General features: G+C 43.5%; 6 protein-coding genes across 17 annotated transcripts in view; 2 read left to right on the top strand and 4 right to left on the bottom strand.

The window, feature by feature from the left end:
* Positions 1-4,625, bottom strand: part of LOC127006673 (glutamate receptor ionotropic, kainate 5-like) — a 21,910-nt gene extending 17,285 nt beyond the window's left edge. The window contains exons 1-2 of one of the 2 annotated variants that reach the window (XM_050876862.1): positions 4,446-4,625; positions 3,014-3,114 (exon numbers count right to left, since the gene is read on the bottom strand). In XM_050876862.1, the coding sequence (XP_050732819.1) occupies positions 3,014-3,114; positions 4,446-4,493 (149 nt within the window). In that variant the 5' untranslated portion in view covers positions 4,494-4,625. The remainder of the gene's footprint in view (positions 1-3,013; positions 3,115-4,445) is intronic. The other variant, XM_050876861.1, reaches the window with a different exon arrangement.
* Positions 4,626-9,863: 5,238 nt separating this feature from the next.
* On the bottom strand, positions 9,864-28,752 carry LOC127006672 (sialin-like). 7 transcript variants are annotated; one of them, XM_050876853.1, is made up of 10 exons: positions 28,491-28,740; positions 23,180-23,481; positions 19,415-19,648; positions 18,621-18,791; positions 17,933-18,020; positions 16,777-17,000; positions 13,061-13,207; positions 12,561-12,693; positions 11,207-11,448; positions 9,864-10,466 (listed from the first exon to the last, which is right to left on the bottom strand). In XM_050876853.1, the coding sequence occupies exons 1-10, from the start codon at positions 28,648-28,650 to the stop codon at positions 10,257-10,259; spliced, it is 1,911 nt and encodes a 636-aa protein (XP_050732810.1). In that variant the 5' UTR covers positions 28,651-28,740; the 3' UTR covers positions 9,864-10,256. The 7 variants fall into 7 exon arrangements, with proteins under 7 accessions (XP_050732810.1, XP_050732815.1, XP_050732814.1 ...); XM_050876858.1 differs by lacking the exon at positions 28,491-28,740 and adding an exon at positions 23,611-23,938; XM_050876857.1 differs by lacking the exon at positions 28,491-28,740 and adding an exon at positions 23,617-23,938.
* Positions 28,753-32,744: 3,992 nt separating this feature from the next.
* Positions 32,745-40,369, top strand: LOC127006671 (pre-mRNA-processing factor 6-like). The gene is made up of 3 exons (XM_050876852.1): positions 32,745-32,949; positions 36,482-36,626; positions 36,960-40,369. The coding sequence occupies exons 1-3, from the start codon at positions 32,855-32,857 to the stop codon at positions 39,519-39,521; spliced, it is 2,802 nt and encodes a 933-aa protein (XP_050732809.1). The 5' UTR covers positions 32,745-32,854; the 3' UTR covers positions 39,522-40,369.
* A 7,039-nt stretch (positions 40,370-47,408) lies between these two features.
* LOC127006670 (succinate dehydrogenase assembly factor 4, mitochondrial-like) lies at positions 47,409-51,619 on the top strand. The gene is made up of 4 exons (XM_050876851.1): positions 47,409-47,575; positions 49,221-49,299; positions 49,758-49,853; positions 51,228-51,619. The coding sequence occupies exons 2-4, from the start codon at positions 49,260-49,262 to the stop codon at positions 51,401-51,403; spliced, it is 312 nt and encodes a 103-aa protein (XP_050732808.1). The 5' UTR covers positions 47,409-47,575; positions 49,221-49,259; the 3' UTR covers positions 51,404-51,619.
* A 147-nt stretch (positions 51,620-51,766) lies between these two features.
* Positions 51,767-55,295, bottom strand: LOC127006668 (uncharacterized). 4 transcript variants are annotated; one of them, XM_050876844.1, is made up of 3 exons: positions 55,167-55,295; positions 53,747-53,950; positions 51,767-52,801 (listed from the first exon to the last, which is right to left on the bottom strand). In XM_050876844.1, the coding sequence occupies exons 1-3, from the start codon at positions 55,266-55,268 to the stop codon at positions 51,842-51,844; spliced, it is 1,266 nt and encodes a 421-aa protein (XP_050732801.1). In that variant the 5' UTR covers positions 55,269-55,295; the 3' UTR covers positions 51,767-51,841. The 4 variants fall into 4 exon arrangements, with proteins under 4 accessions (XP_050732801.1, XP_050732803.1, XP_050732805.1 ...); XM_050876846.1 differs by having other exon boundaries at positions 53,747-53,938; positions 55,167-55,268; XM_050876848.1 differs by having other exon boundaries at positions 53,747-53,938; positions 55,090-55,195.
* On the bottom strand, positions 54,683-67,541 carry LOC127006669 (uncharacterized). 2 transcript variants are annotated; one of them, XM_050876849.1, is made up of 6 exons: positions 67,375-67,541; positions 65,809-65,911; positions 63,096-63,318; positions 58,429-58,583; positions 57,486-57,565; positions 54,683-56,627 (listed from the first exon to the last, which is right to left on the bottom strand). In XM_050876849.1, exons 1-6 carry the CDS (start codon positions 67,401-67,403, stop codon positions 56,429-56,431), a joined length of 789 nt encoding a protein of 262 aa, XP_050732806.1. In that variant the 5' UTR covers positions 67,404-67,541; the 3' UTR covers positions 54,683-56,428. The 2 variants fall into 2 exon arrangements, with proteins under 2 accessions (XP_050732806.1, XP_050732807.1); XM_050876850.1 differs by having other exon boundaries at positions 58,429-58,580.
* Between the last annotated feature and the right edge of the window lie 2,701 nt (positions 67,542-70,242).

Raw genomic sequence — 70,242 nt, 5'->3', positions numbered from 1 at the left:
CTGATAATGAAAAACCTTAACGGCGATAACCGATACTCGTTAACTAGAGACACAAATATTGGCGATAACCGATAACCGATACCCGATATAAATCCACAATTCCGATACTAGCTAGCGATAAGTCCGATAGGCGAAAACGATACTATATTGATATTTCAGATAGAACAACATTGATGAATTCAAATTTTCATTATCTGTATTTTAGGAAACTTACAAAACCTTAAAACCACACGTTGACACGTACATTTGGACGGTAATACTAGAAATGCCTGAACCGGTGTTGTGTTATTTGGCGTCCCCACCGTCAAAAATTGTTTACAAACACTGGTCTCTCGTGAACGGTGCATGCTCAGACCAGCAAGCGTTGACCTGTACAGTCTCACAAAGCTTTCAAACCGTAATTAAGAGTTGCAGGAAGGCTGAATCAGACATATAGTACCACTACCACCGTCCTCGCTGTTTTTAGAACGACACTCTGTACGAGTTGTATTTATATGTACAGAGTGTACGTCGTTCTAGAAACAGCGAGGATGGTGGTACTGTATGTTTGATTCAGCTTTCCAGCAACTCTTAATGTGTTAAAAAAGCATTGTGAAACTGTACAGGTCTACACTTAGTGGTCTGAGCATGCGCAGTTCACGAGAGACCAGTGTTTGTAAACTAAAGCGCCAGCTTTTGACGATGGGACACCAAATAACACAACACCGCTATCATGGCACTATCATGGCATGGTCACAAACGAATATGGAATATCAAATTTGAGGCAGTGAATAATCATTTTTAGGGCAAAGTTAAATGATTTTTCTCTATGATATATTGATTTTTGAGTAGCATAAAAAAAATAACCTAATGTTTTAATTTTCATGATCTAAGTATGAAATCTCATCACCGAAGATATTTCATACCCCGAAGTTTTTTCATACAACACCGGACCACGCATGCGCAGTAGGGAGACAACGTTTTTTTTCTGAGAGGAAAAAAGTAGCGATTATCGCTAGTTTGGTTACAAAAGTAACGAAGATACCGATATATATTTAAATAAGTAGCGGATGGTATATATATATATATATATATATATATATATATATATATATATATATATATATATATATATATATATATATATATATATATATATATATATATATATATATATATATATATATATATATATATATATATATATATATATATATATATATATATATATATATATATATATATATATATATATATATATATATATATATATATATATATATATATATATATATATATATATATATATATATTTAGATATAGATATACATGTGTGTATATATATAGAGAGAGAGAGAGAGAGAGAGAGAGAGAGAGAGAGAGAGATATGGATAGATAGGTAGATATCAATGGAGGCATAGGCCGGGGGCGCGTCGCCTCATCTACCCTACGACGCCTAGCCCGGGGGTCCCTCAGGGAGAGTCTCCATGCAACCACCCTTCCCATCCTGACACCTCCTGGCAGGACCTGTCGACTTGCTCAAGTCACGAGCTTCGTGGGCGTTCCCTTGGTCTCCTTCACTCAGGGTTGTCTCTTACAGAGACTCCGATGAGCAGGATTAGCTTCTGGGTAAGGTGCCACGTGCCCGTATAGCCGGAGATGGCATTGACGTACTATGCAGGTAATATAATATGTAGAATCAGTCTCACGGAATAGTCGCCGGTTTGACACAACGTCATTCCAGCGATATCCCATGATTCTGCGTAGACAGTTATTACCAAAGGCAACAATCAACAATCAACAAGGGTAGGCGGTGGCTGAGTGGTTAGCGTGCGGGCCCCGTATTCACCACGCCATGGACAACGTTGGTTCGAATCCCTACGCTACCACCTGGGATTTTTCAGTCACCGCCGAGTGGCCTAAGACTCCCCACATGCTGTCCAGAAGACCACCCCATCAACCCGGACTCTAGAAGAAACCCTGTTTGCCCGATTTTTAGCCTGAATGCATTGAGCCCTAGGACGGAGGTCAGCGCTCACCTCCGTCCTAGGTAGCGCTCACCTCCGTCCTAGGGCTCAATGCATTCAGGCTAAAAATCGGGCAAACAGGGTACTTGGTTTCATCTCAAGGAGCGTAAGCAATAGGAGCGCTGAAGTCATCCTCAAACTTTACTTAGCACTAGTTAGACCTCATCTCGATTATGCAGTTCAGTTCTGGTCCCCCTACTATAGAATGGCTATCAAGATGTTAGAATCTGTACAGAGGAGGATGACAAAGATGATTCAGGGGGTGAGAAACTTGCCTTATGAAGACAAGCTGAAGCAGTTAAATGTACACTCGCTAGAAAGGCGAAGGTTGCGAGGAGACTTGATCGAAGTCTATAAATGGATGAAGGGATTTAATAAAGGGGATGTCAATAAGATTTTGATAGTAAAAGTGCCAGGTAGGACGCGTAGCAATGGTTTTAAGTTAGACAAATTCAGATTTAACAAAGACATAAGCAAGAATTGGTTCACCGGTAGTGTGGTGGACGAATGGAACAGGCTTGGGGGCCATGTTGTGGGTGCCAATACCGTAGATACATTCAAGAAGAGGTTAGATAAAGCCATGAATGGTGAGGTAAGGTGGGGTTGAGTGTACAGGAGCTGCCTTGTATAGGCCAACCGGTCTCTTGCAGACTCCTTACGTTCTTATGTTCTTATGTTCTTAAGTGAATCAAGAATGAGTTCCGGGAGGCAGCATGAGCCAAGCATAACTGGCGCCACTATAAAACAAATGCCTGCGCCATGACGGGCTTGGGCCGACCACCAGGCCCCTGAAGAAAGCCTACCGGCGCTACAGGCGGAAATGTAAAAAAAAAAAAAAAGATGAAAAAAAAAACTTCTCCAAGTCCCCGATTTAGTGTTCATGTCTCATAGATACATAGATAGATTAATAGATATATAAATTGATAGATAGAAAGATAGATAGACAGAAAAATAGGTATATAGATAGATAGACAGATAGATAAATAAATAGATATTCAGTTCCTCACCACAGGCGCAGGTGCTCCGCCAGGATGTCCAGCAGCACCACAACGGGGCCGGTGAACGTGTGGTTGCCTGGTGTTCCGGAGACGTGAATGAGGCTGGGCACCTGTTGATTATGTTTACATCTTGTGGGCAAAATACAACAAACCTTCTACTTAAGTTAACGAGCCTATATTGACGAAAATCAATCTATTGAACCATATAAACCTACGGAGCCGAACAATGTTATTTTCTTTATTTCACACTTTTCATGTGATCACTAATTCATAAAACAACATCTTCTTTCCAAATAAAAAATAACAGTTCGTACGTAATTAAAACAATATTAATGTACGTAAATATTATTGTGTGCCTTTATTTGATGCAGTACCTTTAGTTATAATATATTTACTACACTCGGCAACTACAGTCATGCACAGGTGTGTCAAGCGGTCTTCTCCCTTGGCAGCTCATAATCATTCAGTCAGACTGTCTCTAACAAAGCTCCGGAGTGACTGACAGCTTAGATCTTTTACTAGACATGAGACAGACCAAGGGTATCACAAATATAAATATTATAATGTAACACCAGTCTATATTAATGGAGACAGGAGAATGCTGAACAAGAAACCAAAATGTAGATCGAAAGTGTTTTGAAATTCTCCTCTTGAAAGTTCCAGTCGTTGGAAGGAGGAAATACAATGGAGCCAAGGCCGTTCCAAAGTTTACCAGTGAAAGGAATCAAAGAATGAAGGTGCTTTTTTTTTTAGTTCACTCTTGCTTTCAATTAATGAGTTGAACAACGTAGGAACGAGATGCTGCAAGGCTGCGAAACGTGGGAAACGGTAAACGACTCAACACCTAGCGACACTCCAAAATACTAAAACAACCTTAAGGTAGCCTGGAATGTTCCCAAATCAAATGAAATCCCATAAAAAAATTGTCGAACAAAGCTGGTGTATCAAAAGTATTGCCTAAAAACTCATATCGAAATAAGGGTGTTAAAGAAATAGCTGGATTAGTATAGATATCTAGGTAGGTAAATAAAGAGAAAATAGTAGATGAATAGATATAGATAAAAAGAATGAGAGCAAACGGTAAGAATTACCGACGGAATAACAATGCCCAGTCAGTGAGGAGCCGCACGGCAGAACAGACAACGGGTCCGCCGCTCCTTCTAAGTGTGTGCCGCGCCCCAATGCTTGGCGGCAGCTGGTTTCTGTTTGGCCTAAGGATTTTAGAGTATACCATCTAGATGATCCCTTCTTAACAACAATAATGCCCGAATTCCAGGCAACAGGCGGCTCGTGCACAGCTCTCAAAATATGAAGATTTGCAAATGGGTCGTGGCGTGGGATTAAGGTAAAGTCGGGGGCCTATGCTATAGCTGCGGAATAATACTCAAATCAAAACTGGGTCACAAAGGAATTTTGAAGAACACTGGACAAGAGGACCTACCCCAACCATCAACGCCGTCAGACACTTAGGGTGGCGGTGCTTGTCCATGGCTGACGATGGCAGTGACTGGAAGTAAGCCCACGAACATCAGAGAAGAGGACCACAGACCCTCTGTCTGGTTCTCGCTGGCTGGCCCTCAACTAATCATCGCCCCGCCCACTCTTTTCCTGCCTGAGTCGCGGGTTGGTGAACTTCGAAGAAAAAAACATTAATTTTATGAGGAAAAAAACATCAAAACCAATCATTAACTAACAAGCCCAGCAACTTCACACACACACACACACACACACACACACAAGCGTTGCTTTGCCAGGTTTCACGGCGTGGCTGGCAGAAGTTCGAGCCCCGCTCAGGCCGGGCTTTTTCCTTTGACTAAAAGTGGTTACTGCCCCCCCTTGAGCAGGAGGATGGGGTGTGTGGTGTGTGAGGTCCTGGCAGTACCCAGAGATCGACTAATGAGCCTTGCTCTAATCGAGAGGGCACTTGATGGCGATTCTCTCTCTCTCTCTCTCTCTCTCTCTCTCTCTCTCTCTCTCTCTCTCTCAAGTCACCTTACACTACGCACTCTTGGTCACTTCCCTGCCTACACTTATATACTCCACCCAGCACTAAGCTCTGTCCCTCTGTGCACTTTGCCTCCACTGAATTTCCTTTCCTATTTTCTTCCCCTGCTTGAGCGCCGCCATGCGTGTTTACCTCCGCCAGTTCCAGAGAAATCCCCCGCCACACAATAAGCTAGGGGACCCGGGGCAATACCTAAATCAATGTTACCTCATGTAATAATCTTATCAGTCTTGCCTGTAATATTTACCTCTGACAAAATGAGCACTGCAGAGTCGAGATGAAGCAGACGGCCGCCAGTTTTCCCTCCTCACAGCTGCTATCCACTTCCCCCGCTCTTCTGGATTCGCTGGAAATCTATAAAATGACACAGCATCTCTCCCGTGTCAGTTAGAACATCCAACCGCACAGCATACGTAACCCATGACGAATACAGAGAGCACTTGTTTAGCCGCCATCAAGGTTTGTTTTGATAAGTGACTACCACCACTGACCACCAAGATGGCCATGCAGGCCCGCGCTACTCCCGCACCCCCACTGATGACGTCAGCTGCAAAACCTCTAGAAGACGTGTGTGTGTGTGTGTGTGTGTGTGTGTGTGTGCAAGGATCAAAGAGTGTGTGTGGGTGTGAGAGATATTATTTAAGGATTTTTCTTACGAAATTGTGAGCGTCAACTGCACGACGATTATGTTTCTTTAAAAAAATCTTTTATGAATGCTCTTGTTTCCACTAGTGCACGATCTGTAATAAGATTTCTGCATTCCATTAGCTAAATACTTGCTTGGCTTTGGTCGCCAGTTTGCATTCTGGAGAGAGAGAGAGAGAGAGAGAGAGAGAGAGAGAGAGAGAGAGAGAGATTAATTTCTCTTAAGAAAAAAAAGTCACTGAAAAATAATAGCCTAGTTTTCTTGAATGCATAATAATAACTTAGTATTCGTAAATGCAAAGTAATAGCCTAGTTTCATAAATGCAAACGAATCGCTTAGCATTCTCAAATGCAAAATAATAGCTTTGTAATTCATTTAAATTCATAATAGCCTACTAGTTTCTTTGATGCGCTAGCTGGCATGGTCGATGACGTCATTGCATAACACTGTCAAGCGAGAGTTAAACGGTGGTATTAGGCTGGGTTCACACGAGCCACTTTTAATAGTCAGTGGTCGCCACAAAAAGTGGCCACCACAAAAAATGGTTGCCATGAAAAGTGGTGGGTAGGTGCACCCTGCACACGAGCCACTCGGTGGCGGCCACTAATGAGGTCAATGCGTGACGTTATGGATCTCGTAGAGGCAGCAGCTGTCTGTGCTCTCTTGGCAAAAAGCGCTGAAGAAAGTACTGCCATGGGTTCACCCCATATATACTTAGCAACAGACTACTGCGTGTAGCATTCCACACATTATTTACAGAGCTAAAAGAACACGATAATTTTTTTACTACTTCAGGAGGTCACAGGATAGGTTTAATCATCTTTTGACAATAATTGGTCCACGTATAACACGGCAGGACATCAACATGAAGAATTATGTCCCAGTAGAAGAGACTTGCGGTAATTTTAATATAAGACTGAACATGAATATTATGTCACATTAGATGTAATTTATTGACATAATTCAGCAATCTTTGCGGTTACATAACATTTTCCCCTTTCTACTTCCGGGTAAATAAAACTACCACATTCAGTAATTAATCCATACCAGAATCAATTAATATGCAAAACTGTGAAACGAAATGAAACATAAGTTCTGAAAGCATATAAGAGCTTATCCATTATATCCTGAACAAAAGTTATGCGTGAAAGTCATACTTATACATCATTATGACAGTTAAAATTCAGGTGTTCAAGTGTCGAGACAGAGGGAAAGCGGCGGTGGCAGGGTGGAGGCCGCCGATAGTGGCTCGTGTGCACGCTGCCATTTGAAACAACGGTTTCTATCCCTGGCCACTGTGGCCGCCACAGTGGCGTGGTCGGAAAATGGCTTCGCCGGCCACAACTCGCCACTGTTTTGTGGCGACCACAAAAAAGTGGCCCGTGTGCATGAACCCATTGAGATGTGTGTGTTCTATTTTGACCATTATTTTGTGGCGGCCACTGACCACTAAAAAGTGGCTCGTGTGAATCCAGCCTTATTATATATTTTTAAACCATATCAGAATTTTTGAGCACGTTATCAATGTTTTCTTCGTATTTTCTTAGCGAGGACGTTGCAGGAATAAATACAACATTTATTCAAATGCATAATAGCGTTGTAAACCACTTTAGCTGTCCCTGACTAAATTTGAACGAATTTAAAAGTTGTTATCAGTGTGCACAACTGACAAATTCATATCTTATAAATTATGGAGTGTGTATATGTAGTGGCATATCTGAACAGTAGCCTCTTTCCATGCGGTGTATTTATTTTAAAGTCGGGGCCGGTGAACGAAACTCAGTGGACAGTGTGTCGTCACTTGTGTCCCACGATTGTACATACGTACGTCCACTGTACGTCGCTGAACATTTGATTTTTTTTTTTTTTTTTTCGTTATCCTTTTGCTTTTTTTAATTTTCGTTATCCTTTTGCTTTTTTTAATTTTCGTTATCCTTTAGTTTTTTTTTTCGTTATCCTTTTGTTTTTTTTTAATTTTCGTTATCCTTTGGTTTCTTTTAATTTTCGTTATCCTTTCGTTTATTTTAATTTTCGTTATCCTTTTTTTTTTAATTTACGTTATCTTTGTTTTTTTAATTTTCGTTATCCTGTTTTTTTTGTTTTCGTTATCCTTTGATTTTTCTTTTCATTTTCGGTACCTTGTTTTTTTTATTTTCGTTATCCTTTTGTTTTGTACCTTCCTAATATGTATGCGTTTCAATTTGTCAAAGAAACTATACGCAAAATAGATATAGGACATAATAAATTGGTATATCCCGTAACCATAGCACTTTTATTTTCGCATTATTGCTGATATAAGTCAGACCTGTCGTTCATTACTCTGTCCACCGATTTCCGTCACCCAGTAAGCTCCGGGGATGACACTCGCTTTGTCCCTCGTATTGTGCTGAACTTCCTCCAGACACTCAAGAGAATAGATTATAGTTGTGGTCTTTCAATTAGTTTAAAGAAATTCCGATATGCAGCTCCAAGCTCTTTCGGGAAGGGTACTGTGTCAAGTCAAACACGTGATCAGATCCTTGGTGAATTAAGACAAAAAATTATTTAGACAAAGGAAGTTTTGTTGTTGTTGTTCTAAATACCACGATAGATTTGCTTGGAGCTTCTATAATTAATGTCAGATATTTTTTTTTGTCTCTGAAGGTTATTATCTGCCAATTTCTGGCTAATATGGTGCTGATCACATGTTGATTACATTCCAAACTATTTTATATTTACAAATGCATGAAAGGTAATCCTTCCTTTGTTTTCATCTGATGACCTTTACTTCTCTTCCTGACAGTATTAAAAATTAACAATAATTAGTTATCCACAAAATGTCATGTCCTGATGCAATATTGTTCATCACGTGATCATTATCATCATCAACATTATCATCATCATCATCATCATCTTTGTAATCATCATCATCATCATCCGTCCATAACAGAAGAACATTTCTCAACGTTCTCTACGTGTCTGTTGTTAGTGTCTTCCCTCTTGCTCCATCATATGCTGTAATAACTATTTTATCGTCGTCTGGTTCTCTCTAGGCCTTAACTTCGCTAGCCTTCCTGGGTTGGCACATTTTTGGTCATCTGTTGTCAGCTCTACTCATTATAAAATAGTACCTGCCCAAGTCCAATGCTTGTATTTATTCATCACAATAACATCTCCAATCTTTGTCTGTTCCTTAAACCCTTATATTCCTCCCACGTCTCTCCATGTTTTACCTTTATCATTTCTCCATTTCCTAGCTTTCTATATTTCTTCGTTAGGGAGAAAGTTCACTTCACCTCTAAAAGCGCAGAAACATGAAAGTACAATAGCCAGAGACACAATAGAAGCATTAACACTTGCAAACACTACAAATAAATGAAAAGCTGGAGGAGGTAATTAATATATTATATCCGTATACCTTTTAGTGGACCTAAAGAAGCAGGAGGGGAGGGGTTGGAGGGAAGCCAAGGCTTGGGCTGCCGCAGGAAGCTTTGGAATTTGCCGCCGCCCGCGGCCACTTGGATTTGCATATTTCATTACTATTTTCACGCGAGAGTAAAAGAGCCAGGTAGGACGCATGGCAATGGTTTTAAGTTAGACAACTTCAGATTCAACAAAGACAGACAAAAATTGGTTCACCAATAGAGTGGTGGATGAATGGAACAGGGTTGGCAGTTATGTTGTGGGTGCCAATACCATAGATACATTCAAGAAGAGGTTGCATAATTTCATGGATAGTGAGGTAAGGTGGGGTCAGGCCTACAGGAGCTGCCCTGTATAGGCCAACCGGCCTCTTGCAGACTCCTTACGTTCTTATGTTCTTATGTCACGGGCCCGCCTAGACAGCAGGTAGACAGCAGCTGCTGACCGGGGTCACCAGTGAGACATCCAGTAGAATATTTTCCTTCGACCGACTGACTGACAGCCCGATTTCTATGTAAAGGTAAAGTTGGGAACATCCGCTAAAGTTGCTCGTATCCATCTCCGTCCCGTTGGCCCTTTGAGCCTGTGGTGGGAGAGAACACAACCCGACACAGGGCCAGTGTAACACCCAGGTTACCACAGTTTACCTTCCGCAGGTTTCCCCAGCTACCTACTTATCGACCGGTACGTACTGAAGGATGCGCAGCTGGGTGGGCTGCGCACACCGACGGGCCCGGGACCGGGATTTGAACCCAGGCCCGCAGATTCGTAGTCAGGAACCTTAACCATTGCAAATCAGAGGCGGATAACAACACTTTTATAGTTTAATGATCAAGCATCAATTTAGATATAAATCATATTCAATTATATGGATGTTATGTAGCCTATAGTATGCTGAATTTAAAATACGTAGAGACATAACAAATGGGTACAGAAAGCTAGAATTCAAATCGCAATTTCTTTGCTATGCAAGTTTTACGACCAAACGAAACTAAGCTATTTCACCTTAAATATACATACGTATACGTGTGAGGGGAGCCGTTCTTCCTTGCGCATTCCTTATGACTCGTCACGTCCATCACCTCCTCCTCTTCCTGGATTCGCTACCTTAACTTCGTCTCCCTCCACCTTTACCTCTTCCTTTGTTTCTTCCTCCTCTTCCTACATCTCCTCCAACCACAAGGTGAAGGCAAGGCCTCTTAAGAGGCCTCAGGTAGTGGCAACTGTTTGGCGTGCTTCCCTTCACCTGGTTTCTCTACCTTCACCTCTTCCACGTGGCCGTCTTGGACCTGGGCGGGGTCGTTGAAGGGCTGCACCTTGTCCGTGACGCAGGTGATATAGAAGGTGGCGCTAAGCAGGTAGATGGCGGCAGACAGCAGGAAGACTGTGTTCCACGCCCACACTGTTTGCTGCCAGAAAGAGAAAGAAGAGAGATGTTAGGAGGAGGAAAAGGAAGCAGGGAAGGGGAGAGGAAGAGAAACAGAAAGGAAATACACTGGTTGCTACTACGAAGATAAGGACTTTAGGGTTAGGACAAAAAGAAGGCAAAGAGGAGGAGGAGGAGGAAATAAGATGTTGAATATGGTAGAGAAGGGATAGGAGGAGTGGGAGGAAGAGAAAAGTTAGGAGGAAGAAAAGGGAAATAAGGGCGAAGAACTACAGGAAGGAGAGGATAAGGAAGAAGACAACAGGATGGCGAGGAAGGAGGTAGGTAGGCAGAAGGAAGGAGAGACTTACAAGAAGACAATGAGGAGAGAGGTAGATGGACAAGGAGGAAGAGGAAACGAAACAAGTGTAAGGAAGATAAAATAGAATAGCTGAGGATGAGACAAGAAGCCTAGCAAAGAAAATTGGATATCACTTTGCTGCCAGAGACCCAGAAGACACAAAAGGTTAAAAGAAAAAAAACGAAACATTATCAAGAAGTAGAAAGACGAGGAAAAGACAAAAGAAACGAAAGAAAAGGAGGATAAAATAGATAAAAAGGAAATATCGAGAAAATATGAAGACAAAATGGAGGCAGAGAAGAAAAATATATGAGAATGCAAGAAAAAAACAAAAAAGATACAAAATAGAACGCTAAACCCACAATACTCATCCACTCGCAACTTTCCCACAACCTAGCCACAGCAAACCCTCATCTCCTCACATTCCTGAAGGTGATCACGCCGACGAGGGCAGGCGCGAGGAATCCCATCACGTTGGCAATACTGTTGGTGACGCCGAGCAAGGTCCCGGCCAGGTTTGGGGCGAGATCTTGATGAGAGGAGAAGAGGCCGCAGAAAGCAGATCCTCCAGCCCCGATAGCCACACACACCACCCCCACGGCCGCCACACTGTCACACCCCACCAGACACATGCCTACCAGCGCTGCGGCGGGGATGTACGAGGCTGTGGGGAGGAGAGGACGTGAAGTGGTGGTGGAGAAGGGGAGGCGATGGAGGGTAAAGAAAATGAGGGAAATATAAATAAAAAGATATGGAAAGAGGATAAAACGGAGAGAGAGTGTAACGGGCTTGCCGGGGGGCGTTTAAAGGGCGTTGATTAAGACTTCAGCTTCCTTAAGGCAAATATATTCATAGCCTATATGTACAAGAAGCGTCGTAGCGAGAGCGACTCCGTTTGTGTCAGTCGGACTCTCGTGAAGGAGTGACGAGTTACAGGTTGGAAAATAATTGTTACAATTGGTCACGTACGTCAAGGTGACCTCCCCGCACTATGAAATGCGATGTATACAAAACTGAGACGGTAAACACCGACAGACGACATTCCTATAAGGTGGCGTGATCTGTCTGTCGTGGGTTTTTTCCATTGACAATTGTATGCCTAATTCGTGGTGATATTAAATAATAATAATAATAATACATTGATATCCTACTATAACACTAGAGAGAGAGAGAGAGAGAGAGAGAGAGAGAGAGATGGTTGAATGTAATGGTGAGGCTAATTAGTTAGATAGGTGAGACACAGGTGATGAGGTGGATAATTTATGTGTTTGTGTGTGTGTGTGTGTGTGTGTGTAGTTTTTTTTTCACCTCTTGGTCTGCTGCAGGTCTCTCTCGAGACAGCCAGCCGTTCCCCTACGGAAGAGCACAGAGCTCGTAGTACCGATCTTTGGGTAGGACAGAGACCACTTCCACACAACACACCGCGACAACGAGGTCACAACTCCTTGCCTGACGTCGCGTATCTACTCACTGCTAGGCGAACTTATCTTCACCCGGCCGAGGAATTGAACCCCGGTCCTTCTGGTTGTGAGCCAGACGCTCTACCCCTGAGCTACCGGGCCGTGTGTGTGTGTGTGTGTGTGTGTGTGTGTGTCCATACAAGTGCATAAAAGATACGGGTACTGTTAAAAAAGTACATAGAATTGCAAATATAAATTATGAGAGGATAGAAAAATACTTGAATAACACATACACACACAATCAGGTAAAACACACACACACTCCCCCTTTTCACAGCCCCTCTACCCTCCCCCCCAGTCACACAGCTACACTCACCCACAGCCATGGCGAGCCTCCGCACGGCCAGCACAGACAGCCTGCCGCTTGCTGTTGCGCGGTCCACGGCCACGCAGAAGAGCAGGGCGAAGGTGGTCTCCGCGACGTAAGGAAGGGCCGACACTATGCCGTTCTGTGCGGGAAAAGTAGAGTAAATAAGGGAAAGAAAGTAATAAGAACATATGTAAATTGATGTATTCCTAATGAAGTTAGATAAATTAATATGTAAACAAAGAACTCTATACAGTGTTTTAATCCATCGGTTCTCAAGACACACGCAGACTGTTCACAGAAACTCATATATGAAAGGTACAATAAAACTTTTCATAATTCTCCTATTGAACCATTATAAATTCGCGGTCCATAGTATGAGAACAGTTCCCACAAAGTAACCTAAGCGAACCTTTCCTAATCAACTCTACCCAACACAAAATTCCTTAACCCTCCAGAACCCACACTCACCCATAAACAAGCAAGCTTAAGTCAGGTAACCAACTTACATTCCTGACCGTGAAGTGCTGTATGTTGGCCATGTAGGCGGGCAGCACGCTGACGAAGGTGTAGTAGCCACAGTTGTAACCTATGTGCATCACCACCAGGGACCAGAACGGCAGGCTGCTGAACACCTGACCCCACGCCACGCTCACCTGGGAAGGAGGCAGCCAGGTGTTACAGAGGAAGAGAGAGATGCGATGATGCTGATTTTGTTACTAATGCGTGTGGGCTCCTGGAACGTCCGGAGCCTCTCGGACGATGATCGAATGCCCTAACTAGCAAATGAGCTCAGGAGGCTGAGGGTGGGCATAGTGGCACTCTGAGACGAGGAAGCCTGGCAGTGGCGAGATCAGTAAGGGAGGGTACACCTTCTACTGGTCCGGCATGAGTAATGGCTTCCATCTCAAGGGGGTAGCTATGGGCATCTCCAGCCAACTTCTGCCATTTGTGGCTGAGGTTGCTCCGGATGATGAGCGCATAATGCTAGTGAGGCTGAAGCACACACTGGGCTTCATGTCTCTTGTTGCAATGTGCGCTACTACCGAGATGCGTAAAACTAAAGAGAAGCAGATGGTCTACGCCAAACTCGACTCTGTATTAGACCAGTGCCCTCCCCGGGACACACTCATTGTCCTGGGTGACTTCAGTGCTACTACTGGCACTAACAGGGTTGGCTACGAGCTAAGTGTTGGTTCCCATGGTTCTAGTACCAGGAACATCAACAGCTCTCCCCTCCTGAATTTTGCAAGATCCAGAAGGTTGAGAATTGCGGGTTCCTGGTACCAGAGACCAGAGCTGCACCGCTGTACTTGGTATAGGGATGCCGGAGAAGTAGCTAAGGAGATTGACCATATCCTCGTAAGTACTCGTTAGAGGATCCTTCAGAACTGCAGGGTTTACCGGAGTGCTGAGTTCTTTGCAACTGACCATAGACTTGTTGTTGCAACACTCAAGCTTCATGTGGTTAAGAAGAATCTCGAGTTGCAACAATACTTTGTTCCATCTCGAGAGGCTAAAGGACCTGACATGTGCTCAGGAGTATGTAGCGACAGTCTCAAATCGGTTCGATGTGCTCAGCACCCTGGAGGATCTTGCAGAACTGTGGGATACCTTCAAACGTGAGACTCTTCGAGCTGTTCATTGGGGTGCATTGTAGAACGCCCGAGATTAAGGAGTGGCTTTGCCTCGGTGGAGACGCTGGAGAATATCGAGGAGTCGCGCTGCCAGACTTGCTTGGAATCAGAACCAATACATGGTTCTGTCGCGTACGACTAGAATTCTCCTGAGGAGAGACAAGGAGAGGTATGTCAGGGGTGTCGTTGAGGAAGTCGAGGGCCATTTTTTTTACGTACCAGCCTATAGCGCCAGTAGGCTTTCTTCAGGGGCCTGGATGGTAGTCGGCCCCAGCCCGTCATGGCGCAGGCAAGTGTTTTATAGTGGCGCCATCTTGTCTTAGCTCATGCTGCCCCTCGGAGCTCGTTCTTGATTCACTTGGACGGCTTCCTCTAGAGTTCGGGTTGATGGGTGGTCTTGAGGACAGCATGTGGGTAGTCTTAAGCCACTCGGCGGTGACTGAAAAATCCCAGGTGGTAACGGCGGATTCGAACTAGAGTCGTCCATCACTCGGTGAATGCGAAGGCCGCACGCTAACCACTCAAGCACCGCCTACCCAAAATACGAATGACCTTCGCCCTGCTTATCGATCCCTGAAGAAGCTCCGCTCCATATCTCCCTCTCAGGTGAACGCTATCCGAACAGCTGATGGCTGCCTCGTGTCGGACATGGATGGGCAGACGGCTCGTTGGGCTGAGTCCTTTGAGCAGTTGTACACGGCGAACCCTCCACGTGGGCAGCTTCCAGTTGCTGGGTTGCAGGTAGCGGATACTGATCCACCCATCGACGAAAGCCCACCCTCCCTGCCTGCGGTCAGAGAGGCTGTGGCAAAACTGAGGGGTCTTGACTGCCATTCCTCCTGACTGGGAGAGGGGGTTAGTTGGTGGTCCCTATCTGGAAAGGGAAATGAGACCGACAGAACTGCAACAACTATCGTGGTATTACACTGCTTAGTGTGCCAGGCAAGGTGCTTGCCCACCTATTGCTGATGTGAATTCGCAGCCAGTTGCTGAAGCTGCAGAGACCTGAACAGTCCGGGTTCACGCCTGGTAAGTCAACAACTGATCGTATCCTAGCGCTTCGCGTATTGCTGCATGGAGCGCAGACGCGAGTTTCGACAGAGGATGCTTGCAGCCAATGTCGATCTCAAGAAGGCGTTTGACTCAGTGCATCGAGAGGCACTCTGGGATCTTCTGCGACTCCGTGAGATTCCTGCAAGGGCTATTGGTTTGCTGACTGGCCTCTATTCTGGGACAGAGAGTGCTGTGAAGTGTGTGGGGAGCTTATCCCGCTTCTTTCCTGTGAATGCGGGAGTGAGGCAGGGTTGTGTCCTTGCCCATCACTTTTCAACACTTGTATGGACTAGGTACTAAACAGAGTTGTGGACCAGAGTCATTGTGGAGCATCCATTGGCAATACCAGTGTCACTGACCTTATTTTTGCCGATGATGCAGTAATCCTGGCGGAGTCGCTGGAGGTTTTGGTGATGGCTCTCGAGGCACTGCACGAGGAGGCGAACCCCTTGGGACTTCAGGTCTCCTGGGCCAAGACCAAAGTACAGGTGTTTGGAGGCTTGCTTGATGGAACAGCATAGTCTGTATATGCGTGTGGCGAGGACAGTGAGATCTCAGAAAGTTTCACGTATATTGGTAGCGTAATTCTTAACATCAGCGAGTCTCGCCAGGAAGTCTTACGGCGGATTGGCTTGGCCCACGGTGTTATGGACTCGCTCAACACGAGTATATGGCGTTGTCGATACCTGTGCAGAAGGACAAAGATCCGAATCTTCAAGTCCCTTGTGCTCCCTGTCTTACTCTATGACTGAGACATGGACACTAAATGGGGACTTGAAGAGGCGGATTGATGCCTTTGGTAATAAGTGTCTACGCAGAATCATATCGCTGGTACTCAGGATGGGAAGGGGGCCTACATGAAGACACGCCCGGAGGGACCCCCGGACCTGGCGTCGTAGGGTGGGTGAGGCGACGCACCCCCCGGCGTATGCCCCAATTGATTAATTGATTGATTAAACATAATAACCTCCCCCAACACAACTCATACCTTCCCCTCTTAAACATACTGCCCCCCAACAGCATCCAAACCTTCCCCTTTTAAACAAAATGACATCCTAACACAACCCCCACCCATACCTTCCCTTCTTAAACATATTGAGTAGCGGGCTTTTTTTCTACACTTTCTGTTGCCCTTGAGCCGTCTCCTTTGTTGTAAAAAAAAAATATTGCCCCCCAAACTCACCCCCCACTCATACCTTACCCTCTTAAACTCACCCCCCACTCATACCTTACCCTCTTAAACTCACCCCCCACTCATACCTTACCCTCTTAAACTCACCCCCCACTCATACCTTACCCTCTTAAACTCACCCCCCACTCATACCTTACCCTCTTAAACTCACCCCCCACTCATACCTTACCCTCTTAAACTCACCCCCCACTCATACCTTACCCTCTTAAACATATGAACCTCACATCACAACCCTCACCTATACCTTCCCCTCTTAAACATATTGCCCCTAACTCAACCCCCACCCATACCCTTCCCCTCCACCCCCCTCCACCCCGCCCCAACACAGCACACCTTTCCTCACCTGCTCTTGCTGCACCACACAATGGGCCGTCAGGTATTTCTTCTCCTCGGCGGACATTCCGTTATGGTGCAGGGGACTCTCGCGCGCCACCACCCACCATGCAACACACCACAACATCCCCGCCCCGCCGAACACATAGAACACAGCCGTCCAGCTCCCCACGGAAGGCTGTGAGCAGAAGTAGCCGCCCACCGTCATGGACAACACGATGCCCACCTCCGAACCTGTAAGGGAGTGCTGTAAGTGATCAGTAGTACGAATTTCACAGGTCCGAAAACCCGCGAATAGTCCGAATTTGTGAAGCCAGAAACTGTTAACTGAAACACCTAACATTACCGTATAGCGATAGAGAAGTAAATGCACGCAAGTGCGCGTGCGCACGCGCACACACACAGACAATTGAAAGCCAAACTGGATAATAAGCGTTATGGAGACGGGACAGCACGAGCCTAGTACGCCTCTTTTCCTGTATTTCACAACTAGGTATAAATACACACAAACACACACACAACACAACACAACGGGTGCTCCGTGGTGCAGTGGTATCGTTCTCGGCTCACAATCGAGATGATCCTGGGTTCGTATCCCAGGCGGAGCGGAGATACATGGGAGGTCTCCCTTGACTTGTGCCCCTGTCCACCCAGCAGCGAGTGGGTACCGAGTGTCAGCCAGGTGTTGTGTCCCGCATCCTGAGGTGGTGGTCTGGCTCCTGCAATGGCGGGTAACTCAAGGGTGCAAACCCAGGCCCACAAACCCGGCCTCAGCCAAACAAGCAGAAATACAAACAGACAAGATGAAGGATCAAGTGAAACACACACACACACACACACACACACACACACACACACACACACCGTGGTGCAACTGGTTAAGAGCGCTGCGCTGCCAAGCTTCACAGCCTGACAGGGCGGCGGTTCGAGTCCGCTCAGGCCGGATTCTTTCTGTTAACTAGGAGTGGTTACTGTCCCCCTTTGAGCAAGGGGGATGGGGGGTGTGGTATGCGAGGTCCTGGCAGTACCCTTACATAGATCGACTATAAAAGAGCACTTGCTCATGTCGGGAGGGTACCTGCTGGCGATTACGAGTCCAACTCGTGACCAGGCCGTGGTGGTGGTGGTGGTGGTGAATTACACACGCACACACACACAAGCCTCACCTATGAAAACGAAGGTGTTGTACTTGCTTCTCTTATAAGGCGGCACCCACATCACCAAACACCGATTGAACGCCGGCACCAGGACGCCCTGCGGAGGAGAAGAAGGTGCAAGGGGAGAGGGAAGAGAATAGGTGAAGGAGAACGAGGAGCAGAAGATAGAAAAAAATAAGAAAAAATTACAAACTACACTGATGAATATAATTTTTGTACATATTATTTAAACATGGGCACATTTTCCTCTTATTCAGTCTTAATTTTCATTCATAATACTACACACGATTTTTAACACACACACACACACACACACACACACACACACACACACACTAATTAATGACGCCCTGACCCACACACCCCACCGCTGGAAGTACGTGGACGACACCACAGTGGGAGTAACAGTTGACAACAGCAACCCAGATTATTCCCACCTCCAGGAAACACTACACAACCTACACACATGGACAACACAAAACATGGTCACCATCAACGACACCAAAACTACACTCCTAGTAGTCTCCTACACATCAACACCTCCTCTGCCCCTGTTGCCCCCCCTGTGGTGTCCATCAACGACACTCCCCTCCGGGTAGTTACATCTGCAAAACTACTTGGAGTCACCCTGGACAACAAGCTCACATGGAAGGAGCACGTCTCCCAGCTCACCAGATCTGCCACCTATAAACTGTACCTGCTGAGGAGACTCAAAACGCTGGGGGCCCCTGAGTGTGCGCTGGCGAGCGTGTACTCCTCGTTCATCCTCCCCAAACTGACATACACGTCCCCAGCGTGGTCTTCCTCCATCAACATCACGCAGCGCCGCCAACTTGAACGCGTCCAGAAGCGAGCCTGCAAAATCATCCTGGGCCCTCACTACACCAGCTATCAGGACGCCCTCGACTCCCTCCATCTCACCAGCCTACAACACCGTCACGAGACCCTACTACACCGGTTCGCAACCAAGCTTCTCAACCAGCCCAGACACAGACACATCCTCCCACCCGCAGTGAACCGCCCTCAACACTCAGTGAGACACCACAACATTATTGCCCCGATACGGGCACGGACTGACCGCTATAAGAACAGCGCAGTGCCCATGATGGTCAAATATATCAACAATGCAAATTAAGAGCAGCACAATTTGTATGTTTTGTAAATATTTTTCATTAGGACTTATTGTTGTTGTTATTATGATTATTATTATTATGATTATTATTATTATTATGATTACTATTATTATCATTATTATCGTGATTATTATGATTATTATTATTATCTTTACTATGATTATTGCTATTATTGTTATTTCTATTTTCCTTTTTATTTTCAATCATACTACTTTGTTCATTTGTCTCATTCATTTCATTTCGTCTTCCATTGATGTATATTTTCAGCTCTAGGGCTGCCTGGTACTTCATGAAATAAACCGTTTATTATTATTATTATTATACACACAGCCACCTCAGTAACCCAAAACACCCTTACCTGTGCAAACCCCTGTACGAGGCGCACACCTATGAACATGCCGGTGGACAGGTGCGCCGCGAGTGGTGACACGAGCGACAGGAGGGAGGAGAGGAGCATGCCCACCAATATGACCGGCTTGCTGCCCACCCTCTCCGCCAGCCTCCCGCCCAGGATGTTGGTAAGGAAGTACCCGTAGTAAAAGGCTCCCAGCACGTGTCCCTGTGCCTTCTCGTCCCACTCAAACCTGGTGATCTTGGTGAGAGTGGGAAGATAAAGGTGAGTGGAAAAAATTAAGAGGAAAGATAAAGGAAGGGAGGAAAGTAGGGAAGGGGAAATGCTGTCTTTCTCCTCTCGTCCCATTCACAACTGGCGATTTTGATGAGAATAGAAAGATGAATGAGTACGAGTGTGTGAAGGAATGGGACAAGAGAGGGGAAGATGGTGGGAGGGAGAAAGGTATGAAAGGGGAATGGTGAGTGTGCCCTCCCGTTCCACTCAATCCTGGTGATCTTGATCAAGATCTAAATAAAGGGAGGTCAACCCACTGTCGGCTCAAAATTAGTCCTATTCCGCGCATCCTCCCGAGGCTCCTTCCCGAAGTCCAAGTGGCATGATTCACAGCATGGATTCACAAAGGGTAGGTCTTGCCTTACTAACCTGTTGTCCTACACTAAAGTAATCGAGGCGGTTGACCGAGATGAAAACGTTTTTTATACCATGTGCAGGGAGAGAGAGAGCGCGAGAGGAGGCTCTTCCCTCCGGTCCAAGTGACGTCACCTAAGCTGCGCGTAGGTCGACCTCCCTTTATTTTTAGATCTTGATCTTGATGAGAGTGGGACGGTAAAGGTGACTGGGTACGTGTGTGTGTGTGGAGGGATGAGACGGGTGAGGGGAAGGTGGAGGGAGGGAGTGAAGAAAGAAGGAAATGGTTACTATGCCCTCTCGTCCCATTCAAACCTAATGATCTGGGTGAGAGTCGGAAGGTAAAGGTGACTGGGAACGTGTGTGTGAAGGGGTGGGACAGGCGAGGGAAAGATGAAGGGAAGGCAGTAATGGGCATAAATACTCTAAAATATATTTAAATACAAAAAAAGCATTTAAATACCAAATACATTATTGAAAACTTGAATGTAATTAAGTAATAAATACATTACTTGAGCAATGTATTTATATACAATGTAATTACATCTTAAATACATTTTATTCATAATTTGTTATAGTTTGAGGCACGATGTTTAAGATTTTTATCCATTATAAAGGAACAAAACACCCAAAAGGTTTCAATTAACATTTTAATTGGGCAAAAGTGAAAAATAACTCATCCTTCACATATTTCAAGGTACTCAAAAGCAGGAGACACAAATATTCAAAATTAAAGAAAATTATTTTTGCAAATGTATTTAAAGATGTATTTGGAAAATATGTGTTTCCAAATACTAAATACATAAGTAATAATGTATTCAAATTCTGTATCTAAATACTGTGAAAGTGTATTTATAAATACAGTATTTATATACAATTTGTATTTAAATACGTATTTACATATTCATCAAATACATTACCGCCCATCTCTGAGGGAGGGAGGAAAGGAAGAAAGGGGAATAGTGACTTGACTTTGCCCTCTTGTCTCTCTCAAACCTAATGATCAGAGAAAGAGTGGGAAGGTAAAGGTGAGTGGGTACGTGTGTGATGGAATGGGACAGGTGAGGGAAATATGAAAAGAAGGAGGAAAGTAGGAAGAAGGATACGGTTACTGTGCTCTCTCGTCCCATTCAAACCTAATGATCTCGATGAGAGTGAAAAAGTAAAGGTGAGTGGGTACGCGTATGAAGAAAAGGAACAAGTGAGGGAAAGATGGAGGGAGGAAAGGAAGAAAGAAGAATAGTGACTTGACTTTGCCCTCTTGGCCCACTCATACATAATGAAACTTAATGATCTTAATATAATTGATGAGAGTGGGAAGGTAAAGGTGAGTGGATACGTGTGTGAAGTGGTGGGGCAGGAAAGGAGAGATGGAGGAAGGGAGGGAGGAGAGAACAAGGAAATGGCCACTGTGCTCTCTCGTCCCATTCAAACCTAATGATCTTGATGAAAGTGGGAAGGCAAAGGTGATTGGGTTCGTGTGTGTGAAGGGGTGGGACAGGTCATGATTCATGGGACAGCCCGGCCCGGCCCCGGACAAGTAAGGAAAGGATGGAGGGAGGCAGGGAGGAAAGAAGGAAATGGCCACTATGCTCTCTCGTCCCATTCAAACCTAATGATCTTGATAAGAGTGGGAAGGTAAAGGTGACTGGACTGGGTACGTGTGTGTGTGTGACGAGGTGGGACACATGCAAGAGTGGAGTAATCGTATTCGGTATTCGAATACATTCGAATACCGTATTTAGGTGTATTCGTATTCGAATACAAGGGAAAAGTGTTCGTATTCTGTGAATAATCTGACGAGTGCTATACTTCAAAATTTATTATCAGAAATAACAACAGTGTTTAATTAAGGTAGTTGTGATACCCCTGTACTGTACACTGGCACCAGTCATAAGTTATTGTTCATGAGCTCATTTTACTGATGCATAACTTTGTAAGTGTTATACCCAATTACGTCAAGAAAGTATCTGCAATTAAATGTATTCATGAATACTTTAAAGAAGTATTCGTATTTGTATTCGAATTAAAACCATTTCAGTGTATTCGAATTATTATTCGTATGCATTGGAACTTGAAGTATTCGTATTCGAATACACAACGCTTGTATTCACTCCATCCCTGGACAAATGAGGGAAAGATGGAGGGAGGGAGGAAAGGAAGGAAAGGGAATCGTGACTTGACTTTGCCCTCTCGTCCCATTCAAACCTTATGATCTTGGTGAGAGTGTCAAGATAGAGGTGAGTGGGTACGTGTGGGTGTAGATGGAAGGGACCAGGAAAGGGAAAGATGGTAATACTTTATAAGAAATCCGCCTCCCCTTTCGCCACTCCAGCCCCCCCTACCCCCCAAGACAAGCCTGGGGAGTTGTGGGGAACCGGAGTTTGGGGGGGAAGCCAAAATCACTGAAAAATGGGCTTCCAAAATTTCCCTAGAAAAATCCCTAAATGAAGGAAAATTCCCTAATCTCGAAAGTAATTAAAGTCCCAACTTTATAACCTAGCAGCCCCCCTCGCCCCCCTTCGCCCCCTCGTTAGCATGTCGTAAAGTTCGGTTGGAGTAGTTTAAATATTCTCCCCACCAAAAAAAAAATAACGATTTTCCGGCGCATCATATAATTATGTGGGGGGGTTTAGAGGGGGGCGCAGCCCCCCTTGGTTGGCAGGGAGGGCGAGGGGGACTGTTAGGTTATAAAGTTAGTACTTTCCTTACTTTCGAGACTAGGGAATTTTTCTTCATTTAGGGATTTTTCTAGGGAAATTGAGTGATTTTGGCTCCCCCCCAAAAACACCGGTTCCCCACAGTTTCCCAGGTTTGTCTTGGGGGGTAGGGGGGGCTGGAGTGGCGAAGGGGGAGGCGGACTTCTTATAAAGTATTACCTAATGATCTTGGTGAGTGTGTGAAGGTACTGATAAGTGGGTGGGTGGGTGGGTGTGGGGAGGAGAGGTGAGAGAAGGAAGGGATAGGGGAGTGGAATGGTTAAGGGGGAGATTATTGAAAGGTGGGAGCCATAACCATAAATCTGTCACCCGAGCTAGTTGATTATCGTGTGTCCAGCGCGTAATCAGACCATGGGGAATAACACAAAAAAATAGATAAATAAGTAAATAAAAAAAATAGCAAACCACAAAATAAACTCACCGAATCATTATATACACCGTCGAATGTCCCGTTAACACCACCATCAACACCATCAACATCAGGAGCGAAGCACACACCACCATCATCCATGCCAGTGGAGGAAAAAGTGGTTACGTTAGTGAGGAAAGGGGTGGCGGTGATATTGGTGGCGGTGGTATTGGTGGAATACTGGTGGTGGTGATCGGCGGCAGGTCGCGTCACCATGGACACTATAGCCATGGAGAGGCCATAGCGCATCATACTCATGAGGATGACGCCCACACACGCCAGCAGGACCAGCGTGTGACGGGCTCCCCAGCCGCCTGTTTGAAGAGTGATGCATAGATAGATGGATAAGAAGGAATTGATTGCTTGACTGACTAACTGATACACAGATAAACTGATTGATAGATTATTGCTAACTTAATGCAATACGCTTAGGCCGCACTCACTCTCACCGGCTCGCCTTATATTTTGAAGGCTGATGACCGTGCTAAGCGCTTACAATAATTATTCCTTCCCGTAGGGCCCCGCAAAAGGATATAACCTGTGAGTCACTTAGCTTGGATGTAGAGGGGGTTTCAGATTCAGTGGTCTGAACCTGGTCGGCGAGGTGAGGCCGGCCTTTGGTAGTAGGAAGTTGTAGTTAATATGCTATCTGCTGCCGAATGAAGGGAGGAGAGTTGTGTTGACTCGCTGCTTGCTTAGGTGAGACTGGCTCGTGTTTACGGCACGCAGTTTAACAGCTGACTGCTTGTGTTCGCCACAAAGGCTAAAGGCTGATTGACCACGGGCGAGCTTGGAAGTTAACTCATTAATTCCTTTCGGAGCTTTGTTGAACCACTGCTTCGAGCCCGTGGCAGTTATTAGTAATACTTGTTCGCTATCAGAGTACCAAGACTCCCTAAACAACCCTTAATTCCTAACAAGATGAGACCACCTGTTTACAGATTGATAAATAAACTGATTGAGAGATAGATAGACTGATTAATAGATTGATTGATAAGTAATAGGATAGGGTTGGCTACGAGCTAGGTGTTGGTCCCCGTGGTTCTGATACCAGGAACATCAACAGCCACAGGTCTCTCATCCTGAATTTTACAAGATCCAGGAGGTTGAGAATTGCGGGTTCCTGGTACCAGAGACCAAAGCTACACCGCTGGACTTGGTATAGTGATGCCGGAGGGGTAGCTAAGGAGATTTACCACATACTTGTAAGTACTCATTAGAGGATCCTTCAGAACTGAAGGGTTTACCGGAGTGCTTAGTTCTTTGCAACGACCATAGACTTGTTGTTGCAACATTCAAGCTTCATGTTAGGTCAAGAAGAATCTCGAGATGCAACAATACTGTGTTCCATCTCGAGAGGCTGAAGGACCTGGCATGTACTCAGGAGTATACAGTGACAGTCTCAAATCGGTTCAATGTGCTCAGCGCTCTTGAGGACCCTGTAAAACTGTGGGATACCTTTAAACGTGGGACTCTTCGAGCTTCCAAGGAGTGCATTGGAGAGCGCCCGAGATCTAGGAGTGGTTTTACCCCGACGGAGACGCTGGAGAATATTGAGGAGAGTCGCGCTGCCGGACTTGCTGGAAATCGAAACCAATACAGGGTTCTGTCGCGTAGGACTAGAGCTCTCCTGAGGAGAGACAAGGAGAGGTATGTCACGGATCTCGCTGAGGAAGTCCAGGGTCATTTAAATGCAAATGACCTCCGACATGCTTACCGATCCCTGAAGAAGCTCCGCTCCATGTCTCCCTCTCAGGTGAGCGCTATCCGAACAGCTGATGGCTGCCTCGTGTCGGACATGGATGGGCAGAGGGCTCGTTGGGCTGAGTACTTTGAGCAGTTGTACACGGCGGACCCTCCGAGTGGACAACTTCCAGTTGCTGGGTTGCAGGTGGCGGATGCTGATCCACCCATCGACGAAAGCCCACCCTCTCTTGACGAGGTCAGAGAGGCTGTGGCAAAGTTGAGGGGTGGAAAGGCACCTGGTACCTGTGACATCAGTGTGCTGCTCAAAGATAGAGGCGAGGCCATGAACCGTGGGCTGCATGCGGTCTTGACTGCCGTGTGGCAATCTGGTACCATTCCTCCTGACTGGAAGAGAGGGTTGGTCGTCCCTATCTGGAAAGGGAAAGGGGACCGACAGGACTGCAACAACTACCGTGGTATTGCACTACTCAGTGTGCCAGGCAAGGTGCTTGCCCACTTATTGCTGATGTGAATTCGCAGCCAGTTGTTGAAGCTGCAGAGACCTGAACAGTCTGGGTTCACGCCTGGAAAATCAACAACTGACCGAATCCTAGTGCTTTGCGTACTGGTGGTACAGAGGATACTTGCAGCCTATGTCGATCTCAAGAAGGCATTTGACTCAGTGCATCGAGAGGCACGCTGGGATCTTCTGCGACTCCGCGGGATTCCTGCAAAGACTATTGGTTTGCTGACTGGCCTGTATTATGGGACTGAGAGTGCTGTAAAATGTGTGGTGGGGGGTTGTCCTGCTTCTTTCCCGTGAATGTGGGAGTGAGGCAGGGGTGCGTCCTTGCCCAATAATTTTTCAACACTTTTATGGACTGGGTACCAGGCAGAGTTATGGATCAGAGTCATTGTGGAGCATCCATTGGCAATACCAGGGTCACTGACCTTATTTTTGCCGATGATGCAGTAATTCTTGCGGAGTCGCTGGAGATTTTAGTGATGGCTCTCAAGGTACTACACGAGGAGGCGAAGCCATTGGGACTTCGGGACTCCTGGGCCAAGACCAAGGTACAGGTGTTTGGAAGCTTGCTAGATGAAACAGTACAATCTGCACATGCGTGTGGCGAGGACATTGAGATTTCGGAAAATTTCACATACCTTGGTAGCCTAGTTCTTAACAACGGTGAGTCTCGCCAGGAAGTCTTACGGCGGATTGGCCTGGCCCACGGTGTTATGGACTCGCTCAACACGAGTATATGGCGTTGTCGATATCTGTGCAGATGGACAAAGATCAGAATCTTCAAGTCCCTTGTGTTCCCTGTCTTACTTTATGGCTGTGAGACATGGACACTAAATGGGGACATGGAGAGGCGGATTGATGCCTTTGGTAATAAATGTATACGCAGAATCATCGGATATCGCTGGAATGACTTAAGTGTCAAACCGGCGACTACTCCGTGAGGCTGATTCAACATTTCTTGCCTGCATAGTCCCTCAATGTCAACTCCGGCTATACGGGCACGTTGCCCAGAAGCTGATCCTGCTTATCGGACTGTCTCTGTAAGAGACAATCCTGAGTGGAGGAGGCTAAGGGTACGCAAACGAAGTTCGTGGCTTCAGCAAGTCGATAGATCCTGCCAGGAGGTATTCAGGATGGGAAGGGGGCCTGCATGGAGACCCGCCCGGAGGGACCCCCGGACCTGGAGTCGTAGGGTGGGCGAGGCGACGCGCCCCCCGGCGTATTCCCCCTTTGATTGATTGATTGATTGATAGGTAAGACTACCTGTTTACAAACTGAAAGATAGGTAGACTGATTGAGAGATTAATTGATAGAAAATACTACCTGTTTACATTGATAGATAAAGAAATTGATTTATTAGACTGACTGATAGATAAGTTACATAGAAGCAGACAGAGAAATAGAGAAATAGTTTTGGAGATATATAGATAAATATAGATTAACAGACATGTAGATAGTTTCTTTCCTAGACACATAAATATCAACAGACAAATAGATGGATCGACAGATAGATAGGGAGTTAAGTAAAGATAGACAGAAAAACAAATCGATGTGTGTGTGTGTGTGTGTGTGTGTGTGTGTGTGTGTGTGTGTGTGTGTGTGTGTGTGTGTGTGTGTGTGTGTGTGTGTGTGTGTGTGTGTGTGTGTGTGTGTGTGTGTGTGTGTGTGTGTGTGTGTGTGTGTGTGTGTGTGTGTGACTGCGAGTGTGAGTGTGTGTATGTGTGTGTGTGTGTGTGTGTGTGTGTGTGTTTATTACGACACGTACTGTTTACACACAGGGTGAAATAAAAAGATGTACACAATAAAAAAAAATCTAAAGTTTAGTGAGCCAATAGGGCAGGACAAGCAAGGACTCAAAACATGTTTAATGGCAAGGGTCGCGTGAGTATTGATGTCAAGGACAGGTTCATGATTATAAGACAGCGACCTCACCTGCATGTGCATTTAAAACTGAGAAGGGGAACAGAATCTTTTCAGTCTGACAGTTGCTAAGACGATAAAAAAAACTTCATTCTTCTTCTTCTTCTTCTTCTTCTTCTTCTTATTATTATTATTATTATTATTATTATTATTATTATTATTATTATTATTATTATTACCACCGCCAACGAGGTTGGGAGGAGGTTATATTTTCGGTCCGGTCAGTATGTTTATTTATTTGTTTGTTTGTTTGTTCGTGAGCAGTCTCCTGTGCACAATTTTGCGGATGTCTCAACCAAATTTTCAAGGAAGCTTCGTGTCCATACAGAATAGAACCCATTATTTTTTTATGTCAAAGGTCAAAGGTCAAGGTCAAGGTCAAGGTCGCACAAAACGTCATTTTTGCCATAACTTCGGTTCTCTTCGTCGTAGAGACTTCACACTTGGTTCATATTTTAGCTCATGGAAAGACGCACCTTGCATGGCCTTCACCTTGACCTTGGACCTTGACCTCGAAAAGTTCGCCCAAGGTCAAAGTTTAAAAAAAAATAGAATTTCATCACACTTCGAAACAAATGCTTCCATATGATGCACCTTGCATCCAGAATAGAACCCATTATTTTTTTTGTCAAAGGTCAAGGTCACACAGAACGTCTTTTTGACCATAACTTCGGTTCTCGTCCTCTTCACTTCACTTCACTTCAGACTTGGTTCATATTTTAGCTCATAGAAGGACGCACATTGCATGGCCTTGACCTTGACCATTGACCTCGACCTCGAAAAGTTCGCCCAAGGTCAAAGTTTCCAAAAAATAGAATTTCATCACCCTTCAAAACAAATGCTTCCATATGATGCACCTTGCATGGCCTTAACCTTGACCTTTGACCTTGACCTTGAAAGGTTCACCCAAGGTTAAAGTTTACAAAAAAATAGAATTTCATCAAATTCAGAAAGAAATGCTTCCATATGATGCATAGGATCACAGTTGATGCCAATACCAATTTTCAGGACGATCTTTGGCGGAGGTGTGCTCTCTCCGAGTGCTATGCGTCTAGTTTTATTATTATTATTATTTTTTTTTTATTACACGCACAGAGATAGATTTATAGATTGATAGATAGATGGTTAGATAAACACACACACACACACACACACACACACACACACACACACACACACACACACACATACCTTTCTTATAAGCTTTGGTGTTGGTGGAGGGGGTGCTGATGAAGGAATATTTCACCTCTTCATTCCTCTCCACCCTCTCCTCCTCATTTTCACACAATGACTGATGCAACTTATCTTCCTTCTCTTCTTCTAGCTTTCTCATTGTCTCTTCCATCTTCATTATATTCTTCACTATTTCCTCCTCCTTCTTCTTTGCCCTCCTCCTCGTCCTCGTCCTCCGCCTCCTTCTCCTTCTTACTTTGCGTGGAGGTGTGTTTCTGGTTGCACTTTTGCCTGTGTGTGTGTGTGTGTGTGTGTGTGTGTGTGTGTGTGTGTGCACGCGTGGGCGTTTGGGTCCGTAGGCGTGGGAAATCTGCCAAATAGGATGGTGATAAATAGGAGAGGAAGCAACCTTCAAAGCAGTTATTAAACTCTATTACTAATTCTCTCTCTCTCTCTCTCTCTCTCTCTCTCTCTCTCTCTCTCTCTCTCTCTCTCTCTCTCTCTCTCTCTCTCTCTCTCTCCAGACAAGACGCATGTGTTTGCCTTTGCACCTACATTGTGAAGGCAGCATCAACCAGCAATAACAAACACTGGACACGGAGGTTGCTAGGGAGTTCAAGTTGAGAAGAGGAGTAGCATGATAGACACTGTCTGGTACCATTATCAGATCGTCGTCCCTGATGTCACGTGTTTCTTATCTACTATCCATATCAGACCCTATGTCGCCAAGACCTCAAAACATCAAACATGATGTAATTATATCATAATAACACATATACAACTATGAACTAGTGGGGTCGCGGTCATGTCTAGAGATGCATGATTGGGGTCGCCTGAAAAAAAGGTTGGGAACCACTGCGCCTATCACATACCGTTTTTCGCAAATATCTTTCAAACGAAGACTCGGATCAGCATGGTGCTTTGGCACAGATTGTTTCACACACTCCGCTAATTTTTGACGCTATTGTGCATTGCCATATGCGGTTAATTATGGTGCTTACTCTTGACTGTGATGGCAAAACCTGCGTGAGCCACTTACACATTCGAACAGGTGAGGCGTGACGTATTTGTGACGTGTATCCACCACCTACCCCACCCCTGGCTTCCCCTACTCCCATCCCTCCCTTTCATGGAGGTAGAATTGGTGAAGTCGACATCAGCCCCAAAAAGTGAATCCGCCGATCTGTCATTTTTAAGGCCGCAAGGTTGTGGACACTTGCCAGGTGTCAGGTGTAGCCAGGTCAGGCTCCCAATAAATGGGCTCGGCCAAGCTGTCAGATGGTGTCAGGTTAGGTATTTATGAAATATTCGTAGATCTACCGCATCAATAAATGTTCAGTACTCAAAACACCACCATCATAATGAATGAGACGGGGTCTGAAGTTAAGGTAATGGACGTGAGCTCTCACCCGGGTATCCCTCATATTTCGGAAAATTTCACATACCTTGCATGGTAGCGTAGTTCTTAACAACGACGAGTCTCGCCAGGAAGTCTTACGGCGGATTGGCCTGGCCCACGGTGTTATGGACTCGCTCAACACGAGTATATGGCGTTGTCGATACCTGTGCAAATGGACAAAGATCAGAATCTTCAAGTCCCTTGTGCTTCCTGTCTTACTTTATGGCTGTGAGATATGGACACTAAATGGGGACTTGGAGAGGCAGATTGATGCCTTTGGTAATAAATGTATACGTAGAATCATCGGATATCGCTGAAATGACTTAAGTGTCAAACCGGCGACTACTCCGTGAGGCTGATTCAACATTTGTTGCCTGCATAGTCCCTCAATGTCAACTCCGGCTATAGAGGGGTTGCAAGTGACGTCATCATCAGCGATCAGCTGATCACTTCTCAGCTGCCCCGCAAAGGCCCGCCATTTTGGGAGGCAAATATTTACCGCAAGAGAGCTCCTCAGCTTTTCCCCGCCATGCTACTGTGCTGGTGCTTGTGTTAGCGGCCCACCCACTACCGTGTGGGTGGGTGTGTTAGTGTCCATCCGTTACTGTGTGGGTGGGTGTGCCAGTGGCCCATCCACCACTGTGTGGGCGGGCATGTTTGCGGCCCATCTACCACTGTGTGGGTGTGGGTGCTAGTGCCCCATCCATCACCGTGTGGGTGGGTGTGCCAGTGGCCCATCTATCACTGTGTGGGTGGGTGCCAGTGACCAATCTATCACTGTGTGGGTGTGGGTATCAGTGTCCACCCGCTACCGTGTGAGTGGGTGTGCTAGTGCCCATCCATTACTGTGTGGGTGCTGGTGCTAGTGTCCACCCACCACTGTGTGAGTGTGTGCTAGTGTCCACTTCTTACTGCGTGGGTGGGTGTGCTAGCGTCCATCTATTAATGTGTGGGTGTGGGTGCCAGCGTCCATCCATTACTGTGTGGGTGGGTGTGTTAGTGTCCATCTCTTACTGTGTAGGTGGGTGTGTTCTTACTGTGTGGGTGGGTGTGTTAGTGTCCATCTCTTCTGTGTGGGTGGGTGTGTTAGTGTCCATCTATCAATGTGTGGGTGTGGGTGCCAGTGGCCCATCTATCACTGTGTGTGTGTGGGTGTTAGTGTATCTATCACTGTGTGGGTGTGGGTGCTAGCGTCCATCCATCACTGTGTGGGTGGGCGTGCCAGTGGCCCATCCATCACTGTGTGGGTGCGGGTGTTTGTGTATCCATTACTGTGTGGGTGGGTGGGTGTTAGCGTCCACCCATTACTGTGTGTGTCAGTGTCCATCCACCACTGTGTGGGTGTGGGTGCTAGTGGCCCTCCACCACTGCCACTGACAGGTGCCACACTGCCACCCGCGGCAGATAGACAGGGGCTGCCAAGCATAGGCCAGTCGGCCCTTTGCGAACCCCCCACGTTCCCATGCTCCTACCAAACACCGCCCGGGGACGCCCGGGGCCAAATCAGTCATACATTCATCGTTCCTGTCATCAAATACATCTTAAAGTACGACAACAAATGTATAAACTGTATGTCCATCATCATCAGGCAGCCCAATGGATAGCTATATAACGAAGCCCAGCCTCACTGTCCAGACCACTTGCACATTCACTTAGACTGTGTCATGAAGACGGGAGGCACGGGTCAGGGGCTCAGCTGATCGCTCCTGCCTCCCAAAATGGCCGAAAGTTGCCCCTCCCCAAACAAAAGCGAAGCGGTGTGACGTCAGTGCAAACCCTCTATACGGGCATGTGGCACGCTACCCAGAAGCTGATCCTACTTATCGGACTGTCTCTGTAAGAGACAATCCTGAGTGGAGGAGGCTAAGGGTACGACAACGAAGTTCGTGGCTTCAGCAAGTCGATAGATCCTGCCAGGAGGTACTCAGGATGAGAGGGGGGCCTGCATGGAGACCCGCCCGGAGGGACCCCCGGGCGGTTCTATTCAGGATGAACTTCCTCCTAACAACTCACCCAATTCGACTTAGATCCTCGAGATGTAACTTTGGGGGTCGGTATATATGCGCGTTATGCGACTCTACAGTAGATTTTGTAGATGAGATATGAAGTTTCTTGCAATGATTTTGAGTTTAGAACAGACAGACAAGAAGGTTTAATTGGAGCAGAAAGACATTTTAGGAAATGGACCGTACGTATTGGCTATACAGGCAGCGCCACGCGTGGCCACTCGGTGAACTGTCATAGCAGTACTTTCCATAGAACTCAAGTTATGTACTAGAGTGCATCTGAGGCTGCCTCCAGAATACAAGGCCTTGGCAGAGTCACCGCTCTGAGCCAACGACCGCTCACATAGCACCGATTTCCTGACACTACTATTTGACCTGAAGAAAAACTGAAATCGGGTAGGAGTGAAGTGTGTGCAATCATCGGCTTGGAGCGATGGCGGCACCATGGCCGTGTATCTCGGAGACAGCCTCAGACACACACTATTCTATAACTTGAAATCTATGGAAAGTACAGCTTGGAGTTGAGTGGCCACATGTGGCGCTGCCTGTATAGCCATCCATTTAAGAATGTTTCGATCTTAGCAATCTATCGATAGGTATGATGTATATGACATACGTACGTACCATTGTTATTATTGAAATATGAAAAAAACTAGTCATATGAATATTGTACTAGTACACATATGTTTTTGTATTACTGCAAATCACGCTATGTATTGCCTGGGGGTCGGGATGGCATGTTCCTCCCTTCTCCTTTGTTGTGTACTTTTACAACAGTAACCCATGAATCAATCAATCTCAGAGTTTTAAAACACCATAAAGTTTATATCAACACTATTTATATAGGGAGCACGTGGTTAAATATCAACGTTTAGTTTGTTTACCGGTGACGTCACGGGGAGGCAGCCGCCGTTCGGACCGTTCCTCGTTAGGATACCATTTTATCTGTTTTCCGGTGCCAGCAGGAAGCCGACACGATGACGGCGCCACCAGCAGCCCTCCTCAACAAGAACAAGAAAAACTTCATCGGCATGCCCGCGCCCCTGGGCTACGTGGCGGGCGTGGGGCGAGGGTACGTGGCTGGGGCTGGGGCTGCACGGATAATATTAATAGTCTTATTTCGCCCAGTGCCATATATAAACAACGAGAATGATAACGAAAACGGAGTACATTACATAGACATAATCAGACCCCTAATACACTTTTAAAAGAAGTAATACCTTGTGACGGTATTAGGAGGGCTATTTCTGCTTAATTTAGCTGAATGCTATTACGTCCACTTACCCTTGTAGCTGCTTTAGCGGTTAATCTTAGGTAGCATCACTCCAAACCAATATTCATAGTAATTTAGCATGTGAAAGAATTATTATTACAATGCATATTTATATATGTTTTACCTTGGGCAGGGGCGAGGGGGGCAAGCCTGTTAATTATAAAGTTGGGTGGCTTCGAAGTCCATTGTTATTGTTTCACGAGGGCCTCTATAGACAGACTGAGCCTCATAGCTGCCTTGCAGTGCACCATACAAACTATTTCCTAAGTCGTTAATATCCAGAATGCGCATGGATCATTACGATTTCGGACTTAAAACGGTCTCTACGAATTCTACGTTATTTTCTTCTCTATGTTGAAGCAAATAATGCCGCAAGTATTTGTATTTTATAATTTTAAAGGATTACATTCATGAAGTATTACTACGAGGGGTGTATCGCGCTGCCACGTAGGCAGCTTTCTGAATCTCAATCTTCCTCGGAACGCCATGATGGACGGTGGGATCAACATAATTTTTCTTTAGTCTCCTCAAATTATCATTCTACTTCACCTCTCGGTAAGTGTTAACTGACTGAGAGTTCTTTATGGTATCACCCGTGAGGCACCTTGCGCCATCAAATAACCCCAAACCGAGTCCCTGTGACCCTTCAATACCACCATATTCGAACAGTGACACGGGCGTGTCACATGGGATGCGCTTGATGCCTCGTGGGCGCATCAAGCTGTGACTGACAAGTTAAGCAGATAGAGCTGCCCTCCTTAGCACAGGGGGGGGTCAAGGGGGATGAAGCCCCCCATTAGCAGTTAAGTAACAAAGTTTGGTTGGAATAGTTTAAATATATTCAACATGTGGTGTGGGCCGTCAAAAATTATGCAGGTACACAACGCGGAACGGAGTGGGGCAGCAGCAGCCACTACGCTGGGCATTTAGTGACTTGCCCAACACTCATCAACAGACTGGCTGCGGCAGCATCTACCACTGCAAGTTTGTTAAATTAGATTAACCGATTAACCCGTGGGCTTCGGCTATGGGAAATACGAGAAGTGGCCGAGAAACTACAAAATTACACTGCATTTTGAGACTATGAAAAGAGCATGGAACGTACATCAGAGTATTCCTCTCGTAACCATAAAGCCGTTAAAAATATTTACTTTTACTCAAACTATTTTTTGGGGGTGGTTTTTGTTACAAAATAAACAGTCTTGTGATGTGTGGCATTTAGCCGATAGTCACTTGTCTATTATAGAGAATTTGACAAGTGATTACTATATGGATAGCTAATTGAGTATGCCATGACCTTACAGCACCACCTATGACAAAAAAGCCCACCTCAAGATCACTCACCCACCACAATGACACCACCACAAGATGGACAGATAGAGATGCCCTCCTTAGCACAGGGGGGATCGAGGGGGGTGAAGCCCCCCCATTAGCAGTTAGGTTATAAAGTTCGGCTGGAGTAGTTTAAACATATTTGACATGCGGTGTGGGCCGTCGAAAATTACGCAAGTACAAGAGTATGCGTTAGGGACTTTCCTTACTTTCAAGACTTAGGAATTTTCCCTATCTTAGGGATTTTGGGGGGTAAATTTTGGAAGCCCATTTTTCAGTGATTTTGCCTTCCCCCATAAAACCCCGGTTCCCCACAGGACCCCAGGCTTGTTTTGGGGGGTAGGGGGGCTGGAATGGTAATTCTTAAGATTTACCGCTTTAGCTTACCTAGTGAGAGCTTAAGAGGCATAGTGCTTGTAAGAGGGTGCTTCTTAGGTTTTTTACATGCTAATTGTTTATGAAGCTGTTGGTGATTATATTCTTGATAACCTCTGGCAGTTTCTTGCTGTCATCCACCTCCATGCCTCTGATAGCTCAGTTGGTAAAAGTGCTGCGCTGCCAGGCTTCGCGGCGTGGCAGGCAGCAGTTCAAGCCCTGCTCAAGCTGGGGGTTTCTGCTGAGTAGGAGCAGTTACTGTGCCCCCTTAACTTGAGCAAGGGGGATGGGGTGTGTGAGGTCATGGCAGTACCCAGAAAGAGACTAAAGAGCCTTGCTCAAATTGTGAGGGTACTTCCGGGCGATTGCGAGTCCAACTTGTGATCAGGCTGTGGTGAAATGTTCCTTTTATGGGTGCAATGCCTTTGTTCAGTAAATTTCAGGGTGTGGCCCTGGTCTGTAGATGCGAGTGACTAGGGACAAGTCTCAGGTAGTTGTTCCTACCTATCCAGTCAAACCCTTGATGACATTAAATACCTCAATCATGTACCCCCTGCTCCTCTTCTAGTTACATCAAACTCACTCTAGTGGGTGTTATTCTAGATGAATACTCACTTTAGGTTCAAGTTAGTTTTTGATGGAAGGTAAAATTCTTAAATTTTTAGACAAAATCTCATCAGTACAAAACAATAACCCTAGTGGCCTAGCATCAGGGTTGGAAAGAATCATGATTTAAAAAAAAAAAAATTATATATATATATATATATATATATATATATATATATATATATATATATATATATATATATATATATATATATATATATATATATGATTTAAATCAGATTTTTTTTTATTTATTTATTTGTTTATTTATTTATTTATTTATTTATTTTTTATTTTATTTTTCTTTTTTTTATCCTTGTTTGTTTCCACTGATTATTTGTTTTTTTATGTCGAAGCCTTTAGCACCAGTAGGCTTTCTTGAGGGGCCTGGTGGTCGGCCTGAGCCCGTCCTGGTGCAGGCAAGTGTTTAAAGTGACACCATCTTTTCTTGGTGGGAGTAATAGTTTAATTTTTTATACTTTTGAATATTTTTTCTTGTAAGAGATGGCAATGATTCACTGCTGCCTGACTTGCTACAGGACCATTACAGGATCAGTACAGGACAAGTAGACTTGATACTTTTCCTGTACAACTGGTTCACGTGTTTTTCCTTCCTCCTTATATATATATATATATATATATATATATATATATATATATATATATATATATATATATATATATATATATATATATATATATATATACACAATTTAAATCATTAGATATTTTACTCGTGATATAACACTTAAATAATTTTAAATACAGTACGTATATTTAATTTTGAATTTAAATCATGATTTTTTTTACTTTGATTTAAATCAAACCAACCCTGCCCAGCATGGGCACTGCTGAAACCACCTGCTGCCACTCCACATATTCTCAAACTAACTGAACCCCATGTAATCTTGTCACCTGTAAGCTTGCCACAAATGGTGTTTTATAAAGTAAAGAGATATATGTAATTCCCCTGTGTGCTATACCCTTATGTTTGATGTGTTTGGCCTTGTTTTCCCAGAGCTACAGGCTTCACCACTCGGTCTGACATTGGTCCAGCACGTGACGCTAATGATGTGTCAGATGACAGACATGCTCCACCCAACAAGCGGAAGAAAAAAGATGACGATGACGACGAGGACCTTAACGATGCCAACTATGATGAGGTGAAAAAATTTTACCTTTTGTGATGGAAAGTAACATAACCTAAAATCCTGTTCAATGCAATTCCTTTTGATTGGTAAAGAATGAAACTTACTTGTGAAAAAGATACACATTCCTATTTTCTTTGTAGGAGTATGATGTTCTCCATGTATTGTTTTCCTTAAATGTTTAGCCATTGGTTTGCTTTCTTATCTTAAAAGAAATAGTAATAATGCTGTTTATAGTAAAAAAATTCAACCTATTATTGAATTAATTTCTTTTATCTTTTCTTAGTCATGCCATTTAAGCCAAGAGAAAGCCTAGTAATACACTTCCATCTTTTACACCCTTTGCAGTTCAATGGGTATGGAGGGTCACTGTGCAGCAAGGATCCCTATGACAAGGATGATGAGGAGGCAGATGCTATATATGATGAAATAGACAAACGCATGGACGAGAAGCGCAGGGAATATCGAGAGATGCGCCTAAAGGCTGAATTGGAGAACTACCGACAGGAGCGGCCAAAGATTCAGCAGATGTTCACTGACCTCAAGCGTGAGTTGGCTGGCGTCTCTGAAAATGAGTGGAGTTCCATCCCAGAGGTAGGAGATGCCAGGAACCGCAAACAGAGGAACCCCAGACCAGAGCGATTCACCCCACTGCCGGACAGTGTTCTCAGCCACAACTTGGGAGGCGAAAATGTGACCGCAATTGATCCTGGCTCTGGCCTGGCCTCCATGATGCCTGGAACCTCCACCCCAGGCATGCTGACACCAAGTGGTGACCTTGACCTCCGGAAGATTGGTCAGGCTCGCAACACCCTGATGGGCATGAGGCTGAACCAGGTCTCAGATGCAGTAGGGGGACAGACAGTGGTAGACCCTAAAGGCTACCTCACAGATCTGCAGAGTATGATTCCTCAGTATGGCGGGGACATCAATGACGTGAAGAAAGCTCGGCTGCTCCTCAAGTCAGTGAGGGAGACTAACCCTAACCACCCACCTGCCTGGATCGCCTCTGCCCGTCTGGAGGAGGTAACTGGCAAGATCCAGTCCGCCCGTAACCTAATCATGAAGGGGTGTGAGATGTGCCCAAAATCTGAAGATGTGTGGCTGGAGGCAGCAAGGCTTCAGCCCCCCGACACAGCCCGAGCGGTGATAGCTCAAGCCGTGCAGACGCTGCCATACTCACCCAGGATATGGATCAAGGCAGCCGACCTTGAGCTGGAGCTGAAGGCCAAGAAGCGTGTGTACCGCAAGGCTCTAGAGCAAATCCCAAATTCTGAGTTACTCTGGAAACTTGCTGTGGAGCTGGAGGAGGAGGAAGACGCCAAGATCCTTCTGAGTCGGGCAGTGGAATGTTGTCCCACATCAGTTGACCTGTGGCTGGCTCTGGCTCGGCTAGAAGTGTATGAGAATGCCAGGAAGGTACTCAACAAGGCCCGTGAAAACAATCCAAAAGACCGACAGATCTGGATCACAGCCGCCAAGCTGGAGGAGGCCAATGGCAATGATACACTGGTGGGTAAGATTGTGGAGAGAGCCATCTCCACGCTACAAGCCAATATGGTGGACATAAACCGAGACTTTTGGATCAAGGACGCCATGGAAGCAGAACATGCTGGGGCCGTGCTCACCTGCCAGTGCATCATCAAGAACATTATTGGTCATGGAGTGGAGGATGAGGACCGCAAGCACTCTTGGATGGAGGATGCTGATAGCTGTGCCACTCAGGGAGCCTATGAATGCGCCAGGGCCATCTATAGCCATGCCCTCTCTATCTTCCCGAAAAAAAAGTCTGTCTGGCTGGCTGCTGCCCACTTTGAGAGGAGCCATGGTACCAGAGAGTCCCTAGAGACACTCCTGCAGCAGGCAGTCACCCACTGTCCCCAGGAGGAGACACTTTGGCTCATGGGAGCCAAGTCCAAGTGGTTGGCAGGAGATGTTCCAGCTGCTCGGTCCATCTTAGCTCTGGCCTTCAAGGCCAACCCCAACTCTGAAGAAATCTGGTTGGCAGCCGTAAAGCTTGAGTCTGAAAACAATGAGTATGAACGAGCCAGGCGGTTGCTGGCCAAAGCCCGCTCCCAGGCAGCCACACCCAAAGTGATGATGAAATCAGCACACCTGGAATGGGCTCTTGGCAACCTGGAGGTGGCCAAGAACCTTCTCGATGAGGGCCTCAAGGAAGTGGGTGACTTTGCCAAGCTATGGATGATGAAGGGCCAGATCCTAGAGCAGCAGGGCCGCACGGAGGATGCCTGGGAGGTGTACAGAGATGCCGTCAAGCGGTGCCCGTCCTCCATCCCCCTGTGGCGACTGCTAGCAACCCTGGAAGAAAAGCAGGGCAGGCTGGTCACTGCCCGAGCCACCCTGGAGAAGTCCCGTGTCAGAAACCCCATGAATGAGGAGCTGTGGCTTATGGCCATTAGGCTGGAGCTGCGGGCAGGCCAACGAGAGGTGAGCCGTGCCCTCATGGCCCGTGCCCTGCAAGAGTGTCCATCCTCAGGCATCCTATGGGCCCAGGCCATCTACCTGGAGGACCCAGCCCAGCGGAAAAGTCGCAGCGTGGACGCCCTCAAGCGGTGCCAAGACGATGCCCATGTGGTGCTGGCTGTGGCCAAGATGTTCTGGATGGAGGGTAAAAAGAATAAGGCCCGTGAGTGGTTCAACAAGACTGTCAAGATTGACCCTGACCTTGGGGATGCCTGGGCCTGGTATTACAAGATGGAGATACTGTTTGGCACGGAGGAGCAGATACAGGAGGTGAAGAAGCGGTGCCTGGCTGCTGACCCCCACCACGGAGAGCACTGGTGCCAGGTCTCCAAGGACATCAACAATTGGAGGAAAAAGACGCCAGAGATCCTGCAACTGGTGGCTGACAAGCTGCCCATCCCTGTCATGACCAGGGAGGTGTACTAGAGGCCAGCCAAGACATCATGTGCTGTCATCCAGATTTGTGTATAAGTGCTCAGAGACAAGTGTGAGGTATGAGTACCAGTGGAAAGGGGACACCTAGTATAACTTTGTTTTATTGATAGATTATATTTTTCAGAAGAGATAGTAACATGTGCACTGGCACTTGATTTGTCTGTCTGTCTTTGTCTCAACCCTTCCTCACAGATACACAGTCATTGCCAGTGAGGAGCAGGAGCTTTGGTGAAGAGACTCAAGAATCATAAAGTACTGTGTAGTGTTATCTGGAGCAGATTTTATGAGTCAAACCATCACTTTTTTCTTCAGTACTTATTGTTGCATGACACAATAATTTGAAAGGCTTTTGTAATGAAGTGTAAATATATACATACATATATATTAAAAAATTATTAAAACAACTATGACAAACCGTACTTTCTGATTACATAGACTAGGATAAACTTGATTCTTATGCTTTACATGTGTTATAATAAGCTGAGTTATGGAGGAATATGCCTAAATATTTCATCAGTTGAAACTATTTGAGCAAAATAGACTCCACTCCAGTTGACTTAATGATGTGCTGGAGCTGGGTGTGCTGGGGCTCCCTGACCTTGGCTCATGAGGTATATACCTGACCCAAGCCCTGCCGAAGCTCACACACTGAACACCCTCATCTTTCTTTGTGTTGTCTGGCATGGATTTATTTATTTATTTATTTTTTTTATTTTTTTTTTTTTTTTCAATTTTAGATACCTCTCTACAATGTACCTTTGTATATAGTTTAGGATTTAGATGGCTAACCTTTCCTATCCTTGGTTGTAATTTTTGCAATAATAAAAATATTCAACCAATTAACAGATTTCTCCCCCAGAGATTTAATATTAATATTAATCCCTGTGATCAAAGCATGACACAAGACCTTTCCATTCTGTACCTCAGGGCAAAACATTTTGATTCTTCTATAATCTATAATTTACTCTTCTTTGGTGACTCCAAAGAAGAGTAAATTATAGATGAATTTTGAAATATTTAAGTGAATTAATAGAATTAACTAGGGTTATGCTAATAAAGTAGCTACTCACTTTAAAAATATCTGAGCCTAGAGGAATTGTCACAATTTGGATAAAATCAGGTTTGAGAATGTAAAATCTGAATGATATATAGACCAGCCTACTGGTATAGAGAATTCTGGATTAAGGAATCTCAGGCATGTAGCTACCTTTCGGTTATATGTTACATAGTTAGGCTATATATATATATATATATATATATATATATATATATATATATATATATATATATATATATATATATATATATATATATATATATATATATATATATATATATATATATATATATATATATATATATATATATATATATATATATATATATATATATATATATATATATATATATATATATATATATATATATATATATATATATATATATATATATATATATATATATATATATATATATATATATATATATATATATATATATATATATATATATATATATGTATGTATGTATGTATGTATCAGGGGTGGATCAAATACAATTGTATTTAAATACAATTTTAATGTATTTGTATTTGTATTTTGACATCCAGAGAAAAAAGTATTTTGTATTTGTATGTTGGTACCCAGAAAAAAGTATTTTGTATTTGTATGTTGGTACCCAGAAAAAAGTATTTTGTATTTGTATTTGTATTTTGGCACCCAGAAAAAAAAGGATTTTGTATTTGTATTTATTTTTCGAGTCAAAACCATTTGAGGAAGATAAATACTGTTAAGGAAATAGAAAAAGAAGTAATGTTAAGCTGCGTTAAAGCGGAGGAGGAAACAGATTAAAGTTGAAGGCGAAGGAGTAAAGGATTAACGTTAGATCACGGGGAAAGCGGAGTAAGGAGAACATTAAGGTTGAAGGCGAAGGAGGAAAAAAATTAAGGGTGGGGACTAAGGAGGAAATTAACCTCAGGTCACATGGAAGAGGAGCAGGAGAGGATTTAGGGAGTTACTGAGGGATGGGTGGCTCGGAAGAAGGATCCGCCCGCAAAAATGTGTGACGTGACGGAAATGGGAGGCATAGGGGATGAGATGTAAGTGAAGACGACGAGAGAGACAGTAAATCGATCTACTGCTTTAACTTGGCAAATGCACTACAGTCACCTATCAAAAAGAGGTTGCATCCATTTCTTGAGAGGACTGATGTCATTGCCGCAGCTGTCATGGGCCCCAGGTTTAAGCTGGCATGGATGCCATGTAAGAAAATGCAAAAGGAAAAGGTTTCCATGATTGAAAACGTAATTATTTCCGAGTTAACTCAGTCGACCTTGAAGAATAAAACATTTCAAGAGAGTGAGCCTTTCGTCTTTTCGGCTGGCATGAGTGGAACACGACCTCGTCTTTTTGCCTACATGCCTCCAGCTGGGCAAATGATGGCAAGTGCATCAACAAATGACACTACAGTGGTGAAGGCAGAACTTTAAACGTACCTAGAAGAAGGTGTTTTGCCTTTTGATGTCAATCCACTGAGGTACAGGCATGATGCAAAAAGCTTCAAAATTTTGAAGCACTTTGCCAAGAATATTCTAGGGCGCTGTGCAACGTCGGCACCATCCGAGAGGGTGTTAAGCAAGGCCGGCAATTTTTACACTCCTGAGCGAGCAAAACTCGGCCCGGAAACCTTCCGGGCATTAATGATGATAAAATGCAATTATGATGTGAAGTGCAAACTTGTGAAAAAAGTATCTTTATATTTTTTCGCATAATTTCAGGAGTATTTTATTTGTATCATTGAAATCTGGAATAGGAGTATTTGTATTTGTATTTTTAGATTCAGGAATAAAAGTATTTGTATTTGTATTTTTGGAATCCTGAACAAAAGTATTTGTATTTGTATTTTTGGAATCCTGAACAAAAGTATTTGTATTTGTATTTGACGTATAAAAAAAATCAGTATTTGATCCAACCCTGATATATATATATATATATATATATATATATATATATATATATATATATATATATATATATATATATATATATATATATATATATATATATATATGGTAAATACTTTAAACGTCGAATACTTTATGAATTAATCTTCTGCAATACGTCTTCCATTAATAATCTTCAAACCAAAACTTTAGGAAATATACGTGGTGCAGCGTGGAGATCTAAACTAAAGTCCCTTGATAGAGAGTCCCGACAACCCAAGGATTATATACTATAAGGATAGCTCACTAAGCATTTGTTTTACCCACAATGCACCGCGAATGACGTCACACATGTACACAAATGGTGTTGGGCGAGAAACTGTTTCAGTGTTCTCAACTTCTCACCGCAGCGTGCTCAGTGAAAATGGTGATTTGTGCTCAGTGGCGTACCGAGGGGGGGGGGGGGGCATGCGGCCATTCCCCTCCCTTTTTGCCAAGAAAAAAATAATAATGAATAAATATTTATTACACAAAAATAATATGAATTAGTGTTACGATTACGAATGTGTGTGTGGAGTTGAGAGCTCATGCAGTGGCACGAGCAGAGTTATATATGGTATATAACTCTGTGGGCACGAGTGACCGAGTTATTTCCCCTTTGGTTTTGTTTTGAGTTGATTAATGGTAGGATATAAGGTGTGTTATGAGTGAAAAAAGTAAGGTGATAAAATGATGGTTTCATAAAATTGTGTGATAAGTGCGATGTCAAGTTGTCAACTGAAAGCGGTTGAGGGGTGTTTGTAGCTGGAGCGGGAAGGGGGAGGGGGAGGGTGATCCAGCAGGAAAAAGAGGAATACGAGACAGGGGCGGCACGGGCAGAGAGCACGTAAGTCGTAAGTGTTAGCCTTCTGTCCTCTCATATTTATTTGATCATAGGTGTAAGGTGCTGTCAAAGTGATTGGAGGACTATATACTTATACCCTAGAGGCACCAGGCGAACTTGTCTGGTGACAGTGGTATATAATGGCAGGCGACGCGAGACGCATATGGGACCTGTGAGGTCGACCTTTGCCGCTATATTACCACCTTTAATGACTGTTTTGTGCTTGACAGTGGACAGTGTAGAGTGGCCGAGTAACTTGTCTATGTTCAGCATCTGAACACTGGAGCTGCTGAGTTAAATAAGAGTAGGTGATCTATTTAGAGAAGCATTCATTGACGACGTAGGCTCGATCACGTGGCCGTAGTCTATTCATGTTACTCGTATAATATTTTCTGACCACAAATTCCAAATTTTTTAAAATTATGATTGATAAACTTCACTTTCTTTTGATCTAGTACTATTTTCAATAGCGTGTGTCATTTCTTGAATTCACGCAGGCTTGGTATTTGTGGCTTTTACATATTTCCTCCTTGGCCATGAAACGCCAGAAAACACTCCACTCTATCTGGTGTAAGAAAAGTCACCACTGACTCAACTGATGCCCGGACAATTCAGTTAATCAGGTAGGTAAATAATGAATAAGAGTAATTACTGCAAAACACGGTGGGTGAAGAATCAGTAGGCAATTAAGCCTAATCTTCAGTGAAGTATATCCTTCAGTAGTGGCGTTACTTGACGATTTATCTACGAACAGGGACTCTGAAGTAATTGGACAAGCAAATGCTTTCAAGAAAGCAATAAGTGAACCAGGTTTTCTCATGAGTTTGGAAGTGCTCACCTCAGTTCTAACTTCTAAGTGTCACAAAACCCTTGCCAGAGAAGCTGCAGGGGTCACAACAAAAACTGACGGGAGCTCTTGTAAGTGTACAGAGCTGCATAGATGTACTTCAGTCCTATCGTGATGGAGATAAGTTCAACCAACTTTTTGCCCAAGCTGAGGAAAGGTACGGAGATATCATCCAGAAGCCTTGAACAATCAGTGGTCGTCAGAAACAAGGCTAACCTTCAATCAGCAACTCAGCAGGAGTATTATCGAGGAGCTATTTTTCTCCTATTTTTGGACTGTACTGCTAACACAACTCAGGGAAAGGTTTGCATCTGAACACGCTAGGAGTCTTTTGTTGGGAAATCTTGTTCCTTCTCTTTCAGTTGATAATGATTTTAATGAACTGAAGGAGGCAGTTGAATTTAATGGAAATTTTTTTGGTGATGCAGATCTCGTTGAAGCGGATTATCTACGGTGGCAGAGTTAACAATTATTGGAAGCGTCATGAATCTCATGAGAGGTCAAAGGAAGTTCTTGACTGACCCGCTTTCCATGTATCTTGTAAAAATATGTATTTAAGCACCAGCCTGCATAAACGAGGACCACACAACATGTATGAATATAACTTTATTCCTTGCCAGTTTATTTGACCATGTAGTTCTAAAGTAAGTAGTGTTGTTTTGAGGGTAAATCTTTGCAGTGCAAAATACAGAAATGAAGAAGATTAAAAGCAATGTTCGCTCAAGAAACAAAATAAATACGTTTCAAATTATTTAAATCCCTCAGATTTATGTTGTACTTATATGCTGTGTCTCTTTCACAATGATTTCCATAGACAGTACAAAGGGAGGGCGGTTATGACAGCAAGACACACAATGGCAGTGTGTGTGTCTTGCTGTCATAACCGATTTGGTTTCCTCCCAAGACGACTGACTGTTAACACACCTCTGTCTTCTCAGCGACAGCGACCTTGCAGTTAATTTATAAGCTTTGTATCCCCTCTGTGGCATGTTGCTACAGCCGAAGGCTAGGCAGCAAGGCATTATTACATTAAAAAGCAGCCGAATCCGCTTCCAAAATAGGTAATATTATGTTTTTAATATTTCAGTTCAGTGTCTTCTTGCCATTGACAGCTTAGAGAGGGATAATAATCATCGCGGGTTCACTTCACTTGAGTACGTGCCATCTCATGTGGGCATCCCTTTTAATGAACAAGCGGATTCTTTTGCTCGGCGTGCCCTTAATAGAACTCTAGAAGGCCCTCCTGCAGAATATACTTATAATCATATCAAGGGCAGACTTAAACTCTACACACAAAGCTCAATCGACTACGACATTGCCAGCTGCTATGAGAGGGGTAGTCCAAGCGCTATCCACTATGTCCATGTTTCGCAAGATACCAATGTCACCTACGGTAGAAAGAGTGCCTTATATGATTTGGTTGTAATGCGTCTTCGACTAGGGTATAAATACAACTGGGAGGTGAGTGGTGCCCCACCCGAGTCTTGTGCTGCGTGCGCCAGGCCGGGAGGTCACACCCTATTATATAACAATGTCCTTGAGTGTCCTGCCACAGCCTGTTACCGTCCACAGGGTATAAGTGATCGACGTGCCTTCCCTTGTTGCCTGGTTCAATGACATATTGTACCTCATGCGTAACCTACCCAAAATTTGCTGCAAATACGTGGTGATCTAGGTAACTGCATGTGTACTCAGGAATAGTCAATATTTACATTCTATTTTTTTTTTTCTGTTAACTGAACTCAACTTGTGTTTGTATTTTTGTACAGTGGAGATTTTTTAATTTTTTTTGTAATTAGCCTAGTCATGGGTTTGTCTGCAAAGACCAGCCATCCCCCTTTGTTGTATTTTACAACAATAAATATTTTAATTCAATTCAATTCAAAGTCGGAGCGGTGCTTGAAGGGCCAATAATGGCCCCCAGCAGCCTTATATACACAGGGCCGCCTATGTCGGGAATTTCTCTATCAAGGGACTCTAGTGTGCAGAGTCCCTTGATAGATAAAGTCTCGACAACCTAAAATTTGGACGCCATTATTGGCCCTGGTTTCGCCGCGCTTTTCAAACGCTAGCACACGCTCTCTTTTGTATTTGTTTCACAGTCATACGGGTCGTCCACTGAAACTGAACACACTTGTGTCAGACCTGCACATGCACCTTCCCCTAACAGCCATCAGGGAGCCAGCAGCCAGCGAGCTCTGGGAAAATAAATAAGAGACGTAATGGTGGGTTAATTAGCGACACCTGTTGGTGTAGACACAAACTGTCTCTTATTTACGTATTTTCCCAGAGTTCGCGCTGGGTGCTGGCTCCCTGCTGGTTGTTGGTGTGACCAGACTGCCGCGCGTATCGCTGGTAGGGATGGGCAGGTACCGTTAATTTGAGTACCGGGAGTACCGGTACCGAAAACGCAGGTACCGTTAGTATCTTAATGACGTCTGACGTCCTAATTAAATTTTCTGTAAAGAAAACTCTCTCTCTCTCTCTCTCTCTCTCTCTCTCTCTCTCTCTCTCTCTCTCTCTCTCTCTCTCTCAAGACTTATCTTCTATTATTTATTCTACTCTTGTAAGTCTTTTTTTTCATCTCTGGTGATCAAATTAATTAAGACACCTCCACCGCTCCACAACCATATTTCTCTCCGTAAAACATGTAACCAACCCCTCTCAGTAATTGGTGCCCTGTATGTTGTATTTTCTCCATTTACTGGTTAATATACCTCTTACAATGATCGACATACATGATTGTGTAACACAGTTGGTTGACGTCGAGTTAACTAAGGACTATTATTTGGGTTCGAGACCTATCCGGTGCCATGTTGGGCCTCCTCCTTGAAAGAATTGGGCATCTCTCTACCAGCCGTCTGGGGGGTTGCGCGACATGCACTTCCTCCTTGGGGTATATCCCCAACGAAATACCAAAAAAAAAAAAAGAAAAAAAAATCAATCAATCAATTTATATTTCTTTTAGGTAACATATTCCTTGCCACAGGTTTTCTATATAATTTGAGAATATGTTATAACAAGTCTTCTTTAGGTGTCAATTCAATTCAAGGTGTTGCATAACGGGCTACGGGTCTAAAAAAGAGGGCGAGGAGCCAAACGACAGTCAACAGCTTTTACAGAGAGCTTTTACTGTTAGGTAACATATTCCTTGCCACAGGTTTACTATATAATTTGAGAATGAGTTAGAACAAGTCTTCTTTAGGTGTTACATAATGGGCTACGGGTCTAAAGAAGAGGGCGAGGAGCCAAACGACAGTCAACAGCTGATCGCCGCCTCTCAGCTGACCCACGGCCAGCACACGCCACTGTGTAGGCAGGACTCGCCCGTGTGTTGCTGAGTTTTTTGTGTCCTGGCGCGGATTACACTTCAGGTACAGTTCTTCTCTTTCTGAAAAAAAAAGATGACACGCTTTCCTGCAGGTTATATATATCCCTTTTGTTAATCTGGGACCAGAGTTCTCAAACACTTCGAGGCTCACACACCCACGTTTAATTCCACTTTGATTGTACTTCAATTTGATTACACTTCACTTTGATTACACTTCACTTTGATTACACTTCACTTTGATTGCTCTTCACTTTGACTGCACTTCACTTTGATTATACTTCACTCTGATTACACTACACTTTGACTACACTGATTACACTACACTAATTACACTTCACTTAGACTGCACTTCACTTTGATTACACTTCACTCTGATTACTCTACACTGACTACACTCTGATTACTCTACACTGACTACACTCTGATTACTCTACACTGACTACACTCTGATTACTCTACACTGACTACACTCTGATTACTCTACACTGACTACACTCTGATTACACTTCACTTTGATTGCACTTCATTCTTATCACACTTCACTTTGATTGCACTTCATTCTTATCACACTTCACTTTGATTGCACTTCAGGTACACTTCTTTCACCCCAAAAAATGAGTTGACACACTTTTTGGTATGCCATGTGTCCCTTTTAATTATCTGGGCCCAATTCTCAAACATTTTACACCCCCACATTTGAGAAAAGTTTGGTAGAGGCTGTAGGAAGGTATTTCCATGTGTAGTTTTGCAATCCCAGTGATGGCGTGACAAGCTTTCTGCACCATGAACGGTAAAAGCACTCATAAGAACCTGACTAATCTTCTTTGTGGTCTTTGAAAATATTTGTTGTGAGACCCCAAACAGTCTGAGAATAATGGCCGTGTACCTCAGATTTGCTGTGCCATGGTGATTAGGTAATTCAGTAGATGTATGGTTTAGCTCCCTCACCTCAAAATACCACATACACCCTCATCATTATTACAGGGTAAAAATACCTGCCTTTTAACCATAATATGAAGACATGGTTAAAAACTAAGCAAACCTTGCAAACCAAACCTAACCGCTACACCCCAGACCACAACTGCCGCTCTGACCATCTTTACCCATTGGTGGCATTGGCATGGTTATGTTTAGGGTCCTTAGATTGCTAGTTCATGCTGGTTTCTAATTATGTGCACCTTCATATTACAGTTATAGGGCATGTATTTTTGCCCTTTTTCTGTAATATGCAGGCATTTATGGTATTTTGAGGTGGCAGTGCTAAACCAAGTATTTTCCTACTATCCTTAGCAATGATAGGTTTATGTTGGGTGCCATCTCAATAGTGAAAAGCTTGGGTTAAGGTGGAGTTTATTATGGATGTCGTCTTGCAAACCTTTCAGCATTGTTTCCCAGTGAGACATTCATCACAATTTTGCCCAGTTACTTCAGTTTCTAAAATTAGGTGACATTTTGCTATATTATAGCATTTTGGTATTTTAGGTGGCATTTAGCTATAATACCTGACTATAAAATAACCCTTTTTGCCCTGCCTGGAGTTATACTTCAGATTGTACACTGCACAGTTTTCTCCTCCAATATTTGTACTTCATTTCCCAGATATCCTCTGGTTAATTACTGAAATTTAATTGCTAACTCATAAACCAGTTCTGTCTTTATCTGAGTGTTCTTGGACTCATCTCCCTCAGCTGCCTGGAGATTCGACAGTACTGGGACAAAAGGCGAGGATGCTGTCAAGAACTTCCATCATGGCCTCCCAGTTCAAGGGTAAGGCTATGAGGGAGTGGCAAGTGAATACCACTCTCCCTCATGAGTCTGGTGTGATACAGATTAATATAGATTGTAGTGCCATGCAAACTTCCCATCTTAACATACTAGAAATCCATCCCCCTGAAGCTTAATATTTATTGTACACACACACACACACACACACATGGTAAGAAGTTGAGGGCGACCACGTGTAGGAGAGATGTGAAAAAGTTTAGCTTCCCAAATAGAAGCATTGAGCTATGGAATAGACTGGAGGAGGAGGTGGTCTGTGCAAGAAACATTCATGATTTTAAGGAAAAGTTAGATGAGAGTGGATATGGAGTCAGGACAGCGCAAAACAAAATAACTATGTATAACTGTTGATCCCTTTGATACAAGTATGTATGATTATATGACTAGTACACTTATTATGTAACCTGGTTGTTTCATTTTGTTCATCAGTATTTTTGTTCTAGGGATGCTGGGGCCTGCATCCTATAAGTGGATGTCAGCCTCAGCCAAGGGTGGTGAGACTGAGATCTCTGCACCCAAGAAGGCCAAAACTCCCATAGGTATGTGTAGCCAATTCAGTGAGAAATAATGCCTTAAAGGCAAGCCTTGTATGTATGTTCATTGTATATATATACTTGCTCATCTGTACACAATTTACTTGAGTATTCTTGCAGTATTCTGTTATATGTATTGAATTGCCTTCAGCATTGGGGAGGAATATGATGAAACATAAAGTACATAGTGTATTGTTGGTGAATACAATGTGTACTTCATCTCACAGTATTCAGTATGTAGGTTGGTCTTGTAGCCAACAATTTTTTGTCATCCCTTGGTCTGCCTTCTCCTTCTGTAAGACATAGCAGGTGCTGTACAAAAGGGCAAAGTTCAGACAGAATATGTATTATGATAATAATAATGTTACCTGCTCATTATGTAAAGTTAACATGAAAGCAGTTTAGGTGAATCAGTTAATGGACAGGAAATTGGTGAAGAAAAATTAGTAAGTTAAAATTAAATACATCAATAAGGAAATTATTATTTCTACACAAACAGAAAACAGAGTAGATAAGAATGAATGAAGGAAGTCAGAATTTCACCCATAGTGAACAATTTTAGCCAATATATGGGACAGACTAATGACCCAGAGATGAAAGCATTGGGACAACAGATAATGAGTCAAATACATATAGCAATACAAAAATAATCCAGGCCAACCTGAAAAGACAGACAGCATACAAGAATGAAGGAAGGAAGTCAAGCTGTGCCTATAATGAACAATATTAGCCAAGACGCAAGAATGAAGGACAGAACAAAGACCTCAGAAGGAAGGAAGTCAGATGTTTGCCAATAATGAACAGTCTTAGCCAAGTGCAGAAATGAAGGACAGAACAAAGTCCTCAAAAGGAAGGAAGCAAGTAAGAGATTCACCAATAATGAACAATATTAGCCAAGAAGGAGAGATGAAAGATAGACAAAAGACTTCAAAGGGAAGGGAGGAAGTCAAGAGTTTGCTTATAATAAACAGTTTTAGTTAAGATGTAGGAGGAGGGATAAAAACTCAAAAGGAAGGGGAACATTTGCTTATATTGAACAGTATTAGTCAAGTGGCATGAAAACCAGGAATGTTGTACCTCTCCAATGCAGTGAACCTGAGAACTCACATGGTAGACTATTAGATGTCCAGTCTTTGGCTCGCCCCTAAGGCTGCCTCATCTCATCAGACCTTTTCCACCTGTTATACTTTGTCTCTGCTGCGTAATGATCACCATTATAAAGATGTTGAATTGAACTCAAGACCAGAATTAGACTAAAAGCCTCAGAATGGAGAAAGTCAAGTTTGCCTGTAATGAATAGTTTTAGCCAAGATGCAAGAATGAAGATGAGGAAAAGATAAATCAAGGTCCTTATCTTGATCAGTGACCCTCCACACGCAGGTAAGCTTGATGACAAGGCGACGACAGAGGGTCTGCACCCCCACCAGGAGAAGGAGCCCCTGCCAGCCTTCCCAGACAACACAAACCCCACCACAGGAGAGATTGGCGGCCCCCGGGGACCCGAGCCCACTCGCTACGGGGACTGGGAACGGAAAGGCAGAGTGTCAGACTTTTGATCTGTCTCCTCATGGCCTCAGGAGCCATTAGTGTCTCATCTGCTGTGAATTTAGGACCTGATCTGCCCATATCAGTGTTGACTGGTGGTTTTCAGTCTTGCACTTTATTTATAGTACATACTGCTTAGATTTATGTCTCACTGAATGGTTCTTCGTTAAAGAATTACCATTTGTATGTAAATGTAAAAATAATGTAAATACACAAAACTTTAAATCTGTCCTCTTATCTTTATCTTTGCTAAGGTGTAGCCTATTGATTTCCTTTAAGAGACTAAAAGCAAGAAACAGATACAAAAGATCCTCCATTGAACATCCCAGTAATTAAACCATTAAAAGCTTGGTCAAAGGTGATGAGACAGAACAATAAAACATATATCAGGTTTATTAAAAAATATCCCAAGTTGCTAATATGTAATAACACCACCTTTATGTGTCCCTTTACTTATACTTGTCAACACCAATGTTTTGTCGTCTGGATGTGGACATCATGGGCACCTCACTGTTGTAATACCAAGTGGAATAGGCAGCAGTGCTCTCTGGCTGCCTCTGCCTCACTGCACCTTGCCCCTCCTCTGGTCCTTGAGGCACCCTCCTCGCCTTGAGTGCAGGGAACCAGTTGGTACAGTTGATGATAATTACAATCCCCTCTACAGCTGCTAGAGCCGTAGGGAGCACCCACAGCATGATGGAAGGTCTGTTGCAAGGAGGAGCTTTTACCACCTTCGGGGTCTTTGGGGGCACTCCAGGAGCCCTGCGTTCCTCTTGTGTCTGTGGTGTTGCTTGAACAGGCATGGCAGGCAACTCCTCGGGGCCGACTAAAGACACTCTGCCGTCCATGTCCTTCAGATTCACACTGGATTTGTGGCCTAAGACAATGGCATGTCCCAGGGATGTTTTGATGTTACTCGCCCATATACTAAGCATGGAGTCCTTAAGGTGCAGGCTTTTCTGTTTCATCTCATTGATTGTCACATTGTAAAGCACCAAGGAAGATTTGCCTTCCAGATGTAGCTTCTCCAAATTGTCTACAACTGAGTGTTCTACCTTCATGGCGAGCCGTTGCGTAGGCTGGTAAACTTCTAAATGATCAATATCTGAGTGGACCACTGAGAATGCCTTGAGGTCCCTCTTAAGAATAACATCTTTTGCCTCTGATCGCTGCAAGTCCAGCTGAGTGATATAGGGCGGCACAAGATTGGTTGAGGAGTCTGCCAGCTTGAAGATGAATGACTGTTCAGGATTACAGGCTTGAGGAACAGCGGTGTAGGTGATGTTGGCCACGCTGAACGCCACGAGGCTGACGCAGATCTCCCCCACCACCACCTGCCCAGCGTTGTGGATGTAGATTGTGTTCACTGTCTTGCCCACTCGTGTGTGAAGGGAGTCAAGCGTCACCACCTGGGACACATTGAGGAATCATCGTTATTGCTGCAGTTTTGGATTTTATTTTCAGTAAGAGGAGGCAGACCAAGGCTAAAGACAGAAAGAGTTGGCTGTATGTTCACTACACAGAATTAAGACAAAGACATGAGTTGAGTTGCATTCATTAATAGTAACACTTAGGCAGAGTAAGTAAGTGTGATGGTTAACTGTGTAAGGAACTATTCATTGATATTACTTTACTGCAGAATGATAAAAAAGTTTCACTCAGTAATGTTACTTAATGCTAAACTAAGAGAAATGGATCCACTTTCACTGCACTGCCTCCTTGCTGAAATGCCTAACACCAACATAATACTACAATATACATACATTTACCTATAACCTTTCACTACATGACTAATAGATGTTTATAGGAGAATTCAGTTCTTTTCATCAATATTACTTCAACACAGAACTTATAGGATATGCATTTATTACTTTTCTATACCTTTTATCTTAAGGGTACAATGTCTCAACACTACAGAAATTTCTACTTGCCAGGAACTCAATATTACTTCCTTCACATCTAACAGAAGTAAGAAATGATTTCATTACTGAAGAAATTGCTTAAAGATGTAACGCCTCAATTTTATATCATATTTTTTACTCAACAACTTTCTAATGACCACTATTATTATTATTAGGATATGTTTACCAGTAAGCACACCATTTCATTTAGGACTCACATTGGGGAAATAATTACCATAGGAATCTAAATAAAGTATTGCCAAAATCATTATCAGTAATCAAACTTAAGGAAGGTTGAGAATATTTCCAAGAATTTATTACCTAATACAAGCACTGAATGAAATAGTACAACTTTTTGGCAAATTGGGACTGCTCTGCATGCTTTTTCTTATCACGCTTGACTGCTCCCTCTGCTGCAAAAAATAAAAAGACATATCCTGTGCAGACACTCACCTCTTGTGTTCCCTTGAAGTCACAGGAGAGGAAGGATGGGTGTTGCATGCAGTACTGTGAGTGTGGGGAGACTTCTAGGTCAGCCAGGACACTCCCCGGGACAGTAACCAGTAGCAGCAACACCACCAGTAAGCCCCCTCTGGTTACCACTCTCAGCAGCTTCTCCATCCTTCCTCTCAGTGCCACAGAGCCCTTAGGAAATGCCTTGGATAAAATGATCTTTAAGTATTTGTTCAGTCTGTTTCTTGCTGTATATTCATTAATTCCTGGTTTGTATGAATTGCTAGTTTCCCTGGCAAGTTCTTGTAATGATCATTAGTAGTAGGGGTTGTAAAAGTAGTATCAGTAACAATAGCAGTAATGGTAATTCTAGCAGTACTAGTAGGCACAGTGCAATATAACAAATACACTTAATCTCATTTTTTTTTTTTTCATTGTATTTGTGAATATTAAAAACTCATAGGCTATATTTTTTGGATGTATGGCTTCACACATGGCTTACTTTACCAAAGGCCATGTCTGCTGAAACAGTAATGTGCTCACTTTAATACATTTTTATGTATTTACTAATATGAACAGCATACAGGTCCTAGTGTTGGGTGTCCATAGCTGCCTGCATAATGAGCTCCATCATCAGTCATGCCTTATTGTCTAGCAAATCTAGCACACTAAACTTATTTTTCTTCATGTATTTACTAACGGAACAGAACAGACTCTTAGTTTTGGGTGTCTATGGATGCCCACATAACCAAGCCATGTCCTATTATCCAGCAAAGTCCAACAAATGCACAACTTCATTTTTCTTTGAGTGTTAATATAAGCAACATGTGGGTTCTAGTTTTGAGTGTATAACTGCCCAGCTAACCAATCCCACCAACAATCATATTTTTATCATCCTATGAAGTCTAACATTTCAATAAATATATTTAAACATAACATTTTTTGGAACATTTATTAATTAACATCAACAAATATTTTTTCATAGTGAACATTTCGACAAGAAAGTCATCCAATTATCTATTTTTCCCTGAACTAAGAAATAATAACCTAATGAGAACAATAATCCTGGATACATTAATCAACAGCAAAAAATAATGCACTGCCTTCAGTCATCTTTTGATAGCTTTACCACAGTTAGGACACTTCCACATAGCCACAAATAACACACAGCTACAAGACTAAACACAATCAAACAGGTAATACAAAGGGCAGTGCATGTTACTCCACCTTCAATATCTTCCACTATCAATATAGTTTTATGGTCCTATACCTCACATTTTCCCTTTCTCCACTTCCCATCCTTTCCCAAATCCCATCTGTTTCACATATATGATGTACCGTACCTCTTTATGGTGTTTCCTGTCTAGTGTTAAGATATCACTAATATGCAATAGTGTCACCAAGCAAGACAGTCACTAACCGCCCGTGTCCCTGAGGGTTGTCTCTCCTTGTGGCTTGATAACACCTTATCTACTCCTCTACACAGTGACAGCCCTTGCCTCTCACTTTCATTTATCTGCATCAAGACAGAAGTGTTTTTCCTTATTCTAAGGAGTATTGTTAACTTTTTAAGGCCCTTCTCTCAAACCTTCTTTTCTACTCAGCCTCTGAGGCGTATTTGTTCTGACCAATTCACGTACATCAAGATAAATTTATTTTCCCTAGATGCTGCTCTCAGACCAGAGCAGCAGCACTTTTCAGGCCACATGTATAGATTCCATGTGTTGCTGGTCAATTTATTAAACAAATTTATTCTTTAAAAGACAAAAGACTGCTTTAGTATTTGCTGGAGAGTTTTATGTGCAAAAATATCGCCTTTGTGTGTGTGTGTTTATATAAAACAAGCGAGTCAAGTTCGTAGCTTCCGTATTTTATCGCATTTTATCATGACTACAACCCAAACATTTATCTGTATCTTTTTACATACACGATTTCGTTTAATAAAGAATTTTATTCAACAACTGCTCGGTAGGGAAGCTAGGCTGCTTATTCTTGCATCTTTATGGCCTCTTATTGGGTCTGCAATCACTTCCCTTTTCCTTCATTATTCTTCTTCCAGTCGATCAATAAATCACCATTTTGTGTGTGTAGTATCCTTCCCTGTCTGTAAAGCAAGCCCTGTAGCGTCACAAGGCCGCAAACGCTAATTCCTAATTAAGCGAGAAAATTGTAGTGCCGAAAACTGACCAATGTATGATACGTCCCAAGTTAGTATGTATGTATGTTAGTATGTAATTGGGTTTTGGGTTTTGGATCATTCGAAAAACAGATAACTCTCAATAGAACCCATTGCTGGCACTGTGTCAATATAGTCGATCCGTGTAGTGGCATTGCAACCTTGTGACTGAAAGGCTCATGTGAGGGTCCCAAAGAGAAGCGCAAACAGGGATTCCAGAGACGATTTCACAGACCAACACAGTTGCTTTATAATCGCCCTAACCAATCTGTTCACTCTTAGTTTTTCGATACAAGATCATAATTATACACAAGAGATATCCCGTGTATCGTTTCCTCAAATTCCTGAACTTAAACATGAAAGCAAAACGCTACGTAAGGAATTTTCGAAGTCTTTGGTACTGGTTTGAAGGCTTACTAATTTCCATCATGGCGAACTGTGAAAGTGGCCCCTAGCCCTAACCCAACCCTCTAGACTCCTCGGACACACTCATCCTTTCTTCCTTCTCACACGCCAGGCTTCCCCGCGTCCACCCTGAGGCTTCCCGCGGGCTCGCCACCCTCGGGCACTACGCCGTCCCCAATGATCTCCAGCTGCGAGATGTCGTAGTTCTGCACGTCCTGAGACACGCGCCGCCGCACCTCCTCCGCCGTCAACCCCGGCAGGAGGCCAAACAATTCCTCGTCCACATGCCAGTTTTTCTTCCTGGAGGGGGCAATGGAGGATGATGGTGAGTGTGAATGAGGGATAGGGATTGTGTGATGTACAGCCTACGTGAGTTTGTGAAGAGGCCTAGTATTTTTGTTGTTGTTGCTGTTGTTGTGTGATAGCGAGGGGTGTACGTGTAATATCTCAGAAATGTCTCGTATTTTTTTCTGTGCTTTTGACCAAATAACATCAGGTCGAAGATTTTTGGAGTGATTAAAAAAGTAATATATCTATGTAAGGTTTGCTGCAACAATCCACTGCGTATGTGTTCACACTAGTTACGCGTAGACAGGCAGTCAATCAGTGGGCTAAGTATAGGAGATACGTCCAGCCAGTCAGCCAGCATGCCTAATACATCACTCACATACAGTCAGTCCGTCAGTCAGCCAGTCGGCAGAGCAAATGCGTCAGGCACGCATCAGGTCATAGTGTCGTTTTATCACATAGCTCGGTTACGCAGTCAGTCAGTCAGTCAATCAAACCGGCCGACTGACAGGATAGCCATATTACTCATCCAGCCAGTCAGTCAGTCAGTCAGCCAAGCAAGCACTGGCAGGTCGATTCAAGACACTCCAATCATTGACATCCATTCAGTCCAGCAAACCAATCAAATGCGCTCATTCAGTCAGTAGTCATTTCAAAGACACACTAGTCATTCACACACAGTCAGTCAGTTTGTTAGTCAATCAGTCAAACAAGTCAAGAACACTCCACTCATATCCAGCCAGGCAAGGAAGCAGGCAGCCGATCTAGGACACAAGTTCCAGTCACTCAGCAAAGCGAGCCGTTCAAGTACACCCCAGTCACTCACGTCCAGTCAGTCAGTCAGGTGGGGGGGTGGGGGGAGGCGCTCACCCCTTGGTTCTGCATAGGTCGTGGTCGATGGATTCCAGGGCAGAGTGACCGACCGCTGCGGCGTCCAGAAGGCGGCGGACCTGCGGGGGGAGGAGGCGTGCAGGGGTTGGTGACAGTGATGGGGCTGATTGAAGCGGGAAATACAGTGAAGGGAAAAAGGAGAAATAACTGACAATGGAGGAGAAAAGGGAACTCGCTGATAATAGCAATCGATATAACAGGGAACAGGTTGGTTGAGGCGGAAAATAGAGCGAAGGGAAAAGAAAGAAACAATGATAACAGAGAAAGAAAAGGACATCAGTGATAATAACGACCTATAAGTGCACGGATAGGTTGAGGCAATGAAGTAAAAAAAAAAAAAAAATGCGGGGGAACCAGTGACAGAGGAAAAGAAAAAGGAAAATTGCAGAAAATAACCAAAATAAGTGACAGGGTGAGATAAATCCGCAAAAAACAGTAAAGGGAAAAGAAAGATAATGACAAAGGAGGTAGAGAGAAAATGACATAATAATAAATATGATGAAAAAAGAGGAGGAACAAATTAAGATTATGGTAGGCTACTGAAGCTGTTTAATAAGTAAATTCCATAATTTCATTTCTGAGAGAGAGAGAGAGAGAGAGAGAGAGAGAGAGAGAGAGAGAGATTGATTGATTGAAAGTTTATTGTTGCAGGTAAACAACAAGGGAGAAGGTTGCTTTATTGTTGCAAGGAGAATACAACACAGGAAGAGGGAGATCCTTGCATACCCTCGCATCCCAAGGAATACAAAAAAAAAGTGCAGAGAGAGAGAGAGAGAGAGAGAGAGAGAGAGAGAGAGAGAGAGAGAGGCCTATTGTGCTCCTCCTTGCGGAAATAATGCATCACGAACCCAGAGAGAGAGAGAGAGAGAGAGAGACCAACACCAAAACACCACCTTCATTCACCTACGTCCCATCAACTCACCCTATTCACAAACATGATGTCGATGGTCTGCGTGCGGGAGAGGATGGCCACGGACCGCCGGTGGAAGAGCCCCGCGCGGTCACACTCGAACACCGCCATGTAGGTCTCGTAGTCCGTGTCGAAGACGATGAAGTCCGCCGAGCCCGTCCAAGCTGCTGGGAGGAAGGGCCGAATAAAGGGTCATACTCGCATTCATAAACAGATCGGCGGCCAAGCATACATATTTGACAAGGCTTTCGTAGAAGTTGTGGACATTTCCTGGAGTAGTTTGACCGTTTTTCTGTACCGTTAACCTAAAATCGTGCTTCTCCAAAATTAACCAAATGACCAAAGGGGAGATAAGAGGGAGTGGGAAGGGTCAGGATACTTTATTGTCTTATTTGTAAACAGATGGACGCCCAAACACATACATATTTGACAAGATTTTCGTTGGAGTTGTGAGCATTTCCAGAGGTAGTTTGACCATTTTTCTATACCGTAAACCTAAAAGCTATTCATTAGAGCCGGACTGACCTCCTTTATGGGCTTTGGAAATTGTAGAAGTGAGAGATGGAAACGTCTGAGAATTTACATTTGATCAAGGCTTTCATAGGGGCATTTCCAAGGTTACTATTATGCTCTCTGGTGGTAGTTTGACCATTCTGCATCGTGAACATCAAAACTACTCATAAGAACCCAGCTGATTTCCTTTATGGACTTCAGAAATAGTAGATGTGAGAGCCGGCAGCGTCTGCTTTTTTTTTTTTTTTTTTTTTTTTTACGGAAAAGGAGACTTCAAGGGCGTGAAAAAAAAAGAAAACAATAATAAAAAAAAAGCCGCTACTTACTGCTCCCGAACAGAGTACATAAGACCAAAAGCAGTGAAGATGATAAGGGAAGGAAAATGAGAGAGAGGCTTTTTGTAAGTTAACTAAATGACCGGAGAAGAGAGGGAGTTGGAAGGATCATATACTCAAACGCTTCGGGCTCTTCTCGTGATCATGTTTGAAGGCCACAGAAACGATTCGTCGGGTTCTCATGAGTGTTTCTCCTCTTCATGGCGTAAAGTCTTGCATAAATATCGCCAGAAATATAAATCCACCCATGTGAATCCCTACATCTTCTACGAGAGCTACATAAAATAAATGTAATACTAAGCACTGTTGCCAGATTGTCGTACTCAGAGCATAGTATTTACCGGTTTCTGACGCCTAACTATTGCCAAGAAACATCAGGAATGAACTATTTTAACGATAATTATAAGTAAATCTCCTAATTGGGGTCCACGAGATATTTTTTGGGTCGGAAGTCGGTAAATACAAGAGGCTGAGTAAGACAATCTGGCAACTTTGCTACTAAGGCGTTGAAACGTTTGAGACTTGAGGTCGGTATTTTCAGACGCCTCCAGCTCTCACATCAACAATTTCTGGAGGCCAAAAGGAAGATTAGTCTGGTTCTAATAAGTCTTTTTTTAGGTTCATGGTACAGAATAAGGGTCAAATTGCCACCAGGGTCATAAAAGTACCCCAGGATATACCCACATATCCTAGGAAAGCCTTGTCAAATATGTGTACTTAAGCGCAGAAATGTTTAAGAATACGGTGGGCCCAGCAGAAGGGAAAGAGAAGAGGCAAGGATTAACTGTGAAAGGGGTGGCGGTGCATAACACTGTATATCCTGCGTCAGGGAAACTATTTAAGGTCGATGTTCCCTCTCAGACGTTTCCGCTTCTCACATCATCCATATTGCGCAACAAATCCTACGAAGAAAGGCTTTCTACCCTTAACATGTTCTCTCTTGAGAAACGTCGCCTCCGAGGAAAACTGATCGAATGTTTTAAAATACTTAATGGTTTCACGAATGTAGACAGATCAACATCGTTTATGATCGATGACACTGCGCACGAGGAACAATAGCGTAAAACTCAGATGTAGACAAGTAAATTCAGACTGCACCAAATTTTTCTTCACCAACGTTGTAGTGCGAGAATGGAATAAGCTCCCATCATCAGTGGTCCAGTGTAACACGATTGACTCCTTCAAAAATAAGCTCGACCGTCACTTCCTTCAACTTAATATCAACTAGAGTAGAAATGCAACGTTTTGGAGTCTTCTGATTAATGTAAAATCACTTAGGTTTAAGGACAGACCACCAAGTCTGGACCATGGGGTCTGTGTGGTCTGATTTTCTATGTAAATCTATGTAAACGTTCAAAAAGGAGATTGATCGATTTCTCATGAGTATTTTTCACGTTCATGGTATAGAAGCTTTGTCAAACTACCACCAGGGTCAGGAAACTACCAATGGACATGCCGACAACTCCGACGAAAGCCTTGGCAAATGTGTGTTCTTGGGTGCCGGAACGATCTTAGTCCTATGTATAAACTCAAGGGTTGAAAAGTAATACGTGATGCAAGGAAGATATGGATAAACAGGTGATGAAATCCGTCGATCCCATCAAGGCCACTGGGAAGAAAGAGGCAAAAACGAGAAAAAAGGGGTTTTGCAATAGTATTGAAGTGCGCGCCATAAAACGGACTATTAAGGATTGAAGGCTACGTGATACTCAAAGGAGAGAGAGAGAGAGAGAGAGAGAGAGAGAGAGAGAGAGAGAGAGAGAGACGGCCCATCCTTGAGTACTGCCGAAGGGAAGTAAACTGCTGCGTCAGAAAAGTTTACAATTCCCTTCCTGTGATTTCACCGCCCTAAGAAAACAACGTTGCCAGCAGTCTTGGGAGAGCTTACCCCCACCCCCCCTCTCCCCTCCCCTCCTCTCTCCTTCCTTGCACAGTTAACCCTTTCTTCCCATCCTCCCCTTCATCCCTTTCCCCCTCTCCTTGCATAGTTAATCTTTTTTTTTTCTTCTCATCGTCCTCCTCATCCGCTACTCTGCACAAACAACTTCTTCATCTTCCCATTCTCCTCTTCATCCCTTTCGGTCTTCGGTCTATTAGTTAACTATCGAAAGACCTTTACTCCGTTCAACCTTTTTCTCTTCTTGTATTTCTCTCATTCTCTTCTTCCCCTTTCCGTCATCATCTCCATCTTCTTCCTTCCCTCCTCGATCATCAGCTTCATCTCCTCATTCTCCTTAATTTCTCTTTCCTCCTGTCTTGTCTTCATCCCTTCCTCATTGTCTCCTTAGCTTCTCATTTTATTCAGTTTTCCCTTCCTCCCTCCATATTGCCCCTATCCTTTTATCAGCATCTCCATCTCCATCTCGGAGATGGAGATGGAGATGCTGATAAAAGGAAAGAAGATGAGGAGATGGCATCTCCTCATCTTCTTTTTCCTCGCTCCACCATGTCCTCCTTCCTTTATCATCCTGTACATCCCCTCTTCATCTACCAAATATCCCTTTCCTCGCCCCATTCTGTCCCTATCCCTTGATCATCATTTTCATCCCCTTCCCAGCCTTGTCAATTTCCCTATCCTGGCTCCATCTCGTCTCCGTCCCTTCTTCACCCTTTCCATCCCCTTCCCAGCCTTCCCTATCCTAGCTCTGTCTTGTCTCTGTGCCTTCTTCACCCTTTCCATCCCCTTCCCAGCCTTGTAATTTCCCTATCCTCGCTCTATCTTGTCTCTGTGCTTTCTTCACCCTTTCCATCCCCTTCCCAGCCTTTAATTTCCCTATCCTGGCTCCATCTCGTCTCCGTCCCTTCTTCACCCTTTCCATCCCCTTCCCAGCCTTGTAATTTCCCTATCCTGGCTCCATCTTGTCTCTGTGCCTTCTTCACCCTTTCCATCCCCTTCCCAGCCTTGTAATTTCCCTATCCTCGCTCTATCTTGTCTCTGTGCCTTCTTCACCCTTTCCATCCCCTTCCCAGCCTTGTAATTTCCCTATCCTCGCTCTATCTTGTCTCCGTCCCTTCTTCACCCTTTCCATCCCCTTCCCAGCCTTGTAATTTCCCTATCCTGGCTCCATCTTGTCTCCGTCCCTTCTTCACCCTTTCCACCCCTTCCCAGCTTTCCTAATCTATCTTGCCGGTCCCGTCAGACTTGGGGATTTCCATTTCTACCTCTTTCCTTATCTCTTACATCCTTCCCCTTCTTCTCCACATCCAGTTACCTTTCTTGATCCCTTTTCATCTTCTTATTGGATTTTTTTCTTGTATCACCTCTTTTCCTCTAACCCTTACTGTGACGCTTTTCCTCTCCTCCTTTTCAGTCCTCTTTCATCCTCCTCAACCCCTTTTACCTGGCCAGTGACTCACCCCTTTCCCCTGCCCATCCCATCTTAATTCCTCCTTTCTTTCATCCTTCCTAACTCTTTCTCCGGCCCAGCGACTCATCTCTTTCTTCTTCCCGTCTCATTATCCTCTTCTTCACTTTTTTCTTCCCTCATAACCCCTTTTTCTTTTCCCGTTCCATCCTCTTCAATCCTCTTTCCATCCTATCCTCCTTTCCTATCGTCTTCCATCCTCTATAATCCTATTTTCCAGCCCAGCGACTCATCCCTTTCCTCTCCCCATTCCATCCTTCTCTTCTGTCCTCTTTTTCATCCTTCCTAACTTTTTTTTTTCTGTGCCTTCCTTCTCTTCACTCCTCTTTCTTCCTTATTCATCTTTTCATCATCTTTTTTTCATTTTCATCTTCTTTCATCCTCTTTCATCTTTTTCATTCTCTTCCATCATTTTCCCTCCACCTCTCTTCTATCTTTCACCCCTTCTTCCTGTCCTCATACTCACACGTGGGCCAGCGGATCCTCATCTTGCCGGGCACCTCGGGGTTGGGGATGTCCACGCGGGCGGTGATGGCGTGGGTGTGGTCGACCCCCAGCGTGTCCAGGAAGGCCAGCTGGCGAGTCTCGGTCACCAGCAGCGTGTCCGGCAAAGGCCCCTTGGTCATGTTCCACACCAGGCACGTGTTGTCCGTGTCGAACTTTTGCAGTACGTACCAGGTCCCCAGAATCTGTTTGGGCGCGTGAAAATGTAGTCAGAATCGGTGGAAAGGGATTTGGGTTTCATTATCGCATCCCAGAATATGTTTAGGTGTGTGAAAGGAGAGTTAGAAACGATAGAGAGGGACTTGGATTCTTTTTATTGTATTAGACTATGCTTAAGCTCGTGCAAGAGAATTAAAAAGGTGAAGAAGGTCCTTGGATTTCTTTATTGCGTCCAGGAGAATTTGTTGAGGCGCAAGAAAGGGGAGTTAGACAATGCGGAGAGGAAGTTGGATTTTTCTGTTGCATCCCAGCTAGAATATGTATAGGTACGTGAAAAGGGAGTATAGCAAATAGTTAATGTGTATTGATTCCTATCCCGAAACTTATTTAAACACGTGACAAAGGAATTAAGAGATGGTATAAAGATATTACATACCTTTATTGTATCCCAGAGTGTGTAGGCACGTTAAAAGGGAATAGGAAATAACATGTAAGGATTGATCATATACTAAACCCTATTTAAACTCGTGAAAAGGAGTTAGAATGTGTTATAAAGCTATTTAGATCTATTTGTGTACCCAGAATCTGTAAAATAAGAACGCGAAAGAAAAAGTTACAAGCTGCGTCTAGACTTCGATTTCCCAACTATATATCTGAATGCTAATTTCCGAGTACGGGCGTCAGATCGCCTTGGGGAAGATAGACCCTTTATTACGACCCCAGCGGAAGGGAAAGGTTAGGAAAGGGCACAGTGCGGAAAGGGTTTGGCATTCCCGATCCTTCTCCGATTAGACTCTGATGAAGGGAAAAGCTGAAAGGGAAAAAAGTAATAGTAGTAGTAGTAGTAGTAGTAGTAGTAGTAGTAGTAGTAGTAGTAGTAGTAGTAGTAGTAGTAGTAATAGTAGTAGTAGTAGTATAGAAGGCGAAGAAGTTTCCAGCTCATCATGTAACATCAAAGAAGAAGAAAAGAAGAAGAAAAGTAGAAGAGATAAACTAAAAAGAAGACCACGCTTCCAGCACAGACAGCATCAGAAGAAAAAAAAGAAAAGGATGAAGAAAAAAAAAGGCGTTTAAAACACACCATATAACATCAGAGGAAGAAGAACTAGAAGAAAAAGAAGAAGAAGAAATAGAAGAAAAAGAAGACGACGAAGACGAACTCGTTTCCGGCACAGTATGTATAGCGCAGGGAAGAATAAATAGAAAAAGAAGAAGAGAAAGAAGAAGAAGAAGAAGAAATAAAAGAAAAAGGAAAAGAAGACGAACACGTTTCCGGCACAGTATGTATGGCGCAGGGAGCGTTACAAAGAACACACACGTAATAATACTCCTTCTTGGGTTCCTGCACTTGATACCTTGTTCTTTTGTGTGCCGGTCCGGGAAACGAACCAAAAATGAGGAAACAAGATCAACGCAATATATTATTATCCTTTTTTTCCCTAAAGCACACTAAAAACAAGGTCAACAAAATAAGGACAAAACTAAACTTAATACAAACCAAGAAGAAAAAGAAAAGAAAATAACATAAAGTATATTAGTAATAGCAGAGGTAGTGATATTATTATTAGTAGTAGTAGTAGCAGTAGTAGTAGGAGTAGGAGTAGTAATAGTAGTAGTAGTTGTTGTAGTTATAATAGTTGAAAAGGTGGGGATGATATGAAGAAGATATAAGAGTTGTAGTAGAAGTAGTAATAGTAGTAGTGGAAAATAAGATGGGGGAGGTTTAAAGAAGAGAGAGATGACGGAATGATATGGGAAAGAGGAACGAGGAAGATATAATGGAGAAGGAGGAGGATGAAATGAAATGAAAAGGAAAGAAAGACAGCGGAATTATCAGATTTGGTCTCGTGAGGCGTGTCACTGCTCCCCTCTCATTGTTCCCTCTCCTACTAACGTTCTTATGGTGGATGTTTTCAGCGACGGGGTAACAAAGGGGCGTCTGACACGCAAAGGAAAACGGTAATTAGAGGTTCGTGCACCTGCGTTACCCTAAATGATAACACCTTTTTTTTTTTTTTTTTTTTTTTAAGGACAAGGACGGTCGATAAAAAGAGAAAAGGAGACTATAGAGACGGGATAAGGGATGATGAAGATGAGAAAAGTAATGAAAAGGAGGAAGTTAAAAGGAAAGGAAATATAAATGAAACGAAAAAGAGGAAGGAAAAGACAAAGTAAGGAAAGGATGCAGAGTGTGAAAAAAATAAGGGAAGTAAAGAGAGGAAATAAAGGAAAAAGAGAATTGGACACACAGAAAGGGAGGAAATCACAGCGACGAAAGTAAGAAAGGGAAACAAATAACAAAATACTGAAGGAAGAAAAAGGAAAGGGAGGGCGGGAATGAGAGAAGAAACAAGTAAAAGCAGGGAGTACAGGAAAAAAAAAAAGGACTGCAAACAATTAAACGAAGAAAAATAAATAAGAAAAGAAACCGAAATAAAAAAAAGTGCAAAAAGAAAAAGAGGTAGGGAAGAAAGGTCAAGGAGAGAAAGCAGGTAAATATTCTGGTAGACACTGACCTTATCAACGGAGAGATTAGGGAAGGGCATGACCTCCGGGCAGGTGCGTCCCAGGTGCAGGGTGTGGCCCAGGGCAGCCGCCACCACCGCCGCCGCCACCACCCTGAGAGCGTGGGTGTTGTTTTTGTTATTAATATTGTTATTATTATTATTATTATTATTATTAGTAGTAGTAGTAGTAGTAGTAGTAATAGTAGTAGTAGTAGTATCATAGTTGCTATTATTATTATTATTATTATTATTATTATTATTATTATTATTATTATTATTATTATTATTATTATTATTATTATTATTATTATTATTATTATTATTCCTTAGGTCAAAAAGATCAAGTTAAGTCTGACATGACGGGGATTGAACCAGCTTAATGAAATAGATTAACGTCATTATCTAAAAATAATGGCAGTGGTATGGCAGACATCTTAAAGGAACTCCCTCCCCTTTAGGATTCTTCGGGACTTTCATGCATCATAGCAACAAAGTATCCTGGGTAACTGTGCAAAAGTTTGCCACCTGACCTTCAGCCTCAAACCCTAGAATCAGCAGACTACCCCGCGACCCCGGCAGGTGTAACTGAATGTTTTGATCCACCTCGTCCCTGGCCCTGAATAAATGTTTAGGTCATACAATACTGCTGCTAATTCTACTACTACTACTACTACTACTACTACTATTGATAATAATAATAATAATAATAATAATAATAATAATAATAATAATAATCAGTCTCTCGCCTTCGTCAAATGTCATTCACTATCTATTTATGACCATGAAACACACACACACACACACACTGACACACACACACACACACAAACAAACAAATAAACAAAGACACCCTTCTCCTCTTCGTCCACAGTCTTGCATTCCATTCAATCCTTCCAATAATTCAATCAATAACAATTCACTCACACAAACAGACACCAAAGAAAGTGTCACTCATGTATCCGGGTTCGTCACTCTCTCTCTCTCTCTCTCTCTCTCTCTCTCTCTCTCTCTCTCTCTCTCTCTCTCTCTCTCTCTCTCTCTCTCTCTCTCTCTCTCTCTCTCTCTCTCTCTCTCTCTCTCTCTCTCTCTCTCTCTCTCTCGAGCAGGTTCTCTTAAATGCATAACACATACGCGCACACACACACACACACACACACACACACACACACACACACACACACACACACACACACACACACAAACCAGTTATGTATCCAAATGTAGACATGAAGTTGCATAAGAGACGAATACATGAACACACACACACACACACACACACACACACACACACACACACACACACACACACACACACACACACAGTAGTAATAGTAATAACAACTAAAACAAACTTCACAGCAACTAAAGTAAACCCTCGCAAAAACTCAGCATTATACATGATATTTCTCTCAACCTTTTTAATATTTTTTTTTTCTATTTCCAGGGGCAGGCAGGAAACCGTACAAGGCCGACACGCAAAATAAACCCAGCCACAAGGTAGATACAAGCACATTAGGAAAAAGTAAAGGTAAGAGATTAACTCCTGGGAGAGAAAACTAACAAACTAACACTTACAGAACACTCCAGCCTCTTCCGGAACCCATGTCTTGCACGTTGCCTCTCTTCTGTCACCTTGCCAGCACTTCCTTCTGCTCTTACTATCACACGGACACCCTCAACAAGCCTCCTCTCGTGTCAAGGCGTTCCTGTACACTAAACCATCTCGTTGCCTGCTCCCACTACTTATATAGAATGACCGACTCCCCGACGTCACTCCCTTTCTCCTCCCTGATTGGCTGCGAGGGTGTGACGTCATATACTTTCCGCGATCTCATTGGCTGTCAAGGTCTACAGCGTAAAATGCGAGCTTTACCTGAAACATTGATGACGTTGTTGATTCAGAGGTGATGGGACGAGAGTTGAATGTGGGTCAAACTGTGCATTGGCATCGAGGAGAGAGGGGAAGGGGAAATTGTAGTTGAAGGGAAGGGAAGGAAAAGGGGAATATGGAAATGTATGGGAAGGTGAAATATATAAAAAAGAGAGAGGGGGGGGGGAGAGGAAAGGGGAGGAGTAAAGGAAAGGGAAAGGAGGGGAAAGGGAAGGGAAGATAAAAAAAATGAGGAACAGGAAGGGGGAGGGGAAAATGAAAAGGGAAGAAGGGTAAAGGTAAAGAAGAATAAAAAGAAAGAGAGGGAGAGGAAGCAGGTAGGGGAAACGAAGGTGAAAGTGAAAGGAAAGTGCAATGCATGGTAATATAAATGAAGGGAAAGGGAAAGAATGGGAAAACGTAAGGAAAGGTTTAAAGGGGAATAGTAGGAAAGGAAAGGGAAAGAAGAGTAAGGAAAGGTAAAATAAATAAAAAGTAGGGATGGGGAAGGAAAGGGAAAGGAAGAGGAAAGGTAAAGGAGGGTAGTAAAAAAGAAAGGAGTAGTAAGGAAAGGGAAAGAAGGGGAAAGGTGAAGGAGGGTAATAAAAAGAAGGGAAAGATTAGGGAAGATAAAGCAACAAGAGAAAAGGAGGGGAATGGAAGGAAAGGGAATCAGAAAAGGGGATGGAAAAGAGAAAGAGAATAGAGGAAAAAAAAGAAAATGGCAAGGGAAAGAAGAGGAAGGAGATGGAAGAAGGAAAGTGAAGGAAAAGAGAAAAAGAGAATAGGGAAAAAAAGGAAAAGGAAAGGGAAAGAAGGAGGATAACAGGAAAGGAAAGTGAACGAAATGAGAAAGGAAAAGGGAAAAGGAAAATTAAGGGACAGCAAAAGGAAACTGAGGGAAAAGATGAAGGGGAATGGGAAAAGAAAGGGGAAGGCAAAAGCAAAGTGATGGAATAGAGGAAAGGGAAAGGAAAGAAAGAAATGAAAGGAAATGGGAGGAAGGGGAAAAGGAAGGGAATAGCAAAGGGAAGGAAAATAGGGAGGGGAAAGGAAAAGGAAAGGAAAGGAGAAAAGAAAGGGGTGGAAAAGAGGAAGGGGAAGGGAAGAGCAAAGAGAAGGGGAAGGGAAAAGCTAAGTGAAGGAAAATAGGAAGGGGAAAGGAAAAGCTAAGTGAAGGAAAATAGGAAGGGGAAAGGAAAAGCTAAGTGAAGGAAAATAGGAAGGGGAAAGGAAAAGCTAAGTGAAGGAAAATAGGAAGGGGAAAGGAAAAGCTAAGTGAAGGAAAATAGGAAGGGGAAAGGAAAAGCTAAGTGAAGGAAAATAGGAAGGGGAAAGGAAAAGCTAAGTGAAGGAAAATAGGAAGGGGAAAGGAAAAGCTAAGTGAAGGAAAATAGGAAGGGGAAGGGATAAGCAAAATGAAGGGAAAGAGGAAGAGGAAGGGGAAGGTAAAACCGTATAGGTCGTGAGAGGGGAGAGAAAAGTGACCCTGACTTGCCCGCCCCCTCCCCCCTTCCCCGCTCCCTCCCTTCCCCCATCTACTTGGTTGTGGCTGGGAATGAAATCAAAGCAAAAAAATCGAATAACTTCCCGGCCGTGAAATGGTCTGCCACGGTCAATAGTTTGGTGTGTGAAAATTTAGGGATAAAAAAGAAAGCAACAAAACAACTTTTCTCATATTTTTCCTTTTGAGGATGAAGAAATTTGTGTTTGTTTCGTGCTTCTTTGTGTGTGTGTGTGTGTGTGTGTGTGTGTGTGTGTGTGTGTGTGTGTGTGTGTGTGTGTGTGTGTGTGTGTGTGTATATATATATATATATATATATATATATATATATATATATATATATATATATATATATATATATATATATATATATATATATATATATATATATATATATATATATATATATATATATATATATATATATATATATATATATATATATATATATATATATATATATATATATATATATATATATATATATATATATATATATATATAGAGAGAGAGAGAGAGAGAGTCACGTCGTACACCTAGATGGCTACAGCCCTGAACTTGATACCCTGTTCATAAAGCGTCTCTAAGCCATTATCAAACAAGAAGCGTTGGGAGGCGGAAGGGGGAGGGGCTTCAGAGTGACAGGGAAGCTAGTTTCTCCTCCCCTCCGTCCCTTCCCCTCCTCGCCCCGCCGCGTGCATCAGGTTAATAGTTTTTGTTGAGGTGTTTCTCGGAAGACCGACGTGCGGGGACCGTCTCATTATACCGGAGATGAGATTTTCATTTTTCGTTGATATTCAATCTTTTTTTTATTATAGACCATTATAATCGAGTGTTGCCATTTCCAAACATAGGTGTATTTCTAAATTTCTTCGTTTACATGACCAACTTTTGAAGGAATCTTTATGCATTTATTTATTTCTCTATTCATTCATTTACCGGTATATCTATTTATTTACCAATTTGTTTATTAATTTATTCATTCATTTCACTTTTAGAAGTGGTCGAAAATCACTTACGTGAGAATTAGCAGCATATTGTCTGTTGTCAGGCTGCGCGTAGGTACAGG

The sequence above is a fragment of the Eriocheir sinensis genome, chromosome 33 (genome assembly GCF_024679095.1).
Source record: "Eriocheir sinensis breed Jianghai 21 chromosome 33, ASM2467909v1, whole genome shotgun sequence".
NCBI lineage: Eukaryota > Metazoa > Arthropoda > Malacostraca > Decapoda > Varunidae > Eriocheir > Eriocheir sinensis.
The sequence above is the reverse complement of the archived record's forward strand: the minus strand, read 5'-3'. Positions and strand labels throughout refer to the sequence as shown.

Coding starts and splice junctions, on each gene's coding strand:
- LOC127006671 (XM_050876852.1), top strand. CDS start 32,855: ATGACGGCGCCACCAGCAGCCCTCCTCAACAAGAACAAGAAAAACTTC. Junction 32,950..36,481: donor GTGGCGGGCGTGGGGCGAGG/GTACGTGGCTGG, acceptor TTGTTTTCCCAG/AGCTACAGGCTTCACCACTC. Junction 36,627..36,959: donor ACGATGCCAACTATGATGAG/GTGAAAAAATTT, acceptor CACCCTTTGCAG/TTCAATGGGTATGGAGGGTC.
- LOC127006668 (XM_050876844.1), bottom strand. CDS start 55,268: ATGCAGATAAATGAAAGTGAGAGGCAAGGGCTGTCACTGTGTAGAGGA. Junction 53,951..55,166: donor AACCCTCAGGGACACGGGCG/GTTAGTGACTGT, acceptor ATTTTATCCAAG/GCATTTCCTAAGGGCTCTGT. Junction 52,802..53,746: donor ACTTCAAGGGAACACAAGAG/GTGAGTGTCTGC, acceptor AATGTGTCCCAG/GTGGTGACGCTTGACTCCCT.
- LOC127006669 (XM_050876849.1), bottom strand. CDS start 67,403: ATGGGTTCCGGAAGAGGCTGGAGTGTTCT. Junction 65,912..67,374: donor GGAAGAGGCTGGAGTGTTCT/GTAAGTGTTAGT, acceptor CCACGCTCTCAG/GGTGGTGGCGGCGGCGGTGG. Junction 57,566..58,428: donor ACATCATGTTTGTGAATAGG/GTGAGTTGATGG, acceptor CTCCCCCCGCAG/GTCCGCCGCCTTCTGGACGC.
- LOC127006672 (XM_050876853.1), bottom strand. CDS start 28,650: ATGAAGATGGAAGAGACAATGAGAAAGCTAGAAGAAGAGAAGGAAGAT. Junction 13,208..16,776: donor GTGTGGTGCAGCAAGAGCAG/GTGAGGAAAGGT, acceptor CCTCCTTCCCAG/GTGAGCGTGGCGTGGGGTCA. Junction 11,449..12,560: donor GAGGCTCGCCATGGCTGTGG/GTGAGTGTAGCT, acceptor TCCTCCCCACAG/CCTCGTACATCCCCGCCGCA.
- LOC127006670 (XM_050876851.1), top strand. CDS start 49,260: ATGCTGTCAAGAACTTCCATCATGGCCTCCCAGTTCAAGG. Junction 49,300..49,757: donor CATGGCCTCCCAGTTCAAGG/GTAAGGCTATGA, acceptor TTTTTGTTCTAG/GGATGCTGGGGCCTGCATCC. Junction 49,854..51,227: donor GAAGGCCAAAACTCCCATAG/GTATGTGTAGCC, acceptor CTCCACACGCAG/GTAAGCTTGATGACAAGGCG.